General features: G+C 45.5%; 1 protein-coding gene across 1 annotated transcript; it reads right to left on the minus strand.

Moving 5' to 3' along the window:
* Positions 1-3,791: 3,791 nt before the first annotated feature.
* On the minus strand, positions 3,792-19,654 carry LOC145349439 (P2Y purinoceptor 8-like). Its single transcript, XM_080197977.1, has 2 exons — positions 19,620-19,654; positions 3,792-4,852 (listed from the first exon to the last, which is right to left on the minus strand). Exon 2 carries the CDS (start codon positions 4,791-4,793, stop codon positions 3,792-3,794), a length of 1,002 nt encoding a protein of 333 aa, XP_080054103.1. The 5' UTR covers positions 4,794-4,852; positions 19,620-19,654.
* Between the last annotated feature and the right edge of the window lie 52,435 nt (positions 19,655-72,089).

Here is a 72,089-nt window from a genome sequence, read left to right on the forward strand (position 1 = left end):
TCAAGAAGTGTAGGAATTCACAGGATGGCGCGTGATATCACAGCATGGCAAATCACTTGCCATAATCATTGAATCAAAATTTATGCAAAGTTGGAATGTAAAACTTGCTATCACAAAGAGCAGTTGAGGCACTTCGCGTGGATGCTATTAAAGGCTAAGTGGATAGAGCATGGCGGAGAAAGAATGGAAAGTTATGCTGACACACTTCAATGAAGAGGGCTGGGAAGAGGCTAGTGGGGAGCAGAAACACACACCACTTGGACCAAATGGCCTGTTCCTGTGCATTAAATTCTACACATTTATGGATTAATTCCACACCATCCAAATGCAAGAAGTTACAAAAGGGTTCATGAACATAGCCCAATCCATCTTGCAAACCAGCCTCCTATCCATTAACTCTGTCTACACTTCCCACTGCCTCAGAAAAGCAGCCAGCGTAATTAAGGACCTACGCACCCCAGACATTCTCTCTTTCACCTTCTTCCATCAGGAGAGAGATACAAAAGTCTGAAGTCATGTACCAACCAACTCAAGACCACTTTCTTCCCTGCTGCCATCAGGCTGTTGAGGGGACCTATCTCGCATAAAGTTGACCTTTCCCTACACCCTAGCTATGACTGTAACACTACATTCTGCACTTTCTCATTTCCTTCTCTAGGAATGGTATGCTTTGCTTGTGTAGCCCGCAAGAAACAATCCTTTTCATTGTATGTTAATACATGTGACAATAATAAATCAAATCAAAATCAAATCAAATCAAATCACTGTATGCCCATTTGCTCTACTGCACAAGACACTTGCAATAGTATCTTTCAGTGCCTGGAATTTAAGATATAGATTCTGGAACAAATTGTGAATTATTCCAAGGAAGAAATCATACCCAGAAACATAAAGGGCTGAGGGGAGAAAGAAAAGTGGAGTTTCAGTGATATGTAGGGGGGAGGCAGCTAATAGCTGTAATCTAACCAATGCTATGGTTAGGAAGGCTTGAGAATACCTGGCTTGTGGGCGCAACATTGGCACGGAGATGTTTTTGGTCGGAATTTTACCATGGGAATTGGAGTGGGCGGGAGCTGAACAACTGCAAGGTCCATTGGCCTCAGGCTGGATTTTAGGGTTTCGGGGCGAATGAGGCCGTAAAATTCTGCCCTTTGTCTCTCTCTCTCTCTCTCTGTTTTGATTTGATTGCGGAATGAATGGATGTTATCGGAGGCTTTTCAGTCCTATGTTTTCCTCAGCAACACTTGCCCAGGACATGATGACACATGGTCCCATTTCATAATAAATATGAGTTTCAGACTAGCTCAGCACTTCCTCACCCTTAAAAAAAAACACATTTGATATTACAATAAAAGGAAGCACCTGATCTCATATCTCCACGAGAGCCCTCGGACAGCACATGGATGATGGAATCATGCATAAAATAAGCTCAATTCGCACATGCAAAGTATGTGTTGTCACAAGGCTAGTCCTGCTGTATTCTATTTATAACATTCATAACAAGTTTGCAATTGGAAGTTTCTAAGGGGCATTTTAGCATGGCCAATTCACCTAACCTACACATCTCTGGAATGTGGGAGGAATCCACAGCACCCACGCAGGCATGGGGGGAACATACAGGTTCCACACAGACTGTGACCCAAGCCAGGAATCGAACCCAGTTCGGAGGCAGCAGTGCTAACCACTGTCCCACCAGGCCTCCCCATGAACCATGGTAACAACATGGAACGTCAAGATGAAAGAAGGACCCACACTGGGGATAAGCAGAGAACTGTACTGAACTGTTGGCTCAAAACCCAAAGCATGATGGTTAATTTAGTCAAGCGAACGCTTGTTAGAATCAGCAATTTTTACAAAAGGGCAATCTGTGGGAGGGCTCGTACCAGAGAAGATAAACTGCTTGAGCTTCATGAAGGGGCAATAAATGTGCCGCCTTCTCTCAGTCCTGGATATTGACAATGGTGTTGGAGATAACAAAATGGAGTCAAGCTGGCTATAGTACCTCAAGTGTGACTTTTAAAGGAGGCCAGGGAACATCTGGAGGAGGCATGGAGATGACCACAGACATCATTAAAAACAATTAAATGGACTAAACACAGGTTTTATCTCATATGACACAGGGCCAAAAGATGTATAAAGAAAGAATCCACAGAGGCATCATGGCTGCAATGGTTACCGTTATTTGGTCAATTGCTCAAAAGAATTGTGTGGAGGATTTGATCATTAGATTGACCGCTGAGACACACCCCAGCTTGCAGGGGAACTAAGCAATCAGTATCGCGTGGGCCGAGGACTGGAAAATGGGTTCAGTGTGGTCAGATCTTTGTTGCCCAGCAGGAAAAGATGGGATGAATGGCCTCCTTCCATGCTGAAAAGGGAATGAGAAGAAAAGGACCTCTGTTGAGGCAACACTCCTTTCATGGGATGGAACCTTTAGAATTAGAGCTAGCAAACTAGCCAAGTTAACTCCTGCATCAACCAATAAAAGATAATAATATTAATTTTGCTTTGTTGCTTTACTAACTTTCGCACTTTAGAGTATGTGAGTCTATCTTTCATCCACATATACATTTGACGTGGGGCAGCATGGTGGCCCAACGGTTAGCACCGCTGCCGCAGAGCGTCAGGGACCCGGGTTCAATTCCGCCCTTGGATCACTGTCTGTGTGGAGTTTGCACATTCTCCCTGTGTCTGCATAGGTTTTCTCCAGTTGCATCAGTTTCATCCCACCGCCCAAAGATGTGCAGATTAGGTTGATTGGCTATGCTAAATTTACCCTAGCGTTAGGAGGATTAACAGGGTAAATGTGGGCTGATAGGGGAATAGGCCCTGGATGGGATTGTGGTCAGTACAGACTCGATGGGCCAAATGGCCTCCTTCTGTACTATAGGGATTCTATGATTCTAAGATGCTCTGTTGGAGAGTCGGTGCAGATTCGATTGACTGAATGAACTACTTCTGTACCAAAAGGATATAATGATTTTATGTGTGAATTTAGACAGTAAATATTGGCAGATCATTCTTCAGGGTGGTACAGTGGTTGGCACTGCTGTCTCACAGTGCCAGGGATTTGGGTTCAATTCCCAGCTTGGGTCACTGTCTGTTCAGAGTCTGCACCTTTTTCCTGTGTCTGTGTGGGTTTCTTCCAGATGCTCCAGTTTCCCTACACAATCTGAAAGACGTGCTGGTTAGGTGGATTTGCCATGCTAAATTTTCTCTCAGTGTACCTGAACAGGCGCTGGAGTGTGGCAACTAGGGAATTGTCACAGTAACTTAATTGCAGTGTTAATGTGAGCCTACTTACGACACTAATAAATAAACTTTAAAAACTTTTCATGAAGCTCAGATCCAAATTTAAGCCAATCCACATCACTGGTGGGGTGGAGCTTTCCAGGAGATGCCATTGAACAAAATAAATCCTATCCAATCTTTCCCTCCTTAATCCTTGAAGTTGAAATCACTTTTGTAGTGCAATGGACAGACCATCTCAGTCGAGATGAACTGAGTTTATATAAACCAAATTCTTTCCTAGCCTTCATGCCCTATGCAATTACAGGTGGGTTTGATCCATTGGTCATCAGGGGAGACAGAGATTTAGAGTCACAGATGTTTACAGCATGAAAATAGGCAATTTGGCCTAACTTGTCCATACCACCCAGTTTTTAATGACTAAGCTAGTCCCATTTGCCCACATTTAGCCCATATCCCTCTAAACCCGTCTTTGGATTTGTTTGGGTGGAATGGTTTTCCAGAATGTTGGATTTGGTCCCTTGATATAACCGGGCAGCTTACTAACTCTGCAAGGAGACCAATCTTGTTTTCGATAACTCAACCATTTCCCTCTGATTGCACGACTGTCTGCGACCTATTAAACGATGAAGTCGTTTTTGGAACTCCGTGGAAGCGAAACAGAAAACAAAAGGGTTGAGACAACTGTTTAAACAGCTGAGCGACAAGGTCAACTTGTATGCTGTGTAGCACCCTTTGTCGAACTGAAGTCTCCAGATAATGTGAATCAGGAGGGTGATGTTATTGGGGGCAAAGCATGTGACAAAAACTAAGAGCACGGTAAGGGCTAAATAAACAGCTCTCCTTTTCTCCTCTCTGTGACCTGAGTGAGAGGTTTGGGACAGCTTTAGTATCACTAGAGTGTAACATACGACAGTAATAGTGAACGGGATCAGAAAGAGGATAACAAATAGGGTGAAGAGGAACAGTCCCCAGGTTTTGGTGTCAGGAAGCATGCCCCATTTAAGAACATCAAAGCAGGTCGTAATGTTAAGCTGCTTAACTTCATACGTTAAGTCGCTGTACTCGAAGGGCAATAAAACAATAATCAAAATTATCCAGATCCCACAACAGACAGTCAAAGCGTGCCATTTTTTCCAGCTTTGCTTGTACCATATTGGGTGCACCACGCCAATGTAACGCTCGGCGCTGATGCAAGTCATTGTCAGGATGGAGCAATACATGTTGGCGTAAAACAAGGTGGTGAGGAACGTGCAAAGGCTCTTGCCAAAAGCCCAGTTGTTGCCACTCAAGTGATACGCCGTCTGAAAAGGGAGAAAAAAGGCAAGCAAGATGTCAGTGATGGTCAAGTTGATCATGAAGATGACTAAAGGTGTCTTTGGGTGCGTGTGGAAGCAAAGCAGCCAGAGGGAGATGCTGTTGCCGGGCAGACCGATGAGGATGACGACTATGTAAATGATGGGAAGGGTGATTCTGATCATATTGCTGGTCAGCATCTCCAGGGTCTCATTGTCCAATGTCACGTTTGTTGCGTTGGTTTCCATCTCGATCTCACCATGTGTCTTACTGGTCACTTGAGAATTCACAAAGGATGATCTTTGAACTGGAATGAGTGAAAGGTGAGTTAGTTTCACTAAGAAACTGAATACAAGGTTAAACATACATAGAATCATGGAATCCTACAATGCAGAAAGAGGCCATTCAGCCCACCAATTCTGCACTGACCACAATCCCACCGAAGCCCTAACCCCATGCATTTACCCTAGCTAGTCTCCCTCACACTAAGAGGCAATTTAGCATGGCCAATCCATTTAGTCCACACATACTTGGATAACATGTAACTAACAGTTTGTTCAATAACAAAACATGTATCAATAGTCAAGTCTAGATGCTAAGTTGTCGACTAGTACTTAGGTTTGTTCCTACAAACAGGCTAATCATAGAAACATAAAAACATAGAAAATAGGAGCAGGATTAGGCCATTCGGCCCTTCAAGTCTGTTCCACCATTCAATAGGATCATGGCCGAGCCTCTATCTCAACATCGTACTCCCAATCTCTCTCCCTACCTCTTGGCATCTTTTGAATCTGGAATTCTATTTATTTCCTTCTGAATTTGGTGATCTGGCCTCCAGAACTTTCTATGGTAGAGAATTCCGCAGGTTCACCAGCCTCTGAATGAAGATGTTTCTTCTCACCTCAATCCTAAATGGCCTAACTAGTATCCTGAGACTGTGACGCCCCCTGTTGTCAACATCCTCCAGTCAGAGGAAACAACGTCCTTGCAACCAATCTGCCCAGCACTATCAGAATTTTATATGTTTCAGTGAGATTCCTTATCATTCTTTTAAACTTCAGTGAATACAGGCCCAGCCAACCCTATCTCTCTTCATATGTCAATCCTACCATCCCAGGAATCAGTCTGCTAATCCTTCACTACAGTCCTTCTATGGCAAGTATATCCTTCCTTAGGTAGAGAGACCAAAACCGCACACAATGCTGAAGTTGTGGTTTCACCAAGGCCCTGTACGAGTGCAGTAAGATATCCTTTCTCCTGTGATCAAGTCGTGTTGCAATGAAGACCAGCATACCATTAGCCTTCTTCACAAGTCACCCACAACAGTGATTAGCACTGCTGCCTCACAGTGCCAGGGTCCTGGGTTTGATTCCGATTGCACCTTCTCCCTGTGTCTGTGGGGCTTTCCCCAGGTGCTCCAGTTTCCTCCCACGCTCCAGGGATGTGTAGGTTAGGTGGACTGGCCATGCTAATTTGTCTCGTGATGTCCAATGATATGTAGGTTAGGTGGATTAGTCATGGTAAATGTGCGAGGTTATAGGAGTGTGGGTGGACCTCGGTAAGATGCTCTTTCGGAGAGCTGATGCAGAATCAGTGGGCTGAATGACCTCTTTCTGCACTGTATGGATTCTGTAATTACTGTAGTGCTCTTGTTTCCTGTTTAATGTCATCCCTTACGTTACCACTACTGTTTGGAGGGCTATAGACAACTCTTACAAATGTTTTCTGTCCTTTGTCGCTTCTTGTTCCTTCCTGACTCATCCTCGGAGCCAATATCCTCTATCCAAAATCGCAAGAAACTACAAAGGGTCGTGAATGAAGCCCAGTGCGTCACACAAACCAGCCTCCCATCCACTGACTCTGTCTACACTTCCTGCTGCCTCGGAAAAGCAGCCAACGTAATTAAGGACCCCACGCCTCCAGGACATTCCCTTCTTCCATTGGGAAAAAGGTACAAAAGTCTAAGGTCACAAACCAACTGACTCAAGAACAGCTTCTTCCCTGCTGCCATCAGACTTTTGAGTGGGCCTACCTCGCACGCAATTGATATTTCTCTATACCTTAGCCATGACTGTAACACCACATTCTGCACTCGTTCCCTTTGTTCTCTACGAATGGTATGCCTTGCCCGTATAGTGCACAAGAAACAATACTTTTCACTGTATACAATACATGTGACAATAAGAAATCAAATCAAATCACAGTTGTACTAATTTCAAACTTAACTAACAACGCCATTCCTTCTGCTTTCCCTTTTTGTCTGCCCTTCCTGAGTACACTTGGATATTCAGTTCCAAGCCTTGATCACTCTGCAACCATGTCTCAGTAACACAATGACATTGCACCTATTTAAGAACATAAGAACATAAGAAATAGGAGCAGGAGTAGGCCATCTAGCCCTTCGAGCCTGCCCCGCCATTCAATAAGATCATGGCTGATCTGTCGTGGCTCAGTTCCACTTTCCCGCCCTCTCCCCATAACCCTTAATCCCCTCTCTTACCAAGAACCCATCAACCCGCGTCTTAAAAATATTTAGCGAGGCAGCCTCCACCACTTCATCGGGCAGAGAATTCCAGAGATTCACCACCCTTTGAGTGAAGAAGTTCCTCCTCAACTCCGTTCTAAACCGCCCCCCCTTTATCTTGAGGCTGTGCCCCCTAGTCCTACTATCCTTTCTGAGCGGGAAGAGTCTCTCCACCTCTATCCTATCCATCCCATTCATCATCTTATACGTCTCAATGAGATCTCCCCTCATTCTTCTAAACTCTAGCGAGTACAAGCCTAGTTTATTCAGCCTCTCCTCATAGCTCAACCCCCTCAACTCCGGTATCAGCCTAGTAAACCTCCTCTGCACTCCCTCCAGGGCCAAAATATCCTTGCGCAGGTGCGGCGCCCAAAACTGCACACAGTACTCCAGCTGCGGCCTCACCAATGCCCTATACAGCTGCAGCAAGACCTCCCTACTTTTATATTCAATCCCCCTCGCTATGAAGGCCAGCATCCCATTCGCCTTCCTGACCACCTGCTGCACCTGCAAGCTGGGTTTTTGCGACTCATGCACAAGGACCCCGAGGTCCCTCTGCACCGTCGCCTGCTGCAGTTTTTCGCCACGTAAGTAATAGTCCTTCCTACCATTCTTCCTACCAAAGTGGACCACCTCACACTTGCCAACATTAAATTCCATTTGCCATTTCCTGGCCCATTCGCCCAGCCTATCTAGATCCTTCTGCAGACTCTCCACACCCTCCGCACAATTTGCCTTTCCCCCAATCTTGGTGTCATCAGCAAATTTCGACACCCTGCACTCGGTTCCCTCCTCCAGATCATCTATCTTACTGCTAACTCATCTATCTTATTGCGAATGCCCTCCACAATCAGATACAATGCCTTTTGACTTGTCTTTTTAACAACTTTTTTTTTATGATGGCCTTCTTTGCTGCTAGCCCTTGTTTCCTCAATCTTCACTGACTCGTCCAAATCACCGTTCTTTAGTGCAGGTCTAGACAATTAAAATCATCAGCATGTTGGGGGCGTCCGAATCAAAAAGTATATTTGTAAGAGGAATTTTCTGGGGTGTCCCACTGGGGTATCTTATACTCGGTTGATCTCACACAATCAATACATAGAATACAAAAGACAACAAGTAATTAAAGAATCAGAGTTTTATTTGCTAATACATGCATCAGGAGAAAGAAAACAATCAATGGGGTTTGACTATCCTCTCTGGGTAACAGTACAAACTTGTGATTGATATATTCTCTTCAACATTTCAATTTCCCGCCCAGCCTATCTTCCAAACTGGATGGTCCAATTACAATATTACACGGTATTACCTTAGCCAATAACATTCCAGCTATCAGCAGGAAAGGAACTCATTAGTCCATGGCGCTTAAAGGCCCTTCCCTCATTACTAGGAAACTAACTACATAAAACCCAGTAGATTCATGGATATCACCGATTGCGACACATTTTAATTAGTAAAAGGAGTCAGTTTTTTTGCCTGAATCTGGCCTCTCTTTTCAGCTTGAGACACCGTACCAGCCTCGCTAATCAGGAGTGAATATACTCCCATTCATTCCAGACCTCTGATTAACCTGCAAGTGCCTAACCCAGGCAGATAAGAACGACTGCTCACTGTTCTTCATTATCTCAAAAAATAGAGCATAGAACATAGAACATAGAACTCGCGCTACTGCGAGTCCGTGATAGGTATGTCCCTGTCAGGCAAGGAGGAATTGGTAGGGCTAGGGAACCGTGGTGCACTAAAAAAGTTGATTCGTTGGTTAAAAAGAAAAAGGAGACTTATGTTCGGATGAGACTTGAGGGCTCGGGTAGTGCACTAGAAAACTTTAGATTGGCTAGGAGGGAGTTGAAGAGTGAGTTAAGAAGGGCTAAAAGAGGGCATGAGAAGACTTTGGCTGATAGGATTAAGGAGAATCCTAAGGCGTTCTATAGGTATGTCAAGAACAGAAGGTTGGTTAGGGCAAGATTAGTGCCAGTTATAGACAGCAGAGGGAAGTTATGTGTGGAACCGGAAGAGATTGGAGAGGCATTGAACCAATATTTCTCTTCGGTGTTCACGCAGGGGGACATGAATATAGCTGAGGAGGACACTGGGTTGCAGGGGAGTAGAATAGACAGTATTACAGTTGATAAGGAGGATGTGCTGGATATTCTTGAGGGTTTGAAAATAGATAAGTCCCCTGGTCCGGATGGGATTTACCCTAGGATTCTCTGGGAGGCAAGAGAGGTGATTGCAGAGCCTCTGGCTCTGATCTCCAGGTCGTCGTTGGCCTCTGGTATAGTACCGGAAGATTGGAGGTTAGCGAATGTTGTCCCATTGTTTAAGAAGGGGAACAGAGACTTCCCTGGGAATTATAGACCAGTGAGTCTCACTTCTGTTGTGGGCAAGGTTTTAGAAAAAATTATTAGGGATAGGATTTATAGTTATTTGGAGAGTAATGAATTGATTGGAGATAGTCAGCATGGTTTTGTAGCGGGTAGGTCGTGCCTTACTAACCTTATTGAGTTTTTTGAGAAAGTGACCAAAGAAGTAGATGGGGGTAAGGCAGTTGACGTGGTATATATGGATTTTAGTAAGGCGTTTGATAAGGTTCACCATGGTAGGCTTCTGCAGAAAATGCAGATGTATGGGATTGAGGGTAATCTAGAAATTGGATCAGGAATTGGCTAGCAGATAGGAGACAGAGGGTGGTGGTTGATGGTAAATATTCGTCATGGAGTTCGGTTACGAGTGGTGTGCCTCAGGGATCTGTTTTGGGGCCACTGCTGTTTGTAATTTTTATTAATGATCTGGATGAGGGTATAGTTGGGTGGATTAGTAAATTTGCTGATGACACCAAAGTCGGAGGTGTGGTAGATTGTGAGGAAGGGTGTCATAGTTTGCAGGAAGACTTGGACAGGTTGCAGAGCTGGGCCGAGAGGTGGCGGATGGAGTTTAATGAGGAGAAGTGTGAGGTAATTCACTTTGGTAGGAATAACAGATGTGTTGAGTATAGGGCTAACGGGAGGACTTTGAATAGTGTGGATGAACAGAGGGATCTAGGTGTATGTGTACATAGATCCCTGAAAGTTGGGAATCAAGTAGATAGGGTTGTTAAGAAGGCATATGGTGTCTTGGCGTTTATTGGTAGGGGGATTGAATTTAGGAGTCGCAGTGTCATGTTGCAACTGTACACAACTCTGGTGCGGCCGCACTTGGAGTACTGTGTGCAGTTCTGGTCCCCACATTACAGGAAGGATGTGGAGGCTTTGGAGAGGGTGCAGAGGAGGTTTACCAGGATGTTGCCTGGAATGGAGGGGAGGTCCTATGAGGAGAGACTGAGGGATTTGGGGTTGTTTTCGCTGGAAAGAAGGCGGCTAAGAGGGGATCTTATTGAAACATATAAGATGATTAGAGGTTTAGATAGGGTGGACAGTGATAGCCTTTTTCCTCGGATGGAGAAAGCTAGCACGAGGGGGCATGGCTTTAAATTAAGGGGGGGTAGTTATAGGACGGATGTCAGGGGTAGGTTCTTTACCCAGAGGGTGGTGAGGGATTGGAATGCCCTGCCTGCTGCGGTTGTAAATGCGCCTAGTTTGGGGGCGTTTAAGAGATCCGTGGATAGGTTTATGGACGAAAAGGGATTGGTTTAGGTTAGTGGGTTATTGTTTTTTTTTTAACTGGTTGGCGCAACATCGTGGGCCGAAGGGCCTGTTCTGCGCTGTAATGCTCTATGTTCTATGTTCTATATATTGTATTAGGCACAAGGTGGATCCTAACTTTGTCTATATACATCACCTTGTAATCTCCTCCTTAATCTTGTCTACTTATGATAGTGAACTTAAAGCAAGGTCCTTCATACTAGGAGTTCTATACCACCCTCCATCAATGTTTGCTTAACATTTGCACGTGCACCATTTTCTACAGGAGAACCAGGGATCTGTGAGGAGGAATTGACTCCCTTGTGGGTTTTCCCCTTGCCGTGGACTGTAACATCCCAATGCTGACCTGATCTGGCTCTGCTTAATCCGGCGCAGAAAAGGGATCAAAGCGTTCCTGGTCTGCTTGTCAGAGTGGTACAGATGTTAGTGGGTACATTGGGTAAGGTGCCTAGTTGAGTTATTTTAATGATCCAACCGTTTTCTAAACCAATTTCTCACATAAACCTACAAAATTCTCATTGCTTCTGCTCAATCCTTGATGTATTTTCTTTTTTTGTAGCAATGCTGCCTGGCCTTCCACATTCTGCGGCCTCTCCCCACCCCCCACCTAAACTTGAAACTATCCAAATCTCTGCTGACTGTGATTTAATTCGGATCAAGTCGTGTTCACGCTCCTGAGAACGCTGACCTACTTTGACTTGTGATGAAGCAAAGCCTCCGTTTTAAAATTTCTGCCCTGGTTTTCAATTCCTTCCTGTCCTGACCCCTCCTTATCTCTTGTGAAATAGTGAAAGAAAGGATTTGTACATTTTCCCTTCCTTTTTGTTCTCATTCTGAAATCTCCCCGGTGCAAATCTGAAATTAAAAATATGCTGAGGAGCCGTAGAGTCATAAAAGACCTTTTGGCCCATTGAGCCTGCACTGACAATGTCCATCATTAAATGCTCGCTAATCCCATTTTTCTGCACTTGTCCTATATCCTATGATATTTCAAGTGTTTATCCAAATAGTTTTTAAAGGTTGAAAGGTTTCTGGCCTCCATGATCTCCCCGTATCAATATTAGACTGAATGGTTTCTAAACTGCGGATTGACACTTTAGATCTCTGTCAATGATGGTATTGAACTATTGTAGATCTGAAAGTAGGTTAATGATAAATATTAAGAGTTCTACTAAAGTAATGATCTGAGATTGAACATGAGCAGCATTCAGCATGACTACACAAACTGAGTGGCATGGTGGCGCAGCAGTTAACACTGCTGCTTCACAACAGCAGGGTCCAAGGTTAGATTCCTGGCTTGGGTCACTGTCTGTGCGGAGTCTGCATGTTCTCCCCGTGTCTGCATGGGTTTCCTCCAGTTTCCTTCCACAATCCAAAAGACATGCTGGTTAGGTACATTGGCCATGCTAAATTCTCCCTCAGTACCCACACAGGAGCTGGAGCTAGGGGATTTTCACAGTCAAATCGTTGCAGTGTAATGTTCTTGTGCCAGTAATAAATGAACTTCGAACTTAGCGAAAATATATTCTTCCTCAGGTATTTATTCAATGTTATTATTGAATCCTGCTTTCAACCCTCTCTGAGACAAAGCATTCCAAACCATAATGATTCACAGAGAGCGCACACAATCGTACCAGAATAAGTTAGTTCTAGGACAAAGCATCCTGCTCGATTGCCAATCCAACCACCCTCTTGAACATTCACTCCCTCGACCACCAGGGCGCCATGTGTGTACCTTAGACAAGACGCAGGAGATCAGCAAGGCTGTTATGACAGCAACGTCTAAACCCATGACCACCACCGCTTAGTAGGACAAGAGGAGCAGGCACTTGGGATCTGCAAGTTCCCCTTCCAGTCATACACTATCCTGATTTGGAATTATGTTGCCATTCTTTCGTCATTGGGTCAAAATGCTGGAACTCGCACCCCAGCAGCACTCTGTACATGCATCTTCATCAGATGGGATCTTGACAGCTCAAAAAGGCAGCTTTTCCAATGAGGATAATAAAGGCTGGCCTTGCCAGCGATGACCAGGCCTCTTGAAGGAAGTTAAAGTATTCACCTCCAATACTTTACAGCCTTTATGGCTTTTTAATAACCAGCCCGTCCGCATTCATAGAATCCCTACACTGCAGTAGGGGGCCATTCGGCCCATCAAGTCTGCACCAACCACAATCCCACCCAAGCCCTACCCCCATAACCCTATGTATTTACCCTACTAGTCCCCCTGACACTATGGGGCAATTTGCCACAGCCAGTCAACCAAACCTGCACATCTTAGGATGGTGGGAGGAAACCGGAATACCCAAAGAAAACCCATGCAGGCACGGGGAGAATGTGCAAACTCAACACAGACAGTGACCTGAGGCCAGAATTGAACCCGGGTCCCTGGCTTTGTGAACCCACCCTTCAATGAGCTCCATTGTCAATTTACACCCCAACTTGCCATCTGAGGATAATTTCTCACTGGAAAGCAGCAGGATACAAGCTCCCCTCTTTTGTGTAAAATCCAGGCTTTGAAAGAGCGCTATTCTGTAGGCGGTGCCATCTTTCAGAGAAGGCTTTAAAACCCAAAGTCTTGGATGGAATTTCTCTGTCCCTCCCGCCACGGGAATCGTAATGGGTTGGACACGCAGCATGCAAAGGACCTTGCATGGTATCTTCCAGTCTTGTTATGACTGTGGCTGGAAAATCCCGCCCCTTGACTGCCCCTCAGGTAGGACTAAAAAATCCCAGTGCGATCTTCAAACAACACCAGGTGAATTCTTCTCGGTATCTTTGCAATATTTATCCCTCAATCAGCAGCATAGAAATAGATTTTCTGGTTATTCTATCCCTGCTGAATGTTGGATTTTGCTGTCACATTTCTGGTATTCCAATAGCGACTACATTTGAAAAGAAGGACTTTAATGGCTGCAGATTGCACTGGGATGTCCTTAGTTAAGAAATATTTTGACCGCGGGTGTCCCAAGGCTGTAAATCCTCATCCAAGCTCAATGCATCTTTATATGGTCCATTGCATTTTCAGTCCTGCGCACCACAATTCCTGCAGTGGGCAAGACAGGAGAATTTTGGCCCAGGACTTTGCATAGCTTAATCTAGGTCAGCTGCACCACTACCTGGAAATTATCAAATGAAATAAATTTATGAACGTGCAAAATTGGAGCAGAAGTACGTCATTCAGCTCCTCGAGCCTGCTCCATCATTCAGTAAGATCATGGTTGATCTGTTTGAGTTTCAAATTCCATTTTCCCCTCTACCCCCCCAAATAGTCTTTGATTTCCTTTACCAAAAGAATCTATCTACTTCCACCTAAAAAATTATTAAATGACCCTGTCTCCAAATATCTCCTTCTAAGGCAGAGAGTTTCAAAGTTCTACAACTCTCAAACAGAAAAAAAATTTCCCTCATCCTGGTCCAAAAAGGACAGCACCTCGTTTTGTGACAGTCGCCCTGAGTTCCAGGCTCACTCACAAGAGGTACGTTGGCACAGTGGTTAGCGCTGCTGCCTCACACTGCCAGGGATGTGGGTTCAATTCCTGGCTTGGGTTACCATCTGTATGGAGTTTGCACATTCTTCCTGTGTCAGCGTGGGTTTCCTTCAGGTATTCCTGATTCCTCGTACAGTTCAAAGATGTGTGGAATTGGTTGATTGGCCATGCTAAATTGCCCTTAGTGTCGGGGGGGACCACCAGGATAATGGGGTTATGGGATAGAGCTTGGGTGGGATTGTTGTCGGTGCAGGCTTGATGGGCCGAATGGCCTGCTTCTGCACTGTAGGAATTCTATGATCCTTTCCATGTCCATATTGTCAGTATCTTTCAGGATAGAATCATAAAACCTTACAGTGCAGACAGAGGCCCTTCGGCCCATCGAGTCTGCAGCGAACACAATCCCACCCAGGCCCAACCCCCATATCCCTATTTCATACCCAATAATCACTCTAACCTACGCGTCTCAGGACACTAAGGGGCAATTACTTAGCATGGCCAATCAACTTAACCCGCACATCTTTGGACTGTGGGAGGAAACCGGAGTACCCGGAGGAAACCCGTGCAGACATGAGGAGAATGTACAAACTCCACACAGACAGTGTGACCAGGAATCGAACCCAGGTCCCTGGAGCTGTGAAGCAGTAGTGCTAACCGCTGTGCTACCATGCTGCCCTAGGAGCTTATATAACTTCAATCAAGCCACACCTCCCTCTTCAAAACTCCAATGGAAACAAGCCAGTCTGCCCAACCTTATAAGACAATTTACACATTCTAGGCATCAAGCTAGTAAACTTTCCCTGAACCATCTCCAACGCATTTACATCTTGCTTCCAACAGAGACCAAAACTGCACACAGTATTTGAGATATGGGGTGTGATCTTATCGGCCGTTTACGCTGCGCTTCCGCTGCAATGAAGATGGAGAATTTGGCAGCAAGCCAAATCTCCGCTCACTGCAGCAGGAATGGAAAATTCCGCTGGTGTGAATGGTTGGAAAATTCCAGCCATGTTCTCATCAATGCCACATAACTGAAGTAGAACATCTCTGTTCAATTCCTCTTATAATGAAGGACAGCATTCTATTCGCCTTCTTAGTTACCTGCATACTAACTCTGAGTGACTCATGCACTCGAACATCTGGATCCCTCTGCACATTGGAATTTTACAGTCGTTCTCATTTCAAGTAATACCACGCTTTTTTTATTCTTCCTGTCAAAGTGAAAGCTTCACATTTCCTCACATTGTACTCCAGCTGCCAGACTTCTGCCCCTTTTTAAAAGTTTAAGAAAAATATTATTTACTGTCAGAAATAGGCTTATATTAACACTGCAGTGAAAATCCCTTAGTCGCCGCATTAGTCCGGTGCCTGCTCGGTGACACTGAGGGAGAATTTAGCATGGCTAATGAACCTAACCAGCATGTCTTTTGGGCTGTGGAAGGAAACCGGAGCACCTGAAGGAAACCCACGCAGGCAGAATGTGCAAACTCCACACAGACAGTGATCCAAGCTGGGGATATGAACCAGGGTCCCTGGCGCTGTGGGGCAGCAGTGCTAATCACAGTGCCACCATGCCGCTCTACCTCCATTAGTAACTTCCTTGTGCCCTCCTCACAGCACACTTTCCCACCTACCTTTCTGCCTTCTGCAAATTTAGCAATTCTGCCTTTGCACCCCCCCTTATCTAAATTTGCTGCTATCGTAACATTGCCCTTGCCGGAAATCAGGTGAAAGGTCATCTGACCCGAAAAGTTTTCTCTGTTTCTCCCTCCACGGAAGCTGCCTGACGTGCTGAGTATCTCTGCCTTGGCGTCACGGAATCAGAAAATTGTTGCAGCACAGAAGGAGGCCATTCGGCCCGCTGAGCCTGGGCCAACGCCCTGCAAGAGCAAGCTGGTCAGTGCTTCTCCCCTGACACTTCCCCGTAGCTCTGCAACTCCCCTCCCCAAACATCACCCCCACCCCCACCACCACCACCCCCACCACCACCACCACCCCCACCACCACCAACAACAACACTCCCATTAGGTGCTTATCTTATGAAAGCCACAATTGAATCGACCTCCCTTTCAAGCAATGAAAGTGCTTCTTGGCATCGCCTCAGATGGCTTGACTCGAATATTAAGGCTGAACTTTGGTTGTGCTGGATTCCTGCAGGCAAAATAATTCCTCTCTACCGATCTCACCAACTCCTTCAATCATCTTAGGTCGTGCCTTACTAACCTTATTGAGTTTTTTGAGAAAGTGACCAAACAGGTGGATGGGGGTAAGGCAGTTGACGTGGTGTATTTGGACTTTAGTAAGGCGTTTGATAAGGTTCACCATGGAAGCCTTCTGCAGAAATTGCAGATGTATGGGATTGAGGGTGATTTAGGAAATTGGATTAGGAATTGGCTGGCGGATAGGAGACAGAGGGTAGTGGTTGATGGTAAGTATTCGACATGGAGTTCAGTTACGAGTGGTGTGCCTCAGGGATCTGTTTTGGGGCCACTGCTGTTTGTAATTTTTATAAATGATCTGGATGAGGGTATAGCTGGGTGGATTAGTAAATTTGCTGATGACACCAAAGTCGGAGGTGTGGTAGATAGTGAGGAAGGGTGTCTTAGTCTACAGGGAGACTTGGTCAAGTTGCAGAGCTGGGCCGAGAGGTGGAGGATGGAGTTTAATGCAGAAAAGTGTGAGGTAATTCACTTTGGCAGGAATAATGGATGTGTGGAGTATAGGGCTAACGGTAGGACTCTGAATAGTGTGGATGAACAGAGGGATCTAGGAGTATGTGTACATAGATCCCTGAAAGTTGGGAATCAAGTAGATAGGGTTGTTAGGAAGGCATACGGTGTCTTGGCGTTTATTGGTAGGGGGATTGAATTTAAGAGCCGCAGCGTCATGTTGCAACTGTACAAAACTCTGGTGCGTCCGCACTTGGAGTATTGTGTGCAGTTCTGGTCCCCACATTATAGGAAGGATGTGGAGGCTTTGGAGAGGGTGCAGAGGAGGTTTACCAGGATGTTGCCTGGTATGGAGGGGAGGTCCTATGAGGAGAGACTGAGGGATTTGAGGTTGTTTTCGTTAGAAAGAAGGCAGCTGTGAGGGACCTTATTGAAACATATAAGATGATCAGAGGTTTGGATAGGGTGGACAGTGATAGCCTTTTTCCTCGGATGGAGAAAGCTAGCACGAGGGGGCATAGCTTTAAATTAAGGGGTGGTAGTTATAGGACGGATGTCAGGGGTAGGTTCTTTACCCAGAGGGTGGTGAGGGATTGGAATGCCCTGCCTGCTGCAGTTGTGGATGCACCTAGTTTGGGGGCGTTTAAGAGATCCGTGGATAGGTTTATGGATGGAAAGGGTTTGGTTTAGGTTAGAGGGTCATTGTTTTTTAACCGGTCGGCGCAACATCGTGGGCCGAAGGGCCTGTTCTGCGCTGTAATGTTCTATGTTCTATGTTCTATCTTAAACACCCTGATTAGTTAACCCCCTTCATCTCCTGCACCGTAGTGAATGGAGCCTGTGCCTTCATGCTTTAACTCATTAAACCCCAGCCTCTTTGCCCAGTGGGAGTCTGGTTAGGTGCAAGAAAAATGCTGGAAAATCTCAGCAGTTCTGACATCTGTGGAGAGAGAATAGAGCCGACATTTCGAGCCAAGATGACTCTTCATGGGAGCTGAGTGGAAAGAGAGTCAGCAGAGATTTATACTTTGAGGACAGGGAACGGTAGTGGAATTGGTCAAAGCGAGTGTAAATGAGTATGCAGAAAGGTGTTGAAAATGTCTGTTAACATTAGCATTCTCCCTCAGTGTGCCTGGACGGAGTGTCACCCATCCCTTGGCTCTGTCTACACTTACTACTGCCTCGCAAAGCAGCTAGCATAATTAAGGACCTCACGCACTCCAGACGTTCACTCTTCCACCTTCTTCCATTGGGAAAAAGATACAAAAGTCTGAGGTCATGTACCAACCAACCCAAGAATAGCTTCTTCCCTGCTGCCATCAGACTTTTGAATGGGCTTACCTTGCACTAAGTTGATTTTTCTCTATGCCCTAGCTATGACTGTAACTTTACATTCTGCGCTCTCTCTTTCCTTCTCTATGAACGGTATGCTTTGTCTGTACAGAGCACAAGAAACAATACTTTCACTGTATACCAATACATGAGATAATAATAAAGCAAATCAGATCAAAAGTCAAAGACTAGGGAATTTCCACATTTTTCAGCAAGAAACATGCTGGAAGATCTCAATAGTTCTGACATTTGTGGAGAGAGAACATTTCAAGCCAAGATGACTCTTCATCGGAGCTGAGTGGAAAGACAGTCAGCAGAGATTTATACTTTGAGGACAGAGAACGGTGGTGGAATTGGACAAAGCGAGTGTAAATGAGCATGCAGAAAGCTGAGAAAGGTGTTGAAAGTGTCCATTAACGTTAGCATTCTCCCTCAGTGTGCCTGAACAGGCACTACAGTGTGGAAAGCATTCTTTCTGGTTGTATCACAGCTTGATGTGCCTCCTGCTCTGCCCAAGACCACAAGAAACTACAAAAGGTCATGAATGTAACAAAATCTATCACACAAACCAGCCTGCCATCCATTGACTCTGCCTATACTTCCTACTGCCTCGCAAAGCAGCCAGCATAATTAAGGACCTCACGCACTCCATACATTTTCTCTTCCACCTTCTTCCATTGGGAAAAAGATACAAAAGTCTGAGGTCATGTACCAACCAACCCAAGAATAGCTTCTTCCCTGCTGCCATCACACTTTTGAATGGGCTTACCTTGCACTAAGTTGATCTTTACGCCCTAGCTATGACTGTAACGTTACATTCTACGCTCGCTCCTTTCTTTCTCTATGAACGGTATGCTTTGTCATTACAGCGCGCGAGAAACAACACTTCTCACTGTATACCAATACATGTGACAATAATAAATCAAATCAAAAATCAAAGACTAGAGAATTTTCACAGTAGCTTCATTGCAGTGTTAATGGAAGCCTATTTGTGGCAATAATAAATAAACTTTAAAATGTTAAAAATAACCTGCTACAAACTTCCATTTGGACGCTTTCCCCTTCTTTTCTTATCACTCAAGTGCACATTGGATTGTTAATTGTTAAAAAAAATGCAAAAATATCTAGATTCCAATTGTCATCACTTTGTGATTAGATTCACGGGGCCTTCGGATTTAATGGACCATTTACGGGGCAAAGCAACCAGTTTCAAAATAGCTGGCATCTGTTTTTAAATGTTAATGCCTTGCTATTAGTCTTAGTGCCTTTCTGGCTGCTGTCGTTTTGCCATCCACACTGGATCTAGTTCCAAGGGGCATTGGAAAGGGTGCATTCAGGTCACAGACAAATTCAGAGGGTAAGTAACTGACAAGACCGTGCAGTTCAGAGATTAGAGAGGAGTAGTTTTGCTACTTACCTGAGGAGGCAGCTTGCTGTTGACATGTGAGTGCTGTCTGGAAGGAGGAAAGTACAAGGCAGCTCAGGGAAACCACAGGAAGTGACAATGCAAGCCGCACAACTTTCCTCATTGTGATGTTGGTATTGTAACAAATCAGCCAGCAGCAGTCCACTGCCACACATTCGCTCTTCAATCATCTTTAGATCGCCCAGAAAGAGTTCAAGATCTTTTCATTTACCTCAAAGCAAAACAAAAAAAAAAATTATGCTTACTCCCCCGAAAATTGCACATGTGGCAACGGAGACGTCACACTGCCAGATGGAATCAACCGCCTCTGAAGGCGATCACTGGGCTCATTGTTTCTGTGCCAGCTCTGTGAGGGCATCACCTTCTGGACTTTAACTATGAGCACGAGTTGGTGCCACTTCCAAGCCCCATCCCCACTTGGCCTCCCGCCAGCCTTCCCGAGCCTTCTCCCTGGAAGTGCACAGTTCCAGAAGTCACTTGCAGGCCTGTCTGGTTAAAGATGGTGGGTGACGTGGCCATATCAGAATGCCTGCAGCCTGGGAAGGAATTCAGACAGTGTTGGGCACTGCCACTATCGCAGACGGAACGTGGGCGCGCCTCCAACTTGAGGCATGCTCCAGAGAAAGTTTGGGTCACTTAAGATAAACTCAGGCCTCAGCTGTGAGGATAGCCAACAGCAGTGACTGCGACATTTATATTGTAGAGTGGCGCAGCGGAAGCCTGTTGGGCCCATAACCCCAAAGTCAATGGATCAGAACCATTCTCTGCTATTTAGATTCAGGCAGTACAGCGGTTAGCACAGCGCCAGGGACCTGGGTTCAATTCCTGGCTTGGGTCACTGTCTGTGTGGAGTCTGCACATTCTCCCCGTGTCTGCGTGGGTTTCCTTCGGGTGCTCTGGTATCCTCTCACAGTCCAAAGATGTGCGGGTTAGGTTGATTGGCCATACTAAATTGCCCCTATTGTGATGGGGACTAACCGTTTAAATATGTGGGTTACAGGGATGGGGCCTGGGTGGGATTGTTGTCCGAATGGCTGAATTGGCCTCCTTCTGCACTGTAGAGGTTCTATTTTATGATTCAATGACATTTACTGATGATCACGGCTCTAACAGAGGGGGCAAGGTGGGGAGAGGTGGGTGCTGGGGTGAAGGAGATCGGAAGGGATATCGTGGGGACGCACTCCACCCAGCCATCAGCAAACCTCCTCCAGGCACCTGCCAGGACTGGCTGTCAGTGCGGGGATGGAGCCAGCCCGCTTGGTTGCGACCGCTTCCACAAATAATAATCCCACCAGCAAACAGTTGCAGCCGTGTGTACCATCGAGAAGATGCTTTCCAGGAACTCACCAAGGCTCCTGAGGCAGCACCTTCCAAACCCACCCTGCCACCACCCGCCTGGGGGGTACCACTCCAGGTCGCTCACTACGCTGACTTGGAAATCTATCACCGTTCCTTCCCTGGATCAAAATCCTGGCATTCCCTCCTTCGCAGAACCGTGGGTGCACCTACACCACATGGACTGCGGCAGTTCACCACCACATTCTCTAGGGCAATTAGGTAAGGGCAACAAATGCTGGCCAGCCAGTGATGCCAACATCTCATAAAATAATGTAAAATATAAAAGGCCATGGTTTCACAGTGAATCTCAGCTGTGGCCCCGCTCAACTCAAATACAACCTTCCTAGGGGTATGGTACTCTCGCTTTATCATTCTGAATGTTCTCTCCAGATTGCATATTCAAATCCTTGGACTGGTCTTGAACCTGTCATCTATGTCATGTAATAAAAGAATGTTCTCACCAACCCAATTGGTGGAAACCATATACAATTCTCTTGTTGGAGAATTGCGTGAAAAAAATAATGACCACCCTTCTGGTGATTGTCCCCTTGAGGGCAACACAGCAGAGTAAGGGTCACCTGGCCCTGGGTGTCCAATCGGAACTCAGAGTGGGGAATTGCCCCGGGGGAGGAGTTTTCCTAGGCAGAGGCAGTTTGGAGCTGACTGCAAACATGCTGCTGCTCTTTAGGATGACTAAATAGATCTCTTTTTGTTAACTGGCGAAGTTTTGGAAAGTGGATGACCATAACCTTCTAGCTGATGTCTACTTTAAACCAGGTATGACCAGGATGGAACAATATGCTTATCTGTCCAAATTTGAAGTATGAAATAAATGTAGGGATAGGGGTGAGGGGGTGGGGCAGGATGCAGTCTGGCTGCAATGGAACAAAGAACAGTATAACACAAGAACATGCCCTTTGGCCCACCAAGCCTGTGCCCATCATGTTGCCCTATCTCAACCATCTGCCTGTTTCCCTCGATACCCCCTGCCTGTTCATGTGCACCTCCATATAAGTCGTAAATGTCGCTAATGTATCTGCCTCAACTACCTCACTTGGCAGTGCATTCCAGGCCCCCACCACCCTCTGTGTAAAAGACTTGTCCCGTACATCTCCACTGAACCTTTCCCCCCTCACCTTGAACTTGTGCCCCCTTGTAATTGTCATTTCTGTCCCGGGAAAAACTTTCCAACTATTCACCTTATCTATGCCCCTCATAATTTTATAAACCTCTGTCAGGCTGCCCCTCAGTCTCTGTCTTTCCAGGGAGAACAATCCTAGTTTATTCAATTTCCCTTCATAGTTAGTACCTTCCATACCAGGCAACATCCTGGTAAACATTTTCTGTACTCTCTCCAAAGCATCCACGTCTTTCTGATAGTGTGGTGCCCAGAATTGGACACAGTATTCCAAATGTGGCCTAACCAATGTTTTATACAACTGTAACATAATTTGCCAACTTCTGTACTCTATACCCCAGCTGATGAAGGCAAGCCGTATGCTTTCTTCACCACCTTTTACACCTGTTCTGCCACTTTTAAGGAAACATAGAAACTCTGGAAACTAGAAGCAGGAGAAGGCCATTTGGCCCTTTGTGCATGCTCCACCATTTTGATCATGGCTGATCATCAAATTCAATATCCTGACCCCACCTTCCCTCCATATTTCTTGATCTCTTTAGCCCCAAGAGTTATATCTAATTTCTTCTTCAAATCACACAACATTTCAACCCTCAGCTACTTTCTGTGGTGATGAATTCCACACATTCACCACTCTCTGGGTGGGGAAATTTCTCCTCACCTCAGTTCTAAAAAGTTTGCCCCTGATTTTCAAACTACGACCCCTAGTTCTGGGCTCCCCCACCATTGGGAACATTTTTTTCTGAATCTACCTTGTCTAACCCTGTCAGAGTTTTAGAAGTTTCTCTGAGATCCCCTCTCACTCTTCTAAACTCCAGCGGAGAGCAAAATGGGACCGAGGGGCAAAATGGCAAGGAACTGAGCTTCATGAGCTTCCTGCGTGGCTTTTTGGTTAAAATTGTCTCCATTCAGCTTGCTGGTAAAAATGCAGATGTCATTCATTCTATAAAGCAAAGCGTTTCATGACATTTTCTGTGTTCATGACCTGGGGTTTCACATGCTTCTATATAAAAAAATAATCTAGGTATCTATATTTCCCCTGGCGGGTTGATTTCCGTTGTTAATCTTAATATCATTGTGAGAAATTCAGCTTCTGAATTGCGAACCTTTACAGGGAACAACGTGTGTGTGTGTGTGTGTGTGTGTGTGTGTGTGTGTGTGTGTGTGTGTGTGTGTGTGTGTGTGTGTGTGTGTGTGTGTGTGTGTGTGTGACCTCAGTGGTGGGCAGCTGCACCAGCAGTGTAAGCGCACTCTGAGTGTACTTCATTGTTTCAGTGAGTCAAACCACAATTGCATTGCTTCCAATCTGCTTGTACTCAGGGTTACTACTCTTTCAAAAAAAACACCTTTTTCTTCGCATAACTTGTACACACGTACCTTGTCACTTTGCAATCCTACTCTGCAGAGGTCGGGAGTTACGCCAATCCAATGTTTCCAGTCCAAACTTGAGCTGAGGCCAGGATGTTGTTCGCTCACGGAGGTAATACCACGGGTGGCACAGTGGTTAGCACTGCTGCCTCACAGCACCAGAGACCGGGTTCGATTCCTGGCTTGGGTCACTGCCTGTGTGGAGTTTGCATGTTCTCCCTATCTCTGTGTGGGTTTCCTCTGGCTGCCCAGGTCTTCCCCCACAGTCCAAACGTGTGTGAGTTAGTGAAATTGGCCATGCTAAATTGCCCCTTAGTGTCCAAAGATATGTAGGATTAGCCATGGTAAATGAAGAGGGTTACAGGGATAGGGTAGAGGGGAAGGCTTGGATATAATGCTCTTTTGGACAGTTGGTGCAGACTTGATGGGCAGAATGACCTCCTTTTGCACTGTAGGGATTCTATGGAACTGAATCCATGAGCTATTCCAATTTACTCATATGTCCTTTCCAACAACCATTGTTAGCTACCCATCTCTTGAAGTAACTGGTCCAAACTGTATCTTTCCAGTTGGGCGGGCTGACATCCCTGTTGGATTTTCTATAATCTGCATGCTACCTGTAATAACTCTGCCTGCATTTGACACAGTAAATGATGACCATGAAACCACTGTCAATTGTCAGAAAAACCCATCTTGTTCATTAACGTCCTTTAGGGAAGGAAATCTGCCATCCTTGCTCGGTCTGGCTTACATGTGAATCCAGAGCCACAGCAATGTGGCTGACTCTCAGCTGACCTCGGGCAACTAGGGAATGGCCATTAAGTGCTGGCCCAACCAGTGACGCCCAATGAATGAAAAGAAATAGCAAAAGAATGTTTCCACTGATTGGATAGCCAAAGATGTAGGGTGGGACTTGCCAGCTGTTCCTGTTGGTTGGGTCTTCCAGTACCACTGATGGTGCGAATGGGAAACCCCATTGATAGCGATGGGACTGGAAGATCCCATTGCTGACCAATGGCAGGTAGCCTCCACCGCTGAGGGACACGCCACGGAGCCGGGGGTGGGATGTGCGGCACGATGGCACAGTGGTTAACGCCGCTGTCTCAAAACACCCAAGTTCAATTCCCAGCTTGGGTCACTGTGTGTCTGTGTGGAGTCCGCATGCTCTCTCTGGGCCTGCGTGGGTTACCTCTGGGTGACCCGGTTTCCCCCCACAGTCCAAAGATGCGCAGGTTAGGTGGATTGACCGTGTTATATTTTTGCTTAGCACCTAAAAATGTAGAGGTTAGGGGGAATGGCGGGGTGGGGGGCGCGAAATATGTGGGGTTACGGGTCTGGGTGGGTGCAGACTCAATGGGCTGAACGGCAGCCTCCTTCTGCGATTGTACAGTTCAATGAATCTATGAAAATCTGGCCCTAAGGTTTAAGATCACCGGCAAAAGGTCAAAGTCAAGCTGCAGTTTGCTCTGGAATGTGCTGCCTGAAAGGACGGGGAGAAGCAGATTCATTCATAACTTTCAAAAGGGGATTGAAAATGGTAAAGAAATCACTCGGATGAACAGTCATACCGAATAAAACTTAATCTCAGCCCTTGCCATTAAACTGCTTTCCAATCTATTTTTGAGTGGCAGGGACGTAATGTGTTATTCTCTGAATGACGTTGAGCCTGCAGTTCAGAAACCAGCCATTTTGCTCTATGCTGATATTATACTTCATATGAGTTTTCACCTAAGTGGGAGGGTGTTTCAGCATAATGGTCGTTACTGGACTTGCGATGCAGAAGCCTTAGCTATGTCTGGTGACACGAGTTTAAGTTTGCTTAAGCAAAACTGACAGATTGCAAAAGAAAGTCCACCGGGTTCACTCATATCCCTCAGGGTGAAAAACCTGCTATCTTCAACCAACTTGGCTTATACATAACTCCAGAGCCACAGCGATGTGGTTGACTTTGAACTGTTCCTTAAAGTGTTCAATGACGCCACTCCATTGCCTTCATGTAGGCAGCTCACTACCACTTTTTCAAGGTCATACAGTTAGAGAGTCATAGAGGTTTACAGCATGGAAACAGGCCCTTCAGACCAACTTTTCCATGCTGCCCAGTTTTTACCCTGAATCTAATCCCGATTCCCGCATTTGGCCCGTATCCTTCTTTGCCCATCTTACCCATGTAACTGTCTAAATGCTTCTTAAAAAGACAAAATTGTTCCTGCCTCTACTACTACCTGTGGCAGACACTCACCACCCTCTGAGTGAAAAAAATGCCCTTCTGGGCCTTTTGGTATCTCTTCCCTCTCATCTTAAACCTATGCCCTCTAGTTTTAGACTCCCCGATCTTTGAGAAGAGATGTTGACTATCTATCTACCTTATCTATGCCCCTCACTATTTTATAGACCTCCATAAGATTACTCTTAAGCCCCCTATGCTCCAGAGAAAAACGTCCTAGTTTATCCAGCCTCTCCTTATAACTCAATCCATCAGGTCCCTGTATCATCCTAGTAAATCTTTTCTACACTTTTTCTAGTTTCATAATATCAGCTGGGGATGGGCTTTCTAATGACTTCATATCCAGTAAGAAGTCTCACAACACCAGATTAAATTCCAACAGGTTTATTTGGAATCACGAGCTTTCACAGTCCTGCTCCTTCATCAAATGAATGGAGATTAGTTCACAAACACGATATGTATAGGCAAAGACACAATTGCAAGATAATTACAGATTGGAATGTGAAGGATGGTTGGAAGTCGAGTCTTTACAGATAATCAAGTTTTTACAGGTACAAACAGTGAGTGCGCAGAGAGGGATAATCACAGTCAAACAGAAGTGAATTGTCTCAAGCCAGTTAGTAGGGTTTTGCAAACCCAACCAAATGATGGGGTTTATATGTATGTGACATGAACCCAAGATCCCGGTTGAGAGCGTCCTCATGAGTATGCAACTTGGCTATTTTTAGTAGGTCACATCCAGTGAATTTATTAAAAAGAAATAACCTCTTTGGACTCTACCTTTCCCCTTTTCTCATGGTATATTCAGTAAGCTTCTTGTCAAATTCATTTTTCCCACATCCCTCAGCCACTTCCTCTGGCAGTGGGTTTCATTTTCTCTTTGGAAAGAAATTCTTCCTCAATTCTGTATCTGATCTGTTCTTGGCAATCTTGTATCTCCTCGGTCTGGACTCGCCCACAAGTGAAGATGCCCGTCCTGCTGACCTCCTTCACTGACACATCCATTCTTGCAACCACCCTCTTTCGACAACACTGAAAGCTTCTACTGGGGAGTTCTCTTTCAATTTTCTCTTTTCCCAGATAAGTCTACTCAAACCATTCCCTGGTAATTACATCCATTCCCTTCTAGTATTTGTTTTTACACTTCCGAGTGATTCAAAGTCCATTTTATAAACCAGAACCACACATAATTCATAGGATCATAGAATCATAAATCCTACAATGCAGAAGGAGGCCACTCGGCCCATCAAGTCTACCCCAACCATAGCCCCACCCAGGCCCTATCTCCATAAGCCCATGCATTTACCCTAGCTAATCCCCCTGACACTAAGGGGCAATTTTGCATGGCCAATCCACCTAACCCATACATATTTGGACTGCAGGAGGAAACCGGAGCACCCAGAGGAAACCTATGCAGACACGGGGAGAATGTGCAAACACCATACAGACAGTGACCCAAGCCTGGAATCGAACCCAGGACCTTGGCATTGTGAGGCAGCTGTGCTAACCACTGTGCCACTCTGCCGCTCAACTGGGCAGAATCTCAATCCACGTCCCTATCGGAGGAGGGTGGGAGTTGGGGCAGGGTGGCAGAATTGTTCCTTCTGCTATTCCAGTTGGGGAGTCCAGGGGAAGATGACCATGATCATCATCTGCAGTGGTTGGCAGGGTTCTGGTGGGCACGTGGGTGACCAATAAGGCCAGTCTGCGCCCAGAAGGCTCTGCTGAAGATAGGATGAGATGCCGCAGATGAGTTGCTGGCTGAAGATTTCCTTCGCCTGGGTTTTCTCTCTGCCTCTGCTGCGCATTTCCTTTCAAAAGCGGCCTCGCCATTTTTCATTGGATTATTCCTGGTGCAGCAATCCTGGGTGTGCTTCTCCCAGGACATGAAGTCGATACCAAAACTTGTGGATGAAGCCTTCAGCGAGGGCTTGTAGCACTTCTCCCAACTGCCATGAGGGAGCACCACAGATTCTAGGGTGAGATTCTTGGGCCTCTTGGTCACCTGTATGCCTCCGGCAGGAGGTGGTGCGCAGTTTGCTAATGGCAGGATTCTCCGGTCCGGCACTGTCAATGGGAATTCTCATTGATGTCACCCCACGTCAGTGGGAAACCCGCAGATAGGGTTGCATTGCCAGTGGGACCAAGAAATCCCACCAGTGTGAACGGCCAGCGAATCCTAGCCTATCGCTCCATAGAAGAGTGAGTGAGTATCAGGTACAAGACCAGCCCAACTCAGCTGTGGCTGCCTGGGAATTGTTTGGGTACTTGACATGCCAGCTGAGATAACCAGTGCCTGGTATTGTGTCCTGCCATCTGATCTCCAAGACCTTCCAAGGGCAGCTCAAGTCAAAGTGGCTGTACTCCATGGTACAACACTGATACACAGATCAAATCTAACCTGCATACAGCTCTATATTCTTCCAATATAAGCGGGAAGATGGAAAGGAGGCAATGGCCCAGTGGTATTATGGCTGGGCTATTAATCCAGAAACTCAGCTAATGTTCCGGGGGGCCCGGATTAAGATCCCACCGTGGCAGCTTCTGGAATTTGAATTCAATTTAAAAAATCTGGAATTAAGAATCTACTGATGACCATGAAACCATCGTCTATTGTCAGAAAAACCCATCTGGTTCACTCATGTCCTTGAGGGAAGGAAATCTGTCATCCTTACCCAGTCTGGCCTACGTGTGACTCCAGAGCCACAGCGATGTGCTTGACTCTCAACTGCCCTCCAAGGACAACTAGGGATGGGCAATAAATGCTGGCTCAGCTAGCAATGCCCATGTCCCACGAATGAATATCAAAAAGAATTTGGTAGGCAGACTTATTCCTCTAGAATTGTGAAGGGGTGGGAGGGTTAGGGTTGCAGTGCTTTCAAATACCTTCATAACCAACCCCCCCCCCTCCCCCACCATCGCCACTGGCCAATGATTACGTGCAGGGTGGAACTGAAGGCCAAATGAGGCCTGTAAGTGGTCAATTAATGGCCATATAAGGGTCACATCCCACCGTTGCGGATACTCCAGTGCAGGGTGACTGTACACCATGTGAGGCGGCTTCCCAGGAAAAAGTTGGTGACTTCCTCGTGGCTTGGGTGGTTGGGGACCATCCCCATCAGACACCTTGGATAGTATCTTGTGGCCATTCATGCCAGTGGGATTTTCTGGTCCTGCTGCAGTGAATGGAGATTTGGCTGGGTGCCAAATTCTCCATCCTCGCTTACCGTGGTGGCAGGACGTGAGTGGCCGGTGAGATCACACCCCCTGTGTCTCAGGTGAACTATTAAATGTTCCCATTGCACAAAGAAGGGAGGGTAAGATCCCCTTGGTCAACGTTTACTTCTCAACTAAATTCATAAAATAAGGTCAGCTGGTCCTTATACTTTTGCTGCTTGAGTCACTTGACTCTGTGCAATGTGGTTAAGAACATAAGAACATAAGAAATAGGAGCAGGAGTAGGCCATCTAGCCCTTCGAGCCTGCCCCGCCATTCAATAAGATCATGGCTGATCTGTTGTGGCTCAGTTCCACTTTCCCGCCCTCTCCCCATAACCCTTAATCCCCTCTCTTATCAAGAACCCATCAACCCGCTTCTTAAAAATATTTAGCGAGGCAGCCTCCACCACTTCAACGGGCAGAGAATTCCAGAGATTCACCACCCTTTGAGTGAAGAAGTTCCTCCTCAACTCCGTTCTAAACCACCCCCCTTTTATCTTGAGGCTGTGCCCCCTAGTCCTACTGTCTTTTTTGAGCGGGAAGAGTCTCTCCACCTCTATCCTATCCATCCCATTCATCATCTTATACGTCTCAATGAGATCTCCCCTCATTCTTCTAAACTCTAACGAGTACAAGCCTAGTTTATTCAGCCTCTCCTCATAGCTCAATCCCCTCAACTCCGGTATCAGCCTAGTAAACCTCCTCTGCACTCCCTCCAGGGCCAAAATATCCTTGCGCAGGTGCGGCGCCCAAAACTGCACACAGTACTCCAGCTGCGGCCTCACCAATGCCCTATACAGCTGCAGCAAGACCTCCCTACTTTTATATTCAATCCCCCTCGCTATGAAGGCCAGCATCCCATTCGCCTTCCTGACCACCTGCTGCACCTGCAAGCTGGGTTTTTGCGACTCATGCACAAGGACCCCGAGGTCCCTCTGCACCGTCGCCTGCTGCAGTTTTTCGCCACGTAAGTAATAGTCCTTCCTACCATTCTTCCTACCAAAGTGGACCACCTCACACTTGCCAACATTAAATTCCATTTGCCATTTCCTGGCCCATTCGCCCAGCCTATCTAGATCCTTCTGCAGACTCTCCACACCCTCCGCACAATTTGCCTTTCCCCCAATCTTGGTGTCATCAGCAAATTTCGACACCCTGCACTCGGTTCCCTCCTCCAGATCATCTATATAAATGGTAAATAGCTGAGGCCCCAGCACCGACCCCTGGGGCACCCCACTAGTCACCAATTACTTGACATTCATACATTACAGCGGTGGCTATATATCAAAACAATTATTGGATTGGCTGTAAAGTGCATTCGGAAAGAGTGCTATGTAATTGCAATTTTTCTCTTACCTGAAAGTTTTCAAATTTAGAGGCAGACAGTGTTTTATATATGAACCTTTGCAATTCTGACCCTCACAGCAGATCAGTGTTAGTATTTTCTCTCTCTGGGCTTTATTCATAGAATCCCTATAATGCCTGTGGCCATGAATATTTCTCAGATCGCTACTGTTGAGACTGGCATCAATCATCGATTTCATAAAACTCCTGCAGTATGGAAAGAGGTCGTTTGGCCCATTGAGTCTGTACCGACCCTCTGAGAATCTCACCCAGGCCCACACCCCCGTTTACCCGGTAACCCCATGTATTTGCCCCGCTAATCTCCTGAACCAACACAGCTTGGGACACTAAGGGGCAATTTAGCATGGCAAATCCACCTAACCTGCAGGTCACGTACTAACCGATTCAAGGACAGCTTCTTCCCTGCTGCCATCAGATTTTTGAATGGGCCTACCTCGTACTAAATTAATTTTTTTCTACATCCTAGCTATGAGTGTAACACTTCCTAGTTCCTGGCACTGTGAGGCAGCAGTGCTCACTGCTGTGCCACCCCATATTGTAAGTTTAAATTCTCCTATAGCCTTCTGGTTATCTTTTCAGAGGTCAAAGTGCCCCACCTGTTTCATTGGATGAAAGGGATTTGGTACAGTTGTAAGGAACGTCTCTCTAATCTCACTATCTAAAGACTATATGAAGGAGTGGGATTTCACTTCCCCCATGGCATGCTTAACGGTGGCCAATGGCCCACCATTTGCTAGAAGCAGGATCTTTATTCATTTATTTGTGTCACAGATAGGCTTGCATTAACACTGCAATGAAGTTACTGTGAAAATCCCCTAGTTGCTACACACTGGCGCCTGTTCAGGTTCCGTGAGGGAGAATTTAGCATGGTCAATGCACATAACTAGCACGTCTTTCGGACTGTGGGTGGAAATTGGAGCACCCAGAGGAAACCCACGCAGGCACAGGGAGAACGTGCAAACCACACACAGACGGTGACCCAAGCCGGGAATTGAACCCAGGTCCCTGCGAGCAGCAGTGCTAACCATTGTGCCACTGAAGGTGACCTTCTTGCAGCAAGAACCCCAGTGGTGGGGCAGGCAATCCATGGAAAAAGGCCACAGACCTCAGCAGGGCTGTAAGATCTCAATGGTGGCTTGCCACTTCCGCCGTGGAAAGAAAAAAACCACTGCCAGAGGGGATGGGAAAATCCTGGCCTGAGGTTCTCTGAGCTGACAATATCACTCCTACATTACACTTCCAAATAAAAGCACTTACTTGACTGCAAAGAACTTTGAAATGCCCAATAGTCATAAAAAATTACAAATCTTTATTTATGACAAAAGGGAGAAAGTGTTTAACTAAGATTGGCAAAATATCTGGAATAAAAATCGACAAATGCTGGAACAGAAACCTACAATGACCGCAAAGAAAACACTTGGAGGTAGTGAAAGCAGATAATATAATGACTTTTTGGGGCACCTTGACAAATAGCTGAATAGGACGGGAATAGAGGGATATGGTCCCCGGAAGGGTAGGGGGTTTTAGTTCAGTCGGGCAGCATGGTCGGCGCAGGCTTGGAGGGCCGAAGGGCCTGTTCCTGTGCTGTAATTTTCTTTGTTCTTTGTTCTACTTGCATTTATTTAGTACCTTTAACAATCGCAGGGCATCCCAGTGTTCTTCACAGTCATTGAAGGGCAAGGTTTAAAGGGCCCATTCGCCACGGGCACAAATAATGGCAGAGGGCCATAACGGGATTTGTGCGGTGAGATCTTGGTTTGAGATCTTCCCCCACCTCCACACACACAGAGAATCCCACCCCACCGGTGACATGGTGATTAATTTAAACTTACTTAAACAGCTTTATGTTTAGCGTCAGGCCCCCAACCATCCCCTCCAACTCCTCCCCCTCCCAGTGACATTGCACTGGTGCGATTCACTCCTCATCTTTGAAATCAAGAACCAGTCATGTTGACCACCTCAGGGAGGGGGTTCCAGAGATGGCTGGAGGCCCTGAGGGTTGAGGGGGTGAAGCTGGGGCTTGCTCACTGGCATTCTGGCAGTGCCCCCTGGACCGGCGTGAATGCCGCTCTCCAGATTTTGAGCGCGTGCCTTGCCATTCCTGCAGACAGAGAGGGCGGGCTCAGAGTCGCCCCCTCTTGCCTTTTTTATGGGAAGTTTGGCTAGAGTGTAGTAACAATGAAGATATAGTTAAACATGGCAGCCGATTTACACGTAGCAAATCAATTTGTTAATCTCATCGAACCCCACAGTACAGAAAGAGGCCCTTCAGTCCATCGAGTCTGCACCAAACACAATCCCACCCAGGCCCTACCTCCATATCCCTACATATTATACCCACTAATCCCTCTAACCTACGCATCCCTGGACATTAAGGGGCAATTTCTTAGCATAGCCAATCAACCTAACCCGTGCATCTTTGGACTGTGGGAGGAAACCGGAGCACCCGGAGGAAACCCACGCAGACACGAGGAGAACGTGCAAACTCCACACAGACAGTGACCCGAGCCGGGAATCGAACCCAGGACCCTAACCAATGTGCTACCGTGCCACCTTAATGGTCTTGTCATCTGTTTTAGGCCAGGATGTCACGTTTAGAGCATAGAACACTACCAACACAGGAACAGGCCCTTCAGCCCACAATGTTGTGCTGGACATGAACCAAATTAAACTAATTCTTTCTGCCTGCCCTTGGTCCATATCCTTTGCATGTTGATGTGTTATCTAAAAGCCCCTTAAATGGCCCTATCTTAACTGCCTGCATCACCACCCCGGCATCAAAAAGTAACCTGTAATCTTTTCTATTTGTGTGTGCAGACACTTGCTGAAGTTTTACCTGCACGCCCACCTCAGAATTGGTCGGTGCAGACTTGATGGGCTGAATGGCTTCCTTCTGCACTGTAAAGATTCTATGATATCATGATGAATGATGGAAATCGCGATTTGTAGAGAGAGAGAGAAGGTAAGAGTTGACACTTCAGGCCATTCAGCTATTTTGATGAAAGGAATGGAAATAAAAGGCGAACACTCCCTTGCCACAAGTACTGCTTGGCCTGCTAAGTGTGCAATAATATCAGATTATCAGTACCTGTGGTCTCTCAACTGCCATATTCTTTCAGTTGCTAGCTGGTTTGTTGTACCCAGATTGTGCAAGAAGTTTCATAAACATTAAGGCTGCACCTCGCGTTTGACAGGCTGGTCCAGCAACACCGCAACTTTGAAATTCTCACACTTTTATTCTAACCCCTCTATGACCTCATTGTTTCCTATTTCTGCAGCCTCCTCCAAGCCCACAAACAACCTTTTGAAAGCTCTACAACCCCCCACTTCTAACATTTTGCACATTCCCAATTTCCATCCACCCTGCGCTCCCTTCAGCTCCCATCCATTGACTCTGTCTACACTTCCCTCTGCCTCGGCAAAGCAGCCAGCACAATTAAGTACCCCAAGCACCCGGGCATTCTCTCTTCCATCTTCTTCCTTTGCGAAAATGATACAAAAGCCTGAGGTCACGTATCAACCAACTCAAGAACAGTTTCTTCCCTGCTGCTGCCAGACTTTTAAATGGGCTTACCTCACATTAAGCTGATCTTTCTGTACACCCTAGCTATGACTGTAACACTACATTCTGCACTCTCTCCTTCCCTTCCCTATGACCGGTATGTTTTGTCTGTGTAGCGTGCAAGAAATGCTATTTTTCGCTGCACGTTAATATATGTGACAATAATAAATCAAGTCAAAATCAAATCAAATCAGTTGTCACTCACTTGATGAAGGAGCTGGGCTCCAAAAGATTACAATTACAAATAAACCTGTTGGATTTTAACCTGGTGTTGTGAGGCTTCTTAATGTGCCATTCCAACGCCGGCATCTCCACATCATTTCAGCTGTCTGGCCCCAGAGCTCTGGAGTCCTCTTAGAGTCATAGAGTCATAGAGGTTTACAGCATGGAAACAGGTCCTTTGGCCCATTTTGTCCATACCACCCTTTTTCTTTAAAACTCCTAAGCTAATCCCAATTGCCCGCATTTGGCCCATATCCAGCTATACCCATTGTACCCATGCAGCTATCCAAATGCTTTTTAAAAGACAAAATTGTCTACTACTACCACTGGCAGCTTCTTCCAGACACTCACCACCCTCAGTTTGAAAAAATTCCCCCTCTGGACACTTTTGTATCTCTCCTTTCTCACCTTAAACCCATTCTTCTAATTTTAGATTCCCTTACCTTTGGGAAAAGATATTGACCATCTAGCTGAACAGTGTCCCTCATTATTTTGTAGACTTGCTATACCTCTTCTTTTTTAACACACTTTCTCCTCTAAGATGTTCCTTAAAATTGATTCCCACCGAACCTGGGAATGGCCTGGATTTTCAACACGTTGGGATGACATGGGAACTTTTCAAAAATGGTGGGTGGGTAGAGATGCCCGACCCAATTGCTGGGGTCTGTCATTTTCGAGAGCGCTTGGCCTGGGTCACAGACGGGGCAAGGCAGGAGTTGATGCAGGAGACAGGGATGGGGCAAGGCAGTGCTTGGAGGATGAAGAGATGTGATGGGCGAGGGCTGGAGGGCTTTTGTGTTTTTCTTTTAATTGGGTCAAAATCTCATTGCATTGAGGTGATCCTTTAATGCAGCCCGCTTCTGCACCTAGCAGACCTGTGGCTGCCTCTAGATGCCTTCTCTGGTCGACTGGCCCAATTCCTGCTCCTCCCTGCACTCTCACAAGGCAACAAAGACCCTATGTTTGCAGGCTCTTTTTCCCAGGATGGCCAGGTTAGGCCATGCCAGGAATTTTCCCAACTTTTGTTATGCTCCTGCAACATGACAATCCCAGCTCCTTACGTGGCCTAGTGTCAAATTTTATCTGATTACATTTGAAGTACCTCAGGATGTTTCAGTAGGATAAAGGTGGTATTTAAATGCAAGTTGTTATTGTCGGAATTACAGATTTAACAAAAAAAATCAATGATCCGATAGGTTTGTGTTTGGTCAATGCTCTACATTAGACTCTGAAGTTAAGTTTATTTATTAATGTCACAAGTAGGCTTACATGCACGTAGCAATGAGATTACTGTGGAAATCTGCTAGTTGCCACACTCCAGCGGCTGTTCAGGTACACTGAGGCCGATGCTCCTAACCAGCACACCTTTTGGACTGTGAGAGGAAACTGGAGCACATGGGAGAAACCCACACAGACACATGGAGAACGTGTTGATTCCACACAGACAGTGACCCAAGCTAGGAATTGAACCCGGGTCCTTGGCACTGTGAGGCAGCAGTGCTAACCACTCTGCGACTGTGCCACCATCTTAATTCATCTTATCCTATCAACATTTCCTTCTATTCCTTTCTACCTTAAGTACTTAATTAACTTTGCCTTAAATGTATCTAATGACCTCAATTATTCAATACGATAGTGACTTCCACATTTTTTGCCTCTTTGAGTAGGGAGGTTTTCTCCCCAATTCCTTATTGGTTTCATCATCTTCCGCTATTTTTTGGACTCTGTGAGTGCAAAAGTCTTCTCTATGTCTACTCAATCAATCCACTTCATAATTTTCATAACCTCCATCAGGTCACCCCTGAATTTTAATTGTTAAGGAATGTAGTGCCAATGGCTGTGTCAGCATTTATTGCCCATCTCTCTTTACCTTTGGTGGTGGTGAGTTGCCTTCTTGAAAAGCTACACTCCATGGGGCGTAGATGCACCCACAATGCTATTAGGGAGGGAATTGCAGGATTTTGACAGTGAAGGAACAGCAATTTCTGTCTAAGTCAAGATGGTGCTTGATTTGGAGGGAAACTTCCAGGTGGCAATTCCCATATATCTGCTTCCCTTCTCCTTCTAGATGGTGGTGGTCAAGGCTGTGGAAGGTGCTGCCTAGGAAACCTTGGTGAGTTCCTGCAGTGCATCTTGTAGGTGGTACACACTACGTGCTGGTGGTGAAAGGAGTGAACATTTAGGGAAGAGGTGCCAATCAAGTGTGCTGCTTTGTCCTGGATGGTGTCGAGCTTCTTGAGTGTTGTTGGAACTGCACCCATCCAGGCAGGTGGAGAGTATTCCCTCACACTCCTGATTTATGCCTTGTAGATGGTGGATAGGCTTTGGGAAGCCAGGAGGTGAGTTACTCGCTGCACGATTCCTAGCCTTTGCCCTGCTCTTGAAGGTGCTGTATTTATTTGGCTAGTCCAGTTCAGTTTCTGGTCAATGATAACCCCCAGGATGTTGATAGTTGGGGATTCAGCAATGGTGATGCCATTGAATGTCCCTTGGGGAGATAGCTAGATTATCTTTTGCTGAAGACTGCCATTGCATGGCACTTATGTGGTGCACATGCTACTTGCCATTTATAAGAACAAGCCTGAATATTTTCCAGGTCTCACTTCGCTTGGGCATGGACTGATTCAGTATCTGAGGAGTAGCAAATGATACTGGACATAGTGCAGTCATCAGCCAACATCCCCATTTCTGGCCATATGATAGAAGGATGGTCATCAATGAAGTAGCTGACGATGGTTGGGTGTAGGACATTGCCCTGAGGAACTCCTGCAGTGATGTCCTGGGACTGAGATAATTGGCCTCCAACAGCCACGACCATCTTTCTTCATCCCGGTGCAGGCTGCATTCATTCCTCCAGGCAGGCCATGGGCCATTGGTACAGTTTAAAACTTCTTTATTGAGCATCATTTAAAACGAACAGAACAGAAATAAAAGAGGATTATGTGAGGGAGAGAGAGAGAGAGAGAGAGAGAGAGTTAGGGACTGACATCACAGCCAGACCAGAAACTTTGTGGCACTCGGTTGAACGGGAGCGACTGCGGGCTCACTTTTAACATTTAAGAAAATCTTGGACAGGTACATGGATGAGAGGGGTGTGGAGGGATAAGGTCCAGGCGCAGGTCAGTGGGACTAGGTAGAAATATGGTTCGGCATAGCCAAGAAGGGCCAAAGGACCTGTTTCTGTGCTGTATTGTTCTATGGTTCTGTGAACAACTAAAAAACAGACAGTTGCTACTAACAATGAGAGAGTTCAGTTATCTTTTCTTATTAAAATACTAGGTACGAGAAGTCTCCAGCTTTCACAAACAATTCGCAGCAATGTGACCATGTAAGCTTCTGTTTATGCAAACTTTGCTTGCCTTGGGCTTTCAAATGTAGTCAATTTCTGAGCTCAAAACCTAGAATTCCAAGCTGAGTTTTAAAATGTGGCCAAGTCTGCTTAAGTTAGTTTTAAAGCATAGCGCTGTCAGTTACATAGGAAGAAATACCTTAAACCAAAGCCTTTTAACTAAAGCAAACCATACAGAGGATCCCACAGCTGGGTATAATTCCAACCGGTGGAGAGTTTTCCCCCTGATTCCTATTGACTCCAGTTTTGCTCGGCCTCTTTGATGCTGCACTCAGTCAAATGCTGCCTCGATGTTGATGGGCAGTCACTCTCAACTCACCTCTGGAACTGATCACTATGTCCCTGTTTGACCCAGGGCTGGAATGAGGTCAGGAGCTGAGTGGCCCTGGCAGAACCTAGACCCACCCAATTCAAAAGCTAGGGTTTTTGTTAGCAGATGTTTCTCATGGCTACAGATGTGAAGGAAAATAACCTCTGTGCCAAATGATTTTAGATAACAAGCATCAGTAAGGCGTTTGACAAAGTCCCTCATGGTAGGTTGGTAGAAAAGATTAAGGCTCATGGGATACGAGGACAGGTATCTAGATGGGTGGAGAACTGGCTTGCTAAGAGGAGACAGAGAGTAGCAGTGGAGGGGTCCTTTTCTAGCTGGAGGTCTGTCACTAGTGGTGTGCCGCAGGGCTCAGTACTGGGACCTCTTCTCTTTGTAGTGTGTATAAATGACTTGGAAGAGGGAGTAAGTGGTGTGATCATCAAATTTGCTGATGACACCAAGATGGCTGGATTGGTGGGCAGTGAGGAGCAGTGTCTGGCAATACAACGGGATATTGATAGGCTGGTATATTGGGGAGATATATGGCAAATGGAGTTTAATCCGGATAAATGTGAGGTGATGCATTTTGGCCGGAATAATGTAGGGGGGAGTTATATGATAAGGGGTAAGCCCATAAGGAGTATAGAAACGCAGCGAAACCTGGGGGTGCAAGTGCACAAGTCTTTGAAGGTGGCAGTACAAGTGGAGAAGGTTGTGAAGAAAGCCTGTGGTATGTTAGCCTTTATAGGAAGGGGTATAGAATATAAGAGCTGGAGTCTAATGTTGCAGTTGTATAGAATGTTGGTTAGGCCGCATTTAGAGTACTGCGTCCAGTTCTGGTCGCCTTACTACCGGAAGGACGTGGACACTCTGGAGAGAGTGCAGAGGAGGTTTACCAGGATGTTGCCTGGTATGGAAGGACTGGGTTATGAGGAAAGATTGAGCAAATTGGGGCTGTTTTCCCTTGAAAGACGGCGACTGAGGGGGGATCTAATAGAGGTATATAAGATTATGAAGGGTATAGATACAGTAAACAGAGGTAAGCTATTTCCTATGCTAGAGACACACTGTACGAGGGGCCACAGGCTTAAGGTGAGGGGGGAGAGGTATAACACAGATATTAGAGGGAGGTTTTTCACACAGAGGGTTGTGGGGGTATGGAATGCTCTGCCAAGCAAGGTGGTGGAGGCAGGCACGCTGGAGTTGTTTAAGAGTAACTTAGACAGACACATGAGTGGGTTGGAGATGGGAGGATATAGGAGATTGTTTTAAATAAAGTTCATTAGCAGTGGGACGTCCCTGGTAATGTAAAAGGGTATAGTATGATAATAAATTTTTTTTCTCTTTTAATTCACAGGTTTTAAGTCGGTCCGCCTTGTTGTCCAACGAGGGGCATACATGCGATGGGTCGTACTTGGGCTGCTCTTGAATGTTCGAGATTGGCCTAGTGCTTCATGTCATTAGTGTGTGCTTAAACTGGACCAGATGCTGGGCAACACAACAACTCAGTGACTATCGCTGTTTGCTGTGCAGACACATGGATTTGGGCCGGTGCCTGTGGGAGTTTGCGCATTCTCCCCGTGATTGCGTGGGTTTTCTCTGGGTGCTCCGGTTTCCTCCCACACCCCAAAGATGTGCTGTTAGGCTGATTGGAAGTAATTAATTGTCCCTAAATTAGTTTCCCTCAATGTGGATTGCCATAAAAACAATAGATAAGGGTCATAGGTGGAGGGGGGGACTGGTAATATTAAAATGGCGGCGCGGGCTCGTTGGGCCGAAGGGCCTGTTTCCCGGGCTGTTTTCGTTCTTTGTTCTTGGTATACATCGATTAATAACAGGATTTTAAAAAATACTCTTCTAAATAGCCAGTAATCAATGCTACATATTTCTTGCACCAAGTCACATTCAAGCTAATCAGCTTTATTGGTGCATAACTTCCTGTTTCCCCAGATTAACATAGATACTGTGGAACGTGGAGGCTCAAGATCAGATGTGCATTTTTTTGAGTTAGCAAGTAGACTGCTGTAAATTGGAGAAAACTGCTTCTTTAATACATAAGAACAAAGAACTACAGCACAGGAACAGGCCCTTCGGCCCTCCAAGCCAACCATGCTGCCCAACTGAACTAAAACCCCCTACTCTTTCCGGGGAACATATCCCTCTATTCTCATCAAATTCATGTATTTGTTAAATGGCCCCTTAAAAGTTGCTATTGTATCCGCTTCCATTACCTCCCCCGGCAGTGACTTCCAGACACCCACCACCCTCTTGTAAAAAATCTGTCTTGTGCATCTCCTTTAAACTTTGCCCCTCACACCTTAAACCTGTGCCCCCTAGAAATTTCCACCCTGGGAAAAAGCTTCTGACCGTCCGCTCTGTCCATGCCTGTCGTAATCTGGTAGACTTCTATCAGGTCGCCCCTCAACCTCCGTCCAGTGAGAACAAACCAAGTTTCTCCAACTCTCCTCATAGCTCATGCCCTCCACACCAGGCAGATATATAATTGTTGTTGGGTACCACAGTGACGTGCTGGGGAATCACTCTAAGAAATTCCCATGTAGGCGTTCACCAGATAATTGCCCAGAAATGTCCTCTGGATAATTGCACTGGGCTGGGAATGGGACCTGGGTGGCAAGATAGCACAGTGATTAGCGCTGCTGCCTCACAGTGACAGAAACCTGGGTTTGATTCCGGTTTTGGGCCACTGTCTGTGTAGAGTTTGCACGTTCTCCCCGTGTTTGCACGGGTTTCCTCCGGGTGCTCCAGTTTCCTCCCACAGTTGCAAAGCTGTGCAGGTTATGTGGACTGTCCCTTAGCGTCCAAAGATGCGTAGGTTATCGGGATTAGCTGTGGGAAATACATGGGGTTATGGGGGTTGGGCGAGGCTTTGGAATCCCTGCAAAGATAAATTCATCCAGAGTAGCAGTCTGATGGAGGTTGCCAATGAGGAAGTTACGGGCCAGTTCTGTTAAGGGTGGAGTTAATAGCAAATGTTTTTTCATTTGACCCTAGACTGCCTTAATATCTTGAGGAATAAGTTCCGTTCTTGCACTCATTGACCACATCCATGGCATCATCCACCATAAATGACTATGTGGATTGACGCTAATCATGACTTACAAAAAGAGAAAATGCAGAAGGCATTCTGACTGGAAACACTGGCTCAGTTCTCACTCCATGGATGCTGTCTGACCGGCTGAGATTTTCTAGCATTTTCTGTTTTTCTTTCCGATTCCAGCATCTACAGCATGGAAAGAAATCATAGAACCCCTACAGTGCAGAAAGAGGCCATTCAGCCCATCGAGTCTGCACGACCACTATCCCACCCAGGCCCTACCCCCAAATCCCTACACATTTACCCACTAATCCCTCTAACCTACACATCCTAGGGACACTAAGGGGCAATTTCAGCACGGCCAATCAACCTAACCCGCACATCTTTGGACTGTGGGAGGAAACCGGGGCACCCGGAGGAAACCCACGCAGACACGAGGAGAATGTGCAAACTCCACACAGACAGTGACCCGAGCCGGGAATCGAACCCAGGTCCCTGGAGCTGTGAAGCAGCAGTGCTAACCACTGTGCTGCCGTGCCGCCCTTCATCTTTGTCTTGATGAAGCATGACTTGCCTTCTGATTGCTTTGGCTGGGCCTCTGCCTTCCCCGGCACATTTGGAAATACGAGACTCAGTCTCGTTCTGAGATGATGGGTGGGATTTAACGGCCTTGCTTGTCCCGAAACTGGAAAATCCTGCCCGTGGTTAACAGGCCTTCCCACGCTAGAGTTGTATAGAACTTTGGTGAGGCCACAGATGGAGTGCTGTGTACAGTTCTATTTGCCAAATTATAGGAAGGATGTGAATGCACTGGAGGGGGTGCAGAGGGGATTCACCAGGATGTTGCCTGGGATGGAACATTTAAGTTATGAGGAGCGGTTGGATAGGCTTGGATTGTTTTTGTCAGAGGACGGATGACTGAACAGCAACCTGATTGAAGTGTTCAAGATTATGAGGGGCATGGACAGGTTGGAGAGGGAGCAGCAGCTGTTCCCCTGAGTTGAAGGGTCAGTCACGAGGGGACACAAGTTAGAAGTGAGGGGTTGGAGGTTTAGGGGGGATTTGAGGTCAAATGTTTTTACTCAGGGGGTGGCGGCGATCTGGAATGCGCTGCCTGGGAGGGTGGCGGAAGTGGGATGCTTCACGTCCTTTAAAAAGTTCCTGGATGAGTGCTTGGCACGCCATGACATTCAAGTTTGTGGGCCAAGTGCAGGCAAGTGGTATTAGGCGGGTGGGTCAGGGTTTTTCGTGTGTCAGGGCAGACTTGATGGGCCTGTCCTGCACTGTATCATTCTGTGATATGCTCCATCCCTCACCCACTCCAATTCCTGTGGCGGGCAGACTGGTAAAGCTGTGCCCGATGGTTTATTAACAAATTTACTGGTGGCACTCCTATTGCATGTGGAGTGGCCCAGCAGGCAAGAAGGAAGCGTGAAATTCTCGTCTGCAGGGTTCCTCCAAACTGCTTTATTATGCCAGACTTAAAAGTTTAGATGGCTTGCTCAGCTAGTCCATTGGATGCTGGGTAGTAAGGCACAGTTCTAAAGTGCTTTATACTATTTGTGCCACTGCTAACTGCATGTTCCTTTATTGGTGAACGGCACCATTTTGTGTGCCCCATAACTCTTGTGCACCTTTCTCAGAGCTTTCCGTTGCTAGTCCTACTTCCATCACTCATTTAAAATTTACATCAACCCCTGCAAGCAATCTCCCTTGAATCATCTCATTATTCACCCCGCAAACTAACCTGTCCCTGAACATATCATAAATAACACAATCAAGATGGGGAGGAATTTCTTCAGGCGGTGAACCAATGGAATTCATTGCCACAGAAGGCTTTGGAGACCAAGTCATTGAGTGTTCTTAAGACAGAGGAAGGCAAGTTCTTGATTGGTAAGGGGATCAAAGGTTATGGGGAAAAGCTGTGAGAATGGGGTTGAGAAACCTATCAGCCATAATCGAGTGGCTGAGCAAGCTCAATGACTGAATGACCTAACTCTGCTGTTGTATCTTTTGGTTGTATATCACTCAACTTGGCTGCAAAATTGCAATACTCCAATATCTGTTTCAAATTGGCGATATCAATCACAATAATTTTACCTGGAGTTCTCGCCCATGAATTTAACTTGAATTTCTGGAGCGTGACTGATGGTTTAGGCTGGAAAAGTAACTTCACCAATCCCACAAGCTCACTCTATGATTTGGAGTCAAGCCACTTGGGGCTGTGAGACTGTGGTATAGATTATATGTTTGGGTTCCACCCACACACACACACACAAGAGTTATTTTTAATTAATTTGGGGAAATGTCACTGCCAATCCAGCATTTATTGCCCATCCCTAGTTGCCTGGCAGCAGTTGAGGGTCAACCACATTGCTATGGCTCTCAAGTTGCATGTAGGCTAGACCAGGTAAGATATCCTTCCCTAGAGGACATTAGTGAACCAGATGGCTTTCTAACAATAATCAACAATGGTTTCATGGTCATCAGTAGACATTTAATTCCATATATTGGTCATTGAATTCAAATTCTACCACCAGCTGTGGCGGGATTCGAACCAGGGCCCTGAGAGTTCCTGGATTAATAGTCTAGTGATAATACCACTAGGCCATCACCTTGTGCTTTGCCTCTTCAACCATTTTGTTCACTTGGAATTAATCCCCAAGCCACTTGATGTATTGTGTCCAGTCCTCTGCGGAGGAGTCAATTGAATCTATCCATCTAAAGAAGTACATCTTAAGAAGTACTCTTCATTCTCAGCATCATAGAAACCATACAATGCAGAAGGAGGCCATTCAGCCCATCAAGTCTGCACTGACTACAATCCCACCGTATTCCCGTAACCCCAGATAATTACGTTGCTAATCCCCTTGACGCTAGTGTTAATTTAGCACGGACAATCAACCTAACACACACATCTTTGGACTGTGAGAAGAAACAGGCGCAGACACGGGGAGAATGTGCAAACTCGACACAGACAGTGGCCCGAGGCCAGAATTGAACCTGGGGGTCTGGCGCTGTGAGGCAGTAGTGCTAACCACTGTGTCATTGTGTCAACTCAATTCAACTTCAATGTAAACTGGATACTCACAGTCTGATGATTGTTTTTTTTAAAATCTTGGTTGCCAAATGTAAAAATTATCACTCATCAGTTCAATCTGGTTATTTACATGATAAAACCACACAAAGGTTGTAGTCTCATGGCTGCAATCAGCCCCCAACATGAATGCAGGAGCCCACGCTTACCAGGCTGATCCCCCACCCTGCTTCCCGATAGATTTCCTGGGACATGTGATGCTTAATCTGCAGATTGATCCTTAAAGGAATAATTATCACACTTTAATATGTTGAAAGCATTGATTAAATCACCCCTTGACCTTGTAACTGCCCAGGGAAAAGAACGCAGATTGTATGATCCCCCCCTCACAATTTAACTCTTGGATATGTCCAGAGTCCTAAGTCTCTTTGGGCTTCTGTTTTTCTCACTCTTCATCATTCTAAAGAACTTAATTGAAATCTATTCACCATAATTTCCCCTGTTCACTTCACCTATCAATAATGTAATTCTTCCATTTATCCTGCTGAATCAAAAAAAATCTTAAAAGTTTATTTTTTAGGGTCTCAAATAGGCTTACAGTAAAAAGCTACTGTAAAAATCCCCTCGTCACTACAATCCCCCAGCCTGTTCGGGTACACTGAGGGAGAATTTAGCATGGCCAGTGCACCTAACCAACACATCTTGCGAACTGTGGGAGGAAGTCGGAGCACCCAGACAAAACCCATGTAGACAAAATGCAGACTCCACACAGATAGTAACACAAGGCAGGAATTGAGCCCATGTCCATAGCGCTGTGAGGCTGCAGTGCTAATCACTGTGCCACACTGTATTTTGATTTATAACATAAGAACATAAGAACATAAGAAATAGGAGCAGGAGTAGGCCATCTAGCCCTTCGAGCCTGCCCCGCCATTCAACAAGATCATGGCTGATCTGTCGTGGCTCAGTTCCACTTTCCCGCCCTCTCCCCATAACCCTTAATCCCCTCGCTTATCAAAAACCCATCAACCCGCGTCTTAAAAATATTTAGCGAGGTAGCCTCCACCACTTCAACAGGCAGAGAATTCCAGAGATTCACCACCCTTTGAGTGAAGAAGTTGCTCCTCAACTCCGTTCTAAACCGCCCCCCCTTTATCTTGAGGCTGTGCCCCCTAGTCCTACTGTCCTTTCTGAGCGGGAAGAGTCTCTCCACCTCTATCCTATCCATCCCATTCATCATCTTATACGTCTCAATGAGATCTCCCCTCATTCTTCTAAACTCTAACGAGTACAAGCCTAGTTTATTCAGCCTCTCCTCATAGCTCAACCCCCTCAACCCCGGCTTATTTTGGCTATTTAAAACAAGAGAACACAAGAAATAGGAACAGTAGTAGACTGCATGGCCCTATGAACGTTCTCCACCATCCAACACGACAATGACTGATTTTTGGTCTCCACTTTCCTCCCTACTCCCCAAATCGCTTGGTTTCCCAAGAGATCTACAGGAAGCTACAAGAACATAAACCACTTTAAAATATTCCAACAGGTCTGCAGACTGATAGCAATGAACACTTAGCTCTGACACAATAGCTGTGAATCATTTTGGTACATTCTCCGATGCTTTGATATCTCTTTTTGTTAAACAGAGACATGAACAGTGCAAAGTGCTCTTACAGTCTTTGTAAGCTCGTTATCTAATGAATAGGAACAATTTCCCAAAAAGATTTCTTTAAAAGGCACAAATGCAAAACCATTGTCATCTAATAGATCTTTCAGAGGAAAAAACAAAACTGTAACAAAAGTTCGAACAATAATAAAGGAAAAAGGGAATTTAATACCTTCCTGTTTCAATTTGCGTGTCTCTGGTCGCTGTTGTTACTTTGTTCAGACTGGACTTAGGTCTCAGCAAAATTGAAGCGAGACCAAAAAATTCTCAGAGGCAGCTTTAAGAGTATAAATAACTATTAAATTGTCTGAGAGCAAAAAACCCACAGGAGATGACATTGCAAGCCACACAGCACTTCTCATTCTGAGGTCAGTGTAGTATAGGCAGAGCCAACTTCAGTTCAACTGTTCATTCATTTCTGAATCAAATCTATAACGCTCCAATTTTATACATTGCCTGGGTGAAATGCTCCCTCAGAAAGTCATCCCAGGCATGATGGGCCAAATGGCCTGATTCTGCGCTGTAGCCATTCTGTTCCCATGACTTAAAAGATTTGCCTGCTGCTAAAGCAAAGCATGTGCAGAGTGCAAGGTCATGCTGAGTTATGTACATAAGAACATAAGAAATAGGAGCAAGAGTAGGCCATCTAGCCCTTCGAGCCTGCCCTGCCATTCAATAAGATCATGGCTGATCTGTCGTGGTTCAGTTCCACATTCCCGCCCTCTCCCCATAACCCTTAATCCCCTCGCTTATCAAAAACCCATCAACCCGCTTCTTAAAAATATTTAGCGAGGTAGCCTCCACCACTTCAATGGGCAGAGAATTCCAGAGATTCACCACCCTTTGAGTGAAGAAGTTCCTCCTCAACTCCGTTCTAAACTGCCCCCCCTTTATCTTGAGGCTGCGCCCCCTAGTCCTACTGTCCTTTCTGAGCGGGAAGAGTCTCTCCACCTCTATCCTATCCATCCCATTCATCATCTTATACGTCTCAATGAGATCGCCCCTCATTCTTCTAAACTCTAACGAGTACAGCGTTAATGCTTTTCTTGAGAATTGAGTTATTTGTAGGATACAACATTGCATTTGTCTGTTTCCTCCTGAATATCCCTCTCTGTCGCAGCGGTCTCACTTTGTAAGTACATTAGGTACTTAATTAAACAAGTTTCCTCACCTATTAGCAGTACAATTAACACATGAACATACAAACAAAGAGAAAGAGTAGGCCATTCGGTCCTTCAAGCCTGCTCCACCATTTACAAAGCTCATGGCTGCTCTGGTGGTCGCGCAAATCGGCATCCTGCCGACCCCCTCCAATAACCTATCACCCTCTTGCTTATCAAGAATCTGTCTGGCTCTGTCTTAAAAACATTCAAAGACTCTCCGCGGAATTTTCCAGTTTTGTGGTGAGCGAGGTCAATGCTTGGTTCATGTCCCGCCCGCTATGATTCCCGTGGCAGGTGGGATGTGGAAATTTCCGCCCTCTTGTTTCCAACACCTTTTGAGGAAGTGAGTTCCAGGGACACGCAGTTCCCTGAAACAATATATTTTGCCTCACTTCCGTTTTAAACGGGCACTCCCTTCTTTTTTAAAACCGTGACCACTATGTTCTCAATTCGCTCATGTGTGGAAACATGCCACAGCTGTGGAAGTACATTTGGAGTGCAGTTACTGTGGTGAAGTAGGCAAATACAGCAACCATTTGGGCACTTCAAGCTCCCACAAAAGTCAATGTGATACATCTCCAGAAAATCAGTGGCCATGGCGGGGGGAGCTGGTGGGTCAGTGGTATTGTCATTGTCCTGGTAATCCAGAACCCCTGGGTAATTCTTCTGGTAGGCCTCAGGTTCGAATCCCACTGAGCCAGAGGATGACACTTAAATTCAATTGTAAGTGAGGGAATGACCAAGGAATCATTATTGATTGTTGTAAAATGACTTAAAGAAGGGCTGGACACTGTCCATATTTTGTAAATCAAACTGCTTTAAACATTGCAACCCCCAAAATAAAATAGTCTGCTAATCCATCTGGTGGAGAAATGCAAGTGAAAGGAGGTAGTTCAGAGAACAAAATGCAACTTGCCAAGGCGGCAAAACTAATTCAACTCAATCAGGGTGGCACAGTGGTTGTTAGCATAGCTGCTTCTAAGCACCAGGGACCCGGGTACGATTCTCGGCTTGGGTCACTGTCTGTGTGGAGTTTGCACGTTCTCCCAGTGTCTGTGTGGGTTTCCTCCGGGTGCTCCAGTTCCCTCCCACAGTCCAAAAGACGTGCTAGTTGGGTGAATTGGCCATGCTAGATTCTCCGTCAGTGTGCCCGAACAGGCGCCGGAGTGTGGCAACTCGGGGATTTTCACCGAAACGTCATTGCAGTGTTAACGTAAGCCTACTTGTGAGATGAATAAATAAACTTTAAACTTTAACTCTGTTAGTTTGCCATTAGGCGGTTTGCTTAAAATTGCCTCATTGAAATTGCAAGCAAACATTGCAATGGTTCTGATGCTACACTGTTACTCAATTTCATATCGTCATCATTCATTTCATAAAGTGAATTGAGATTCTCTTTCTAACTCTGATTGCTTCATGATAGTTACTGTGCTTTTGGCCTGGGGTTTCATAAAGCATTTCTGGAAAGAACTGCCAGCTCCAGATTCCTCTGTTGGGCACATTTAGTTACGTCTAGCTTCTTGAGTAAAAAAAAATTGCTTATGTGAACTCTTCCTGGGGACGATTGTACATGTTCTCGGAGGCAGGCAGTTGCAAACATGATGTGAGCAAGAACATTTTTAATTGTTGCAATGACTAAACCACAACCACACCATTTCCAATCTCTTTCATACACATTGTCCTCTTTAATTTTTTTTTTGTTTCAGTGAATTTAATTCTATTTCTTTTCTGTCTCATTTTATTCCCTTCCTGCTCTGAAGCCGTCAGTTATTGCTCTGTTTTCTGTCAATCAAACGTTTAATCTCCACGCACTCTAGCATTGCTGCCTCACAGCACCAGGGACCCGGGTTCGATTCTCGGCTTGGGCGACTGTCTGTGTGGAGTCTGTACGTTCTCTCCGCATCTGCGTGAATTTCCTTCGGGTGCTCCGGTTTCCCCCCACAGTCTGAAAGACATGCTGGTGAGTTGCATTGGTCGTGCTAAATTCTCCCTCAGTGTACCCGAACAGACGCCAGAGTGTGGTGACTAAGTGATTTTCACAGTAACTTCATTACGGTGTTAATGTAAGCCCACATGTAACTTAAACATAAACTTGGACAGTGTGCATCACTCTTAGGAGCAAAATTACAACTGGGTCCATTCCTGATCACCCTCCACCCATCTTCCCACAGACCACCCTGGCCATTGTTCAGTGTTTGGACCCTTGTTAAATTTTAGTTTAACTGCCGAGCCATCGTCTCGACTGCTATCAGTACAGAATCGGCATCAGAAAAATAAAAAAAAACAAAGAGATACAAAGCAGAAACTAATGACAAGAACATTCTCCCGGCTTTGTGACCTAGTTTCAAATCTAAGAGAGACAGATACAATGCTGTAAATTGCCTCAGCCCTTTGTTCCCATGCTCTATGGACACAAAAGAGGCTTAATTATTTTAAAAAGTTGTTTAATTATAGAAGAAAGATACTTAATTATAAAAATAGGAGAAGCAGATCATAAAATTTTGATGTTTGGATAAAAGAGATAAAAATAGGCACTTGGATTTGTATTGCACCTGTCACAAACTCAAGACTTCCTCAAACACTTGACAGCGAATGAAATAATTTTGAAATTTAGTCACTGTGGCAGTGAAATGTGCACTTCAGAAAAAAAAAACCATGGACAGATGCATTTTTGGCATTTTCTATTTTTCTTTTTGATTTTTGGTGTTTTTCCACTTTTGTTAACTGCAGGAGTATTTGTGCAAAGTTTGGAAGATTCATTAGACTACACTGAGTTGCATTTATATTGTACTCAAGAGGGAGCTGACTGGAAGGGAAGAGGGACCCTTTCTGAGTTTGCCTTGGAATCTGCGTTGGTGCTATGGTGGAGGTGATATAGCGAAGCAGCCGTGTCAGAACAATTGGTGCAAAGTCTCCTGAGCAGCAAGGGGAAAAAAAAACTTTCTCAAAACACTGCAATTGGTGTTCCTGATGGCCTCAATGAACGTAGTTTTACATAAAGTACAGTTCAGGCATTCATTGCGAGTGGGTGTCTTTATGACTCAACGCCGTTCGAGCAGAGATTTTGCACCCAGGTTTCTCATTTAATTAAAGCACTTGGAAAATGTTCGATGCTTCACTTTACCTCAAGTTCCAAGTGTAATATTGCTTTGGGTATTCATGCAAGTGAATCTGTTCTCCTAACCTTAACTAAGTAATTACACCATCTTTACACTCTGTCTCAATTGGATAAATTGAACATTAAAAGTTCATGTCTTGTGATGAAGCAGTTGATAGCATAGGGAAGGCCTAGTGGTATTCTCGCTAGTCTTTTAATCCAGAAACTCAGTTAATGTTCTGAGGACCCGATTTGATTTGATTTATTATTGTCACATGTATTGACATACAGTGAAAAGCATTGTTACAGACGAAGCATACTGTTCAAAGAGAAGGAAAGGAGAGAGTGCAGAATGTAGTGTCGCAGTCATAGCTAGGGTGTAGAGAAAGATCAACTTAATGCGACGTAGGTCCATTCTGAGTCTGACAGCAGCAGGGAAAGAGTTGTTCTGGGTTTGAATACTGCCATGGCAGATGATGGAATTTGAGTTCAATTAAAAAAAAATCTGGAATTAAGGACCTATTGATGATCATGAAGCCATTATTGATTGTTGGAAAAACCCATCTGGTTCCTCTAGAGGAGGAAGTTTGTCATCCTTACCTGGTTTGGCCTACATGTGACTCCAGAGCCACAGCAATTTACATAAGAACATCAGAAATAGGAGTAGGCCATCTAGCCCTTCGAGCCTGCCCCGCCATTCAATGAGATCATGGCTGATCTGAAGTGGCTCAGTTCCACTTTCCCGCTTACTCCCCATAACCCTTAATTCCCTTGCCTACCAAGATAAAATAGCCTGCTAATCCTTCTGGTGGAGAAATGCAAATGAGAGGAGGTAGGATGGGGAAGTGGAGTGGGGGCAGTGCCCACACCCTGCATATGATTTGCCCCTCTTCCTTCCTACCTTTTCCCCTGTAAAAGACAGCCTGCCCAATCACTCCAGCTTGATTACCCATGCCAAACGTGGCAGAGGCAGCATGTTATCCAGCTCAATGGGCTTGCGAATAAGCCAAATTGACTTGAAATGATTTATTTGAATATCGCGGGTAGCCTGCTGATTTTGTATAAGTTCCCGCGCCCAATCCCCATGCCTGATGAAGGTCATAAAATCCAACCAACAGTCCGCAAGGACTGAAGATGGGAGGGAGAACCACTATATTAATAGTGTTGGGGTGAGAAACATAGGAATTAAGAGCAGAAACTACAAAGGGTTGTGAAGAAAACTCAGCCCATCATGCCAACCAGCGTCCCATCCAATAACTCTGTCTACATTTCCCCCTGCCTCGGAAATGCAGCCAGCATAATTAAGGACCCCACAAACCCCGGACATTCTTTCTTCCACCTTCTTCCATAGGGAACAAGAGTCACGTACCAACCGACTCAAGAACAGCTTCTTATCTGCTGCATCAGACTTTTGAATGGGCCTACCTCGCATTAAGTTGAACTTTCTCTGCACCCTAGCGATGGTTGCAACACTACATTCTGCACTCTCTCGTTTCCTTCGCTATGCACGGTATGTTTTGTCTGTATAGCACACAAGAAAAAAATACTTTTCACTGTATTCTAATACATTTTTTAAAGTTTATTTATCAATTACACAAGTCAGCTTACATTAACACTGCAATGAAGTTAGTGTGAAAATCCCCTTGTCGCCACACTCCGGCACCTGTTTGGGAACGCTGAGTGTGCATTTCGCATGGCCATGCGCCTAACCTTTTGGACTGTGGGAGGAAACTGGAGCACCCCGAAGAAACCCACGCAGACACGGGGAGAATGTGCAGATTCCGCACAGAGAGTGACCCAAGTTGTGACTCGAACTTGGGTCCCTGGCGCTGTGAAGCAGCTGTGCTAACTTATGTGGCGAAAAACTGCAGCAGGCGACGGTGCAGAGGGACCTCGGGGTCCTTGTGCGTGAGTCGCAAAAACCCAGCCTGCAGGTGCAGCAGGTGGTCAGGAAGGCGAATGGGATGCTGGCCTTCATAGCGAGGGGGATTGAATATAAAAGTAGGGAGGTCTTACTACAGCTGTACAGGGCACTGGTGAGGCCGCAGCTGGAGTACTGTGTGCAGTTTTGGTCGCCGCACTTACGCAAGGATATTTTGGCCTTGGGGGGAGTGCAGAGGAGGTTTACTAGGCTGATTCCGGAGTTGAGGGGGTTGAACTATGAGGAGAGGCTGAATAAACTAGGCTTGTACTCGTTAGAGTTTAGAAGAATGAGGGGAGATCTCATTGAGACGTGTAAGATGTTGAATGGGATGGATAGGATAGAGGTGGAGAGGCTCTTCCCGCTCAGAAAGGACAGTAGGACTAGAGGGCACAGCCTCAGGATAAAGGGGGGAACGGTTTAGAACGGAGTTGAGGGGCAACTTCCTCACTCAAAGGGTGGTGAATCTCTGGAATTCTCTGCCCGTTGAAGTGGTGGAGGCTGCCTCGCTCAATATTTTTAAGACGCGGGTTGATGGGTTTTTGATAAGAGAGGGGATTAAGGGTTATGGGGAGAGGGCGGGAATGTGGAACTGAGCCATGACAGATCAGCCATGATCTTATTGAATGGCGGGGCAGGCTCAAAGGGCTAGATGGCCTACTCCTGCTCCTATTTCTTATGTTCTTATAAGAACATAAGAACATAAGAAATAGGAGCAGGAGTAGGCCATCCAGCCCTTCGAGCCTGCCCCGCCATTCAATAAGATCATGGCTGATCTGTCGCTGCTCAGTTCCACTTTCCTGCCCTCTCCCCATAACCCTTAATCCCCTCTCCTATCAAAAACCCATCAACCCGCGTCTTAAAAATATTTAGCGAGGCAGCCTCCACCACTTCAACGGGCAGAGAATTCCAGAGATTCACCACCCTTTGAGTGAAGAAGTTCCTCCTCAACTCCGTTCTAAACCGCCCCCCTTTTATCTTGAGGCTGTGCCCCCTAGTCCTATTGTCTTTTTTGAGCGGGAAGAGTCTTTCCACCTCTATCCTATCCATCCCATTCATCATCTTATACGTCTCAATGAGATCTCCTCTCATTCTTCTAAACTCTAACTTCTATGTTCTAACCATGGTGCCAACGTGCCATCTCATGTGATAATAAATCAAATCAAACCAAAATCGAAGAAGTAGGCAAATTCAGCCCTTCAAACCTGTTCTGCCATTCAATCAGATCATGGCTGACCTCTTCCAGGTCTCTGATCCACCTCCTACCTATTCCCCATAAGCAGGTTAAAGCACGTTACTGCAGCAGAATCGGAAGAGCTTTTAAAAGCCTTTTTTTTCCCTGCTTATGTTATACTTGTACACTAATCCCAGTAACATCCATTAACATTGGCAGTGTGTAACCTTAGAAATTGATCCAAAGGCCCAGCAACAGCATGCCACACAGCAGATGATGACATGATGCGTCGAGGCAGGTTCCTGCTGATTAAACCTGAGCCCGCAGCCTCAAAGTAAACTCAGATTTATACTTTAATTGGTAATGAAAGGTTGCAATTAAATGGTAAACTGTGGCAGTGACTGATTTTGAAATTCACGTTTGAGTCAGCATCAGTGATTTTTCTTGGAACTAAAAGATGACTCATGAGGCACTTGGATGTTCAATGATTTTTCTATTTCCTCTAAAACACGTGAGTTATACTGTCAGATTTGGTCAGTCAGTTACAGGGTTTGAACAGGCTTAAGGGGATGAATAGCCTTTCTCCTCTTCCTGAGTTGGAGGTGGCACAGTGGCACCGTGGTTAGCACTGCTGCCTCACAGCGCCAGGGACACGGGTTCCATTCCGACCTCTGGTCCCTGTCTGTGTGGAGTTTGCACATTCTCCTCATGTCTGCTTGGGTTTCCTCCGGGTGCTCCAGTTTCCTGCCACAGTCCAAAGATGTGCGGGTTAGGTTGATTGGTCGTGCTAAATTGACTCTCAAGCTAGAGTCTGGAGAAAGATCAACTTAATGCAAGGTAGGTCCATCCAAAAGTCTGATCGCAGTAGGGAAGAAGCTTAGTGTCAGGTGGATTAGCAAGGAAAATATGTGGGGTTACAGGAAAAGGGCCTGGTTGGATTGTGGTCAGTGCAGACCTGATGGGCCAAATGGCCTCCTTCTGCATTGTAGGGATTCTATGAGCTCCCATCTGAAGGATTGTTACAGCATTATGGTGTCTCCTATTTTTCATAGAATCATAGAATCCCTACAGCACAGAATGAGGCCATTTGGCCCATCGAACCACAAACATTGTTATACGTTCCCTCTACTCCTGTCCCCAGCCACTGCCATTGGGCGTGAGATGGAGTCTGTGATTTAGAAGTCGGCTATTTAGCCCCTTGAGCTTGTTCTGTCATTCAATGAGAACATCGCCAATCTGTACCTCAAGTCTAGCTGCCTGTCTTGATTATTTAAACCTTCAATACCCTTGCCTAATCTCTTGTGACAAGCTAAGTGATCACTCCAGTAACCACTAGCTATAGAAAGAGATGAAATGTTGCCTTGTGCACCATTAGGTGCAGGAAGAGACATGGCACATCACCACCAATGGGTTTCCCAGTGGCGTGGGGTGGAATCAATGAGAAATCCCACTGATGGCCTTGGGAGAGACCAGAAGATCCCACTACTGGCCAATGGTGTGCCCCTTCCTGTCACGGGGAGGCCAGAGAATCTTGGCATCCAGGCCAAGTGGCCTCCTTTAGTACTGTAACTATTCAGAGATGCTCGATTTTCCTAGCAAATTGAATCATAGGGTGGAATTTTACCGGCACGTCCACCCAAGGTTTGTACGATCCCACCCGAGGCCAACAGGGAATGCCACTCTCCGAGGCCCGCAACCACCACCCCCCCCCAACCCCCCCATATCTGCAATCGGGGCAGGTGTGCGCTAAAATTCCAGCCATAGAATCAGAATCCCAACAGCACTGAAGGAGGCCATTCGGCCCATTGAATCTGCACTGACTCTCTAGTATCTCACCCTGCAATGCCATGCATCTACCATGGCTAACCCACACATCTTTGGACCGTAGTAGGAAATCAGAGCACCCAGTAGGAAATTGACGTCAGGAAACTGTGATTGGAATGTACCATTTATGTTTTGATTCCATTTCCTTCAGTTTGAAGGGCAGGTGCATGGGTTCAAGACGAAGTGAGGAAAAACAACTGGAATTTAGTAACAAAGAGGGAACAAAGACTGAGTTGGATTGCATTGTTGGCGTTACTTCAGCGAACCCAACCCATGACAGCATTGCCATCATGAGACTGCGATGGACACTGATAGTGATTTAGCCAAATGCGTGATGTTCAGAACTAATGAGATTGCAAAGGCTGAAAGGAGGAAAATATGAATAAATCTGACCTAACAAGACAACAAATATCAACCACATGGATCTCCCTCAGATGTAATTCAGTCGAACAGACAACTCTGAAACGATGAGGCAAATTTTAATGGGATATTTGTGCAGATATCCCACCCACATTTCTGACTGACCTGGTTTCCATTTGGACAGAAAACCCAAATGAAGTGTTTTTATCATTCTTTCCTTCGCACGTTCTCCTTGCCCTTTTGTCATTGTTACAACTCTGGCCACTGAAAATAAAGTTTAAAGTTTATTTGTTTGTTGCAAGTAAGGTTTACCTTAACACTGCAATAAAGTTAACGTGAAATTCTCCGAGTTGTCACACTCCGGCACCTGTTCGGGTCCATACATCTAACCAGAGGAATCCGCAGCACCAGAAGGAAACCCAGGCAGACACAGGGAGAACGTGCAAAATCCAGGAGACGGGCTGGTCAAACTAGGAACCAAAGGAGAAAATGCTGGAAAGTCTCAGCAGGTCTGGCAGCATCTGTAAGGAGAGGAAAGAGCTGACGTTTCGAGTCCAGATGACCCTTTTTCAAAGGTAAAAGGCGTAGAAAGTGTGAGATATTTACACTGCAGGGCGAGGGAATGAAAGGAAAGATGAGTCATAGCCACAAACACCAGGGGAAAGGTTACTAATGGCAGCCCACAGAGAGAATAGAAGGTGTGAATGGCCAAATGGCAGAGAAGTTGAAATCAGAGGGTGAACTGTGACAGACGAAGTTGTGGGGGAGGGGGAGATGGGCGGGAGAGAGGTAAAACTGAAAAAATTGGAGAAAGATGAAGCAAAGGGGGAGAAAAGATAAGGAAAGGGGGACAAAATAGGGGGAAAGAGTGGGGGGGGTGTTAAAAAAGAAAGACAGCAAAGAAACAAAAAGTAGAGAGCAGTTAAAAATTAAATAAAATGAAAACAAAGGGGTCAAGGTGGGGTCGAGCTGATCATCTGAAGCTATTGAATTCGATGTTGAGACTGGAAGGCTGTAAAGTGCCGAGCTGGAAAATGAGGTGCTGTTCCTCCAGTTTGTGTTGAGCTTCACTGGAACATTGCAGCAGTGATGATGTAGAGATGCCGGCGTTGAATCATAGAATCATAGAAACCCTACAGTGCAGAAGGAGGTTATTCGGCCCATCGAGTCTGCACTGACAACAATCCCACCAAGGCCCTACCCCTGCTTAGTTACTCTTACACTTAGTTAGAATCCCTCTAACTTATCTCATCCCGGGATGCTAAGGGTTAATTTTAATGTCCAATGAACCTAATCTGTACATCTTTGGACTGTGGGAGGAAACTGGAGCACTAGGAGGGAACTCACACAGACACAGACAGTGACCCAAGTTGGGAATCGAACCCAGGTCCCTGGTGCTAACCATTAGCTAACTAGTAAATTGTAAACTAGTTTACTAGTTTAGTTGGGATTAAGGAGTCCTGCTTACTTGCACAACCTAGCCTATCAATTTAATCACTAAGCTTGCATCACTAAAAAAATCTACAGGGTCAATATGGGTCAATCAGGGTCAACTGATTGCACTTACTTCCTCTGTCACCCAGAAGGTTAAGGTGACATTAAAAGACAAAATATTGTTAATATTTTACTAAACCAAATCAATTCTGTAGTTATTTCATGGTATTCTTTGCAGTCATTTGTCTAAAAGTGGAATGTTTAAATCCGATTTTCAACATAGTACTTTTTGTGGAAAAACTAATAAGTGATTAAATGTTTGATTCTCAATGAAGAACTTGAAGCTATACAAAAATATTTTTAAAAATTAATGTTTAAAGTTAAAGTTAATATTAACAAAGATATTGTCATGAAGTTAACTGCGGTTCCCTTTCTGAAAAACTGAAATTTTCCTCCTAAACATTACTTCAATAAAGTTTATTTTCATCATATTTTGATTAAATGTTTGCCTTTTATTTTTCAACTATATTTTGTGCATGTATATTATGTTAAAAAACAAAGCATACACACACACACGATATACAAGTGCAAATAAGCAGACTTCATGCAGGCCTTCTGTATGTTTTATTTATCCATCTTCCAAGAGGGATAATCATTACTTTTGCAGAGGAACATAGAAAATACGTGCAGGGCTAGGCCATTCAGCCCTTCAAGTCGGCTGAAAGGCCTAGCCCTGATGGCTGATCCTCCATCTCAAAACCATACCCCTGCACTCTCCCCATGGCCCTTGGCACCTTCAGAGTTACCTCTCATACTTCTCCGTTCGTGGATGATTTTCTGGGTAATTTTACGCCACCGTGGCGATGAGCTTAGTAGTTTCAGCTTTGACATAATAGATAGGTCATTACTGACAGCAGGCCGCAGCTCATTGAACAAAAATCGCAGACGTTCAATTACTGGCACGCACACCTCTTTGTACGAGCGTCCTTGCTCTTGGTGGGTCTAGGTTTTAAATGTACAACAAATCAATCAGATCACAATAAATAACATGGCCAACAGGATGGCAACTTCAAAGCAACATTGAAAGTATTAAAGAAGTGGCTTATAAATGTATACAAAATATATTATTCACCTTTATTAAAGAGCATTTGCCTTGATATACCACTCGACAAACATCACCCACTGATTTCGGTAAAACCCTAAGCTTTCCTTGCTCCACTCCTAGGGCACTTTGATTAATAACAGACAAAGCTGCATGGCCTAAATCCTGGTGCTGGACTGGGGTAAACACAGTAAAAAGTCTGACAACACCAGGTTTAAGTCCAACCGATTTATTTGATAGTAAACTCACTAGCTTTCAGGGTTTGCCCCTTCGTCAGGTGAATGGAAAGTTCTGGCCTCAGACAGAGCACATAACAGCACACACATCTGCAAACTGTCTGTGCTGTTATATGCTCTGTCTGAGGCCAGGACTCTCCATTCACCTGACGAAGGGGCAAACCCTGAAAGTTAGTGAGTTTACTATCAAATAAGCTTGTTGGACTTAAACCTGGTGTTGTCAGACTTCTTACACTGCAGCAGGCCAGGGACAAACATGTGGGCATGGGAGCTGGATCGTGTGTTAAAATGGCAAGCAAGCAGAAGGTCAGGGTCCTGATTGCACACAGGCCGAAAGTGCTCAGGCTATGCTTGCTCTCTCGATATAGAGGAGACCACATTGGGAGCAGTGAATGCAATACACTCAATGTGGTCTCCCCTAGACAAACAAGGGTTATTTTCTCTGGACTGGTGGAGGCTGATGGGAGGCCTGATAGAAGTCTACAAAATTATGAGAAGCATAGATAGGGTTGGCAGTAAGAATCTCTTTTTCCCAGAGTTGAAATGTCTAATACTAGGAGGCATGCACTTAAAATGAGTGGGGGAAAGTTCAAAGGAGATGCGAGGGATAAGGTTTTTACACAGAGTGTGGTAGGTGTCTGGAACGTGCAGGGAGCAGGTGGAAGCAGATATGATCGGGGTGTTTAAGATAAGCACATGAATATGCAAGGAATGGAAGGATATGGGCCAAGGGTGGGCAGCAGGGATTAGATTAATTTAGCATCACACTGGGCACTTAAAGGGCCTGTTTCTGTGCTGTGCTGTTCTATGTTCTGTGGTCAATGTTGTGCTTTAAAATAACATCAGTCTTTCTTTTTCTGATATGTAAAGTACTTTCTCCTTTCAATAAAGTTACCTTTCTTTCTTTTGGCTTCTTTCTCTTTTTGGATTATTGAATTATAATTGTCATAATTGTGGCATGGTGGTGCAGTGGTTAGCACTGCTGCCTTGGTTCAATTCTGGCCTTGGTTGACTGTCTATGTGGAGTTTGCACATTTGTCCCATGTCTGCGTGGGTTTCCTCCGGGTGCTCCGGTTTCCTCCCACAGTCCAATGATGTGCAGGTTGGGTTGATTGGCCATGCTCAATTATCCTGTAGTGTCAGGGGGATTAGAAGGGTAAATATGTGAGGTACAGGGATAGGACCTGGGTGGGATTGTGGTCGGTGCAGGCTCGATAGGCTGAATGGCCTCCTTCTGCACCGTAGATTTGATGACTATAATTATTATTACCATTAATTAAAATTATATAAAATTGTTGTTTCAACACATTATTTGACATTGTCACTCATTCCTGTCCATAGACTATGGATCCCAACCTCAATGAATCTCCACAAGGGGCTCTCACACTCCCTGGGATCCCCAGGTCTGTGCTAGTGTTGGACTAACTGAAACCATACAGCTTGTCAACCCAGAGCACTGGAAAGCTGTTGAACTTAGGCCTCTCCGTCAATGGGGCACTTCCACCAGCCTCAGTGGCAAGTCTACCTTTCCAGCTCCCCAGCAATGAGTTAGATTGGCCAATTTCAACATTGTCCTAGACCTCTGCAGTCTTGCACAGTCCAAGTAGTAATCTTTTAGTGTGGTGTTCGTACACTAATAGAGAGGTTCCACATGCATGCATTCAAAGGAAAAAAAATGAAGAGTTAAGATTGTGAGGACTTCAATCTTGCAGAATTATGTTTTTTTTCAAACTCCTTGTCCACCCCATTTTCCCACCTTTCTCCCGTAGGCCTCTCAAAAGTTTTCTGAAGTTATTGACTCTTGCTGGGGTACAGAGTCTCTGACATCTTGTTCAAATATCTGTCCTTTGTATCAGGCTTAGAACCATTGAATCCCTATAGTGCAGAAGAAGGCTGTTTGGCCCATTGAGTCTGTACTGGCTCTCCAAAACAGCATCTGACCCACGTTCACTCTGTGCCCTATCCCCATAACCCCATCAATTTAGCATGGCTAATCCACGTAACCTGCACTTCTTTGAACACTAAGGGGTAATTTAGCATGGTTAATCTACCTAACCTGCACATCTTTGAACACAAAAGAGTAAATTAGCATGGCCAATTCACCTAACCTACACATCTTTGGATACCAAGGCATAATTTAACTTGGCCAATTCATCTAACCTGTACATCTTTGGACATTAAGGGTATTTAGCATGACCAATCCAGCTAACCCGCACACCTTTGAATACTAAGGAGTACTTTAGCATGACCAATCCAGCTAACCTGCACACCTTTGAACTTGACAGTGAAGATGGGCAGCCTATTGCTCCAGGAGCCCAGTCTTGTCCTCATCCAATGTACTTCTCATTGCAGACCTTGCGAAGCAGCAGGAATGGGGTTCCCAATTTGATTTTCTTTCTTTGCTCTCCAGCCCAGAGATATTTGTCCCCATGGTGATCACCAAGACTGAGATCAGATAACAAAACATATGCGATACATTAAAGAAAAACAGAAAATGCTGGAAAATCTCGACGGTTCTGACAGCATCTATGGAGAGAAGATAGAATCAACGTTTCCAGTCTGAATGACCCTTTATCAGAGTGGACGAAGGGTTCTCCGGAATTAAAATGTTGGCTCTATTCTCTCTCCACAGCTGATGTCAGACCTGCTGAGATTTTTCAGCATTTTCTGTTTTTGTTTCAGATTCCAGCACCCACAATAATTTGCTTTTAACATGCGAATCATTAATGGAAATTCGAGCATAAAACTTTTTGTGCGCGTTGAAGGTATCCGTTTGAACCCAAATAAATGCCTTTCCTTCCTTTTCTTTCATATTCCTCTATTTCAGATACTGATCCGGGACCCCTTTAAGTTATTTATAATTGCCTGAGTTTAAAACATCCCATCTTTCAATGACTCTGCATGAAAATTATCCCTTCCTAATTACCCTTGTGGGGCTTTCTGACTTAATATAATTTCGGTTTTGACTCCCAGCCAATCACGAGAGTAGGCTCCTTCTCTTTTTCTACTTTGAGGATTAACAACTGACGACACCATGAAAGTCCAAAGCCATTGGTGTTATTATCAAAGCAGGTTAGGTGTAAGGATTCGCATTTTAATCAGTAATCTCGAAACTGTCTGTGCTTTATATGCTCTGTCTGAGGCCAGAACTCTCCATTCACCTGACGAAGAGGCTGTCCCCTCGAAAGCTTGTGAGAATATTATCAAATAAATAGGTTGGACTAAAACCTGGTGTTGTCAGACTTTTTACTGTATTATCAAACGTGTCAGGCCTTGGGGTGGCACAGTGGCTCAGTGGTTAGCACTGCTGCCTCACAGCACCAGTGACCTGGGTTCGCATCATGGCTTGGGTCACTGCCTGTGCAGGCTTTCTGTGTTCTCCCTGCGTCCGGGCGGGTTGTCTCCAGGCGCTCTAGTTTCACCCATGCCCACCTACCCCTTCCCCGCCCCACCACAGTCTGAAAGACGTGCTGGTTAAAAATGTAGAACTTATTTGTTAGTGTTACAAATAACCTTACGTTAACACTGCAATGAAGTCAGGTGCATTGGCCATGCTAAATTCTCCCTCAGTGTACCCAAACAGATGCCAGAGTGTGGCGACTTGGGGCATTTTCATAGTAACTTCACTGCAGTGTTAATGTAAGCCCACTTGTGACACTAATAAATAAACTTTAAACAGAAAAATCTCAACCCTCAGTGCAATGGTACTATTGAACTTTGAACTCTCAATTTATACTGACTCTGCTGAAAGCTTGTCCAGGGTAATGAATGGAAATGTAAAGAAGATCAACGTTCTCAGTCTGATGAAAGAATATAGCAAGATTATTGTAATAACTTCAATCAGGCCATTGAGGTTAGTCTATTGGAGTATGAACTCCCTGACTAAGTATCCAATTGATGGGCCAATCATGGAGACTTTGCTTTGGGAGTGTCAGTTCCTCTGGCACCCCAGAGGTAGACTGTTGATTGATAGCACTCTGCGTACTGCTGTTGAAATTGTAAATAAGGAGATTCTGGTGAAGGCATTTTTACAACCGAAGACCTGTTACAATTATATTGTAAAAAATAGGGGACAGAGTGTAAGGACTTGCCTGTCACATCTCCTTTAAACTCCGCCCCCCCCCCCCCGCCTTTTACCTAAACCTATGTTCCCTGGTAATTGACATTTCTACCCTGGGAAAAAGACTCTGACTATCCAATCCCATAATGTCATAAACTTCTATCAGGTTGCCCCTCTAATGTTCAAGTGAAAACAAACGAAGTTTCTCCAACCTCTCCTCAAAGCTAATAACTTCCAAACCAGGCAACATCCTGGTAAACCTTTTCTGTATCCTCTCCAAAGCCTCCACATCCTTCCGGTGGTGTGACAACCAAAATTGAACACTATATTCCATAATTTGATTTTATTTGATTTATTATTGTCACATGTATTAACATACAGTTTGTTTATCATGTGATACATAGACAAAACATACCGTTCATAGAGAAAGAAACGAGAGAGTGCAGAATGTAGTGTTACAGTCATAGCTAGGGTGTAGAGAAAGACCAACTTAATGCAAGGCAAGTCCATTCAAAAGTCTGATAGCAGCTGTTCTTGAGTCAGTTGGTGTGTGACCTCAGGCCTTTGTAACTTTTTCCCAATGGAAGAAGATAGAAGAGAGAACATCTGGGGCGCGTGGGGTTCTGAATTATGCTGGCTGCTTTGCCGAGGCAGCGGGAAGTGTAGACAGAGTCAATGGATGGGAGGTTGGTTAGCGCGATGAATTGGACTACATTCACGACCTTTTGTAATTCCTTGCGGTCTTGGGCAGAGCAGGAGCCATACCAAGCTGTGATACAACCGGAAAGAATGCTTTCTATGGTGCATCTGTAAAAGTTTGTGAGAGTCATAGTTGACATGCCAAATTTCCTTAATCTTCTGAGAAAGTAGATTAGTGGGCCTTCTTAATTATAGTGTCAGCATGGGGGGATTAGGACAGGTTGTCGATGATCTGGACCCCCAAAAACTTGAAGCCCTCGACCGTTTCTATTTAGTCCACGTTCATGTAGGCAGGGGCATGTTCTCCTTTACGCTTCCTGACGTCAATGACAATCTCCTTTATTTTGTTGACATTGAGGGAGTGATTATTGTTGCCGTGCCAGTTCACCGGATTTTCTATCTCATTCCTGTACACTGTAGCATCATTGTTTGAGATCCGAACCATTACGGTGGTGTGTCCGCAAACTTGAAAATTGAATTGGAGGGGATTTGGCCACACTTAGAGGTGTACAAGGACTTAGAGGTGTAGGGGACTGAGAACACAGCCTTGTAGGTCAATGGTGTTGGCGATGATCGTGGAGGAGGTATTGTTGCCTATCCTCACTGATTGTGGTCTGTGAGTTAGAAGTTCATGATCCAGTTACAGAGGGAGGTGCTGAAACCCAGGCCAAGGAGTTTGGAGATGAATTTTGTGGGAACAATAGTGTTGAAGGCTGAGCTGTAGTCAATAAATAGGAGTCTGACATAGGTGTCTTGTTATCTAGGTGTTCCAGGGTTGAGTGCAGGGCCAGGAAAATGGCATCTACTGGATCTGTTGCGGCAGTAGGCAAACTGCAGTAGATCCAGATTGTCCGAGAGGCTGGAATTGATTCGTGCCATGACTAGCCTTTCAAAGCATTTCATAATGATGGACGTCAGAGCCACTGGCCGATAGTCATTAAGGCACGCTGCTTGGTATTTCTTAGGTACTGGGATGATGGTCATCTTCTTGAAGCAGACAGGGATCTCAGATTGTTGTAAAGAGAGGTTGAAGATGTCTGTTAATTCCCTCACCAGCTGATCCAAATGGGACCTGAGTGCCCGTCCGGGTATCCCACCTGGGCCAGTCGCTTTCCGTGGGTTGACCTTCAAGAAAGCTGCTCTGGCATCTGCGATGAAGACACCAGATATAGGTTCACTCAGGGCTTCCAGGGTGGAGGGCATACTCTCACTGACCTCTTGCTCAAAACGGGCGTAGGATGCATTGAGCTCATTAGGGAGGGGTGTGTTGGTGCTGGCAATTTTACACGTCTTCATCTTTTAGCCTGTTATGTCTTGCAGACCTTTCCACAGTCAACGGTCGTTGGTATGGCTAGCCTGGGACTCTTACTTGGTCCGGTACTATCTTTTGGACATGAGGAGAAATTTCATCAAGCAACGAGTGGTTAGGATCTGGAATGTGCTGTCTGAGATTGAGATAAAGGCAGGTTCAATCAAGGCATTCCATAGGGATCTGCATTAAATTTAAGTTTATTTATTGGTAACACAAGTAGGCTTATATTAACATTGCAATGAAGTTACTGTGAAAATCCTTTTGTTGCCATACTCCGGCGCCTGTTCGGATACACTGAGGGAGAACTTAGCGCGGTCAATGCACCAGCCAGCACGACTTTCGGACTGTGAGAAGAAACTGGAGCACTCGGAGAAAACCCACACAGACACGGGGAGGACATGTAGACTCTGCACAGACAGGGACCCAAGCTGGGAATTGAATGCACAGTGGTTAGCGCTGCAAAGGCAAAATGCTATGGAAAGAAAGTGAGGAATTGACCCCAGGTGAATTGGTGATTTGCCGAGTTAGTATAGACATGATGGGCCAAATGGCCTCCTTCTGTTGAGTAGCAATTTGGTGATCCTGTGTTATCTTACACTTGCAGTTGCCTTGTTGACTGGCTCTTCTAGGAAATAACACCAACAATTCTAAATATGGCCTTACATAACCTCAGGGCAGTCAAATTGTTTTACCATTAATGAAGTAGGTGTTATAATGTGGGGAACCTAACCAACAATTTGGTCCCACACATGACAGCCTGGTATTAAGCAGATAATCTACATTGGTAAATATGGCTTCTGGCATAAATAGTGGTCAGGGCAAAAGAGGAATGTCCCTGTTTTTCATCTAGATAGTACTTCGGAAATTCAGATGCTCATCTGAAAATGCAGGGAGGCTGTCTCAACCAAATTATACCACCTTTCACAATGCAGCACTCCCTCAGTCCTGCACTGGAAGTTTCAGCCTAAGTTATGTGCTAGGGTAGAGTGAGCAGAGACAAGTGTGCGACAACTAAACCTGCAAATGTTTGGGTGGCAACTCGACTATAAAGCTCACCTTTTTTTTCCCTGTCTGACGATACCATTGCAAACCATTTCCTTAATTCCTTCAAGGGATGCGGGTGACTAGACCAGCATCTATTATCCATCCCTAATTGCCTTCAGAAGGTGGTGGTGAGCTGCCTTCTTGAACAGTCGCAGTGCCTGAGGTGCAGGTACGCTCACAGTGCTGAGAGGGTGGGAGTGCCAGGATTTTGACCCAGTGACAGTGAAGGAATGGCGATACATTTCCAAGTCAGGATGGTGAATGACTTGGGGAGGAACGTCCAGGAGGTGGTGTTCCTATGTGTTAGCCACACTTGTCTTTCTACTCATTATAATACACTCAATATATGCCTTGATTGATAAAGGCAAGTGTCCCATAAGTCCTTTGCAACACCCTACTAACATGCCCTGCCACCTTTAGAGACCTATGGACAAACATAACAAGGTTACTTTGTTCCTCAGAACTTCCTAACTAATGTCATGCTGGTCATTGAATACTTCCTTGTCAAGGCATTCCAGATTTCAGCTAATTGCTACGAGAAAAGATTTTTCCTCATTTTGCTTTTTTTTTACAAATCACTTTAAATCCAGAACTATATTGCTCAGACTCGCTAAAAATTCTACCCCCAGGGGAGGAGGTCCACATCAGTGGGGTCATGTATGGCCCCCACTAAGACATTGCTGTAAATTTTTATTATTCATTTGTGGGATATGGGCGTCATTGGCCATCCAGCATTTATTGCCCAATCCCTAGTTGCCCTCGTTCAGAGGGCAGTTGAGAGTCAACCACATTGCTGTGGCTCTGGAGTCACACGTAGGCTAGACTGGGTAAGGATGGCAAATTTCCTTCCATGAGGGATATTGGTGAACCACCATCGTGGGTGGGATCTTAAACAATGACGTGACATAATGCATAAGAACATAAGAAATAGGAGCAGGAGTAGGCCATCTAGCCCTTCGAGCCTGCCCCACCATTCAATAAGATCATGGCTGATCTGTCGTGGCTCAGTTCCACATTCCCGCCCTCTCCCCATAACCCTTAATCCCCTCTCTTATCAAGAACCCATCAACCCGCTTCTTGAAAATATTTAGCGAGGCAGCCTCCACCACTTCAACGGGCAGAGAATTCCAGAGATTCACCACCCTTTGAATGAAGAAGTTCCTCCTCAACTCCGTTCTAAACCGCCTCCCCTTTATCTTGAGGCTGTGCCCCCTAGTCCTACTGTCTTTTTTGAGCGGGAAGAGTCTCTCCACCTCTATCCTATCCATCCCATTCATCATCTTATACGTCTCAATGAGATCTCCCCTCATTCTTCTAAACTCTAACGAGTACAAGCCTAGTTTATTCAGCCTCTCCTCATAGCTCAACCCCCTCAACTCCGGTATCAGCCTAGTAAACCTCCTCTGCACTCCCTCCAAGGCCAAAATATCCTTGCGCAGGTGCGGCGCCCAAAACTGCACACAGTACTCCAGCTGCGGCCTCACCAATGCCCTATACAGCTGCAGCAAGACCTCCCTACTTTTATATTCAATCCCCCTCGCTATGAAGGCCAGCATCCCATTTGCCTTCCTGACCACCTGCTGCACCTGCAAGCTGGGTTTTTGCGACTCATGCACAAGGACCCCGAGGTCCCTCTGCACCGTTGCCTGCTGCAGTTTTTCATCCCGTAAGTAATAGTCCTTCCTACCATTCTTCCTACCAAAGTGGACCACCTCACACTTGCCAACATTAAATTCCATTTGCCATTTCCTGGCCCATTCGCCCAGCCTATCTAGATCCTTCTGCAGGCTCTCCACACCCTCCGCACAATTTGCCTTTCCCCCAATCTTGGTGTCATCAGCAAATTTCGACACCCTACACTCGGTTCCCTCCTCCAGATCATCTATATAAATGGTAAATAGCTGAGGCCCCAGCACCGACCCCTGGGGCACCCCACTAGTCACCAACCGCCAATCCAAATAGCACCCATTGACCCCCACTCTCTGCCTCCTATTTGACAACCAATCCTCCATCCACGCTAACACCCTACCCCCAACTCCATGTCCCCTGACCTTCTGCAATAACCTCTTGTGAGGTACCTTGTCAAACGCCTTCTGAAAATCCAGAAAGACCACATCCACCGGCTCTCCTCTATCCACTGCCCTAGACACATCCTCATAGAACTCCAGTAAATTTGTCAGACACAACTTCCCTTTAATGAAACCGTGTTGCGTCTGCCCTATCAAGCAATTCCCTTCAAGATGCCTCGCAATTTCCTCCTTAATGACGGATTCTAACATTTTACCCACCACAGACGTTAAACTAACCGGCCTATAATTCCCCGCCTTTTGCCTGGCACCCTTCTTAAACAACGGCGTAACATTAGCCGCTTTCCAATCTTCCGGCACTTCCCCGGAATCCAGCGACGTCTAGAAAATAACCACCAAGGCATCCACTATAACGTCTGCCATTTCTTTCAGAACCCTCGGATGCATTCCATCCGGTCCTGGGGACTTGTCCACAATCAGCCCCTCCAGTCTGTCGAGCACCACATCTCCAGTAACCGTAATGTCATTAAGACCCTCCAGTCCTACCACCTTTCCATCGCTAACACCCGGCAAATTATTCACGTCCTCCTCCGTGAAGACAGAAACAAAAAAGTTATTCAAGACCTTAGCCATATCCCCATCCCCTACCACTAGGTCCCCTTTCTCATCCTCTAAAGGACCAACGTTCACCCTAGCCAGCCTCTTCCTTTTTATATATTTATAAAAACTCTTGCTATCCTTTTTTATATTAAGCGCTAGCCCAGCTTCATAGCTTCTCCTACCCTCCTTTATCAACTTCTTTGTCAATCTTTGTTGACATTTAAACCTTTCCCAATCCTCTTCTCGCCCACTACTCTTAGCTACTCTAAATTCCTCCGCTTTAAATTTAACACTTTCCTTCACCTCCTTCGTTATCCACGGCTTATTACCTCTCCTCCTACGGTCCTTTTTGACCATCGGAATAAATTTCTGCTGAGCACCAAGAAAGATCTCCTTAAAGATCCTCCACTGCTCCTCAGCAGACCTACCTTCCAACGCGCTCCCCCAGTCCATATTCGCCAATTCTTCTCTCATCCTACCATACTCCCCTCTATTCAAACAAAGGACGCGTGTCCGGGAACCCACTTTCTCCTCCTCCATCTGCAACAGAAACTCCACCATACAATGATCACTCTCTCCAAGAGGATCCTTCACCGCAAGGTCCCTAATTCTACCCGCCTCATTACATAGCACCAGATCCAAGATAGCTCGCTCCCTCGTCGGCTCCAACACACACTGTTCAAGGAAATTATCCCGGCAGCATTCCAAGAACTCCTCCTCGAGCCCACCTCGTCCAACATGGGTCAACCAATCAATATGCAGATTGAAATCCCCCATAACTACTGATGTCCCATTCCTGCACACCGCACTTATTTGCGCGTTAACAGCCCGCCCCACCTCCAGATCATTATTCGGGGGCCTATAGACGACACCCACCAGCATCTTCCTCCCTTTGCTGTTCCTAATCTCCACCCACAACGATTCCACGTTCTGCTCCTTGGCTCCAATATCATCCCTTGCTACCACCTTGATGCTATCCTTAATCAGCAGAGCTACGCCCCCCCCTCTTTCCTCCTGCCTATCCTTCCTAAACACATGCAGAAATGAGATAATCTGGTGAACTGGCGCGGTGACAGTAATCACCCCTTCAATGTCAACAAAAAGAAGGAATTTGTCGTCAATTTCAGGAAGTGTAGTGGTGAACATGCCTCTGTCTACATTAACAGGGACAAAGTAGTCAAGAGCTTCAACATTTTAGGTGTCCAGATCACCAACAACCTGTTCTGGTTACCCCCATGCTGACACTATAGTTAAGAAAGCCCACCAACGCCTCTATGTTTTCAGAAGATGAAAGGAATTTGATGTGTCAGTCAGATGCACCACAGAAAGCATTCTTTCTGATTGTATCACAGCTTGGTATGGCTTCTGCTCTGCCCAAGACTGCATGCAACTACAAAAGGTTGCAAATGAAGCCCAATCCATCGCGTAAACCAGCCTCCCAGCCAATGATTCCCGCTACCTTAGTAAAAAGTCTGACAACACCAGGTTTTAGTCCAACCGATTTATTTGATAATAGGCTCACAAGCTTTCGGAGTTAGCCCCTTCGTCAGGTGAATGGAGAGTTCTGACCTCAGACAGAGCATATAAAGCACAGACAGTTTAGAGATTACTGGTTAGAATGCGAATCTTTACACCTAACCTGCTGTTCAAGACCTGAAGTGGCCGACAATGTGAGTGGAAGGAGCACTGATCACAGGTTAAAGAGATGTGTATTGTCTCCAGACAGTACAGTAAGTGAGGTTTTGCAAACCCAGGCAAGTCGCAGGGGTTACAGATAGTGCGACGTGAACCCAAGATCCCTGTTGAGACCGTCCTCATGTGTGCGGAACTTGGCTATCAGTCAAGTTACCTTAGCAGGCCAGCCAGCATAATTAAGAACCCATACACCCTGGACATTCCCTCTTCTCACCTTCTTCTTTCGGGAAAAAGATACAAATTCTGAGGTCACGTACCAACTGACTCAAGAACAGCTTCTTTCCTCTTGCCATCAGACTTTTACCTCACATTTAGTTGATCTTTCTCTACACCCTAGCTATTACTGTAACACTACATTCTGCATTCGCTCGTTTCCTTCTCGATGAACAGTATGCTTTGTCTGTATAAAGTGCAAGAAACAATACTTTTCACTGTATACTAAAACATGCGACAATAATAAATCAAATTAAAAGATGGGTTTTTCCGGCAATGTTTTCATGGTCATCAGTAGTTTCTTAATTCCAGATATCTTTCATCGAATTCAAATTCCACCACCTGCCGTGGTGGGATTCGAACCCATGGCTCCAAGGGCATTAGCCGAGTTTCTGGATTAATTGTCTTGAAATAACTAGGCCATCGCCTCCCCGTAATTCCATGGAGCTTGCCCAGATAAAGGATGGGAAAAAAAGTTCTGTGTTCCTGTCCGTTGGTCTCTTAGTTTCTTTGGGGAGAAAATCACCCTCAAATTCACACCCTTACCAAAGGAGCTCCAACCCGGCTGAAATTATACTTGGTGAAAGGCTGAGGGCCAATATTTTGCTGACTGGGCGATGTGAAATCTGATTTGGTTCAGTTGCAAAGCAGAATCTTGATCATCGGAGTGGCTGATAACTGCGGTCGAAGATCTTGCTCAAAGACCGGAGAGATTGAAAGCTCAGATTTACTCAGTGATGTGGAGATGTCAGCTTTGGAATGGGGTAAATACAGTAAGAAGTCTCACAACACAGAGTTAAAATCCAGCAGATTCAATTTGGTAGCACAAGGCTCAAGCTTTCGGAGCACTGCTCCTTCATCTGGTAAGTGGGAGTTCTGTTCACAAAAGGGCATATAAAGATACAAACTCAATTTACAAAATAATGGTTGAATCATCGACACCGTGCCGATCATTGACACAGATGCCATCATCTCACATGAGAACACTATCCACCAGGTCCACGGTACATACACTTGCAACACGGCCAACATTGTCTACCTGACACGCTGCAGGAAAGGATGTCCTGAGGCATGGTACATTGGGGAGACCATGCAGATGCTACGACAACGGATGAATGAACACCGCTCGACAATCACCAGGCAAGAGAGCTCTCTTCCTGTTGGGGAACACTTCAGCAGTTGCGGGCATTCGGCCACTGATCTTCGGGTCAGCATTCTCCAAGCGGGCCTTCATGACACACGACAATGCAGAGTCGTTGAGTAGAGACTGATAGCCAAGCTCTGCACACATGAGGACGGCCTCAACTGGGATCTTTGGTTCATGTCACACTATCTGTAACCCCCATGACTTGTTTGGACTTGCAAAATCTCATTAACTGTCCTGTCTGAAGACAATACACATCTCTTTGACCTGTGCTTAACCCTTTCTCCGCTCACATTGTCTGTGCCTTTAAGACTTGATTACATGTAAAGGCTCGCAGTCAAATCATTATTTTGTAAATTGAGTTTGTGTCTTTATATGCCCTGTTTGTGAGCAGAACTCCCACTTCCCTGATGAAGGGGCAGCACTCTGAATGCTGGTGGCTTTTGCTACGAAATAAACCTGTTGGACTTTAACCTGGACTTCGAACTAGATTTACTCAGTGTCAGGCAATAATGGCAACCAAATTATAGGTACAAAGCCATTTGAACCTTGAGGCCACTCACTGAGATCAACGATGAGTGACGGAGATCCAAAAGAGACAGAACAAATGTTTAAAATTAGTGAATCCACAGCGGCAAAGTATACTTTTTATTATTCATTTGTGGGACATGGGCATCGCTGGCTGGCCAGCATTTATTGCCCATCCCTAGTTGCCTGAGGGCAGTTAAGAGTCAATCACATTGCTGTAGTTCTAGAGTCTCATGAAGGCCAAACCAGGTAAGGGCAACAGGTTTCCTTTCCTAAAGGACATTAGTGAACCAGATGGGTTTTTTTTCTGACAATTGACAATGGTTTCATGGTCATCAGTAGATTCTTAATTACAAATATCTTTCATTGAATTTAAATTTCACCGTCTGCCATTCGAACCTGGTCCCCAGAACGTTAGCTGAGTTTCTGGATTAATAATCTATGGTAATAGAACTAGGCCATTGCCTCCACCTTGAAATTCCCAGTGGGTTGGAGATTGGGCGGCATGGTGGCACAGTAGTTAGTACTGCTGCCTCACGGGACCGGGGTTCGATTCCCGGCTTGGGTCTGTGTGGAGTTTTCACATTCTCTCTGTGTCTGCGTGGGTTTCCTCCTACAGTCCAGAAGATGTGCCGGTTAGGTGGATTGATCTGAACAGGAACCAGAATGTGGTGAGCAAGGAAATTTCACAGTAACTTCATCGCAATGTTAATGTAAGCCTTACTCGCGACTAATAAGTTATCTTTATATTGAAAATAGATGCGGGTTGGAGTGGAACCTCCAGCTACCCTTAGGAATATAGAATCCCTACAGTACAGAAGGAAACCATTCAGCCCATCAAGTCTGCACTGACCACAATCCCATCCAGGCCCTATTCCCTAACCCCACATATTAACCTTGTAAATTCCCCGGACACTAGGGTTGGTTTAGCACGGCCAATCAATCTAACCCGCACGTTTTGGAGTGTGGGAGG

The sequence above is a fragment of the Carcharhinus amblyrhynchos genome, chromosome 10 (assembly GCF_965287045.1).
Source record: "Carcharhinus amblyrhynchos chromosome 10, sCarAmb.v2.hapA, whole genome shotgun sequence".
Classification (NCBI taxonomy): domain Eukaryota; kingdom Metazoa; phylum Chordata; class Chondrichthyes; order Carcharhiniformes; family Carcharhinidae; genus Carcharhinus; species Carcharhinus amblyrhynchos.

What these genes read in the sequence shown, in the direction of transcription:
- LOC145349439 (XM_080197977.1), bottom strand. Translation starts at nt 4,793, where the DNA reads ATGGAAACCAACGCAACAAACGTGACATTGGACAATGAGACCCTGGAG.